We start from the raw sequence: 71,573 nt of genomic DNA, 5'->3' as shown, positions 1-71,573 counted from the left end.
ATTCGTAACTCATCGTCGGACAGTCCCGTGGAGAATATGCAGCCCAAAATCTTGTTCTCTCTAGATATCTATAAAGGCTTAAGTTCCTACAATCATACTTTGATTACTTCAAAATTTCTCACATCCCTCGCTCTAAGAATGTCTGAGCTAACTCCCTGTCCCATCTCGCCACCTTTAGCTGCGAGGACCTTGAAAAAATCTTCATTGAGCATCTCGAGAGCTCGAGCATTGACTCAGAAGAAGAAATCCATCAAATTGAAGTCGGACAAGAGATGAGTTAGATTGATCCATTCATCAATTTTTTGATAGATGGGGCCTTGTCGATTGATCCTGTCGTGGCGTGCCGAGTAAAAAGGTTGGCAACTCGGTACGTGATCCTTGACAATCAACTTTACAAAAGATCAAGATTTTTACCCCTGCTCAAGTATCTCCGACCTTTCGAGGCCGACTATACTCTTCGGGAGGTGCACGAAGGTATTTGCAGCAGCCACTTAGGGGGTAAGTCGCTATCCTACAAAATCCTCCGGCAACGATATTACTGACCAACTATGCAGAAAGATACATATGATCTGGTACAGAAGTATGACCAATGTCAAATGTTTGTCAATATTCAGAGATTTCCATCCAGCCATCTTACAGCCATCTCGGCACCCTGGCCATTTGATCAATGGGGTATGGACCTACTCGATCCATTTTTGCCTACCAATGGATAAAAAAAATTCTTCATAGTGGCCATCGACTATTTTACTAAGTGGGTCGAAGCTGAACCATTGACATAGATAACAGAATAGAAAACTATCAGCTTTCTTTGAAAATCCATCATCTGCCAATTCGGTCTGCCCCGGACAATCATCACCGACAATGGCCGACAATTCAACAATGTCAAATTCAAAAAATTTTATGCAAAATATCATATTATCCACACGCTCACTTCAGTCAGACATCCCCAATCCAATGGAGAAATTGAGGTGACCAATAAGATGATTCTTGAAGACCTAAAGACGAGAATCGATCAAGCTAAAGGAAGCTGGGTCGATGAGCTTCACAGTGTCCTATGGTCCTACCGAATAACTTCTAAGATCCCAATCGGAGAAACTCCATTCAAGTTGGCATTTGAAATCGAAGCCATGATTCCAATTGAAATCGACCTACCTTCAACTCGAGTGGAGCACTACGACGAATCTACCAACATGGACAAGGGATGAACAGACTTGGATTTACTCAAAGAAACTCGAAAAAAAGCTCGACTAAGAATAGTCTCCTACCAATAAAGAATAGCGCGATATTACAACTCCCGAGTCAAGTCAAAGATCTTCCAAGTAGGAGACTTAGTCCTGAGGGGAGAAAAATTTTCAAACCCACTGAGCAAAAAAAAATTATCTTCAAATTAGGAAGGTCTCTATAGAGTCTCAGCAAGCTTACGACCAGAGGCATATAAAATCAAAAACCTCGATGGCAACGAGATCCCTCGAACTTGGAACGTCAAAAATCTACGAATGCATTATCAATAAGAATACCTTCAAGGGTCTTTCTTCTTGCATGTTATGTGCCTAACAACTCAAATTCTCGACAAACTACATTACAACCACTCCCTCGTCGGTTTGTACCCGATGAAGTGCTAGTCTGCTCAAACCCTACTAATGAAGTCGGGAGTGGGTCTGTTCTTAATAATGGGTGGGTCCCTCAATCACAGGCATGCCTGTCAAAAGCTACAGCATCAGATTGAATGCGAGATCTAGGTGAAATCATTGCATTGATCGGCTAAGTTTCGATTATCGAAGCCGTGCAGTCTGACAACTGCCACCATACTTGCAACGGCCTAAGGGTTGCATGCATAAGAGGTGCAGTTTGTCATACGACCCGACGAAAATATATTACGCTATGTCGGCTCAATACTGACTAGCTAAAGATCTACAGATCCTGAACAAAAATTGCCTACGAGTTTTCTATTTAACAGGATAATCTACGGTGAATGGTTTACAATTACAACTTCACTCTGGCCAAGTTCGCCTGCGAAAGTTGATTACATGACTTAAATAAATTTCTCAAATTTGACTAGTCCAGCTACAGTCCACTCGTTAGCTACTTCCTACAAACTTTCTCATTTTATTATCGACTTCGTAAGTTAGTCAATTTTATGGGAATGCTACAACCTATTCGGATCGCTGCTTTCTACGGATTATTCTACCAACTTAGTTACTTAGTCAAATTAATAGAAAGTTTGTCGAGAAAATAAAACGAGAAATACATCCGAACAAAAGAGGTCAGACCATTTATAGAGAAAGTTTTCATGAGCTCGATTAGGGATGATCCACTTCGGCCTCTGCATCCTCGTCGTCCGATTCCTTGTCGGGCTGAGCAGCTCAAGTCCACCTTGGGCATAAGTTGGTGAACTTGCTTCTTACATTCCATGAACCCAAGTTGGAATGCATCCGCACCGGCATCAGCAAGCTCATCTTCATACTCTTTTGACTTGCGAAACTAGGCCAGTGTGCGGGAAGCAACTTCCTGGGCCCGAGTTTCTGCCGACGTCAATTCTTTTTGGAGTTCGGCAGTGATCTTCTTGGCTTCCTCGACAACATTCTTAGCTTCCTCGATAGTCTTTTCCACTTTTAGTACTCTCTCTTTCTTCTCGATGAGGGCACTCTCGGCCAACTCTATCTCTTTTTGGTAATTGGCCTTCAGCTTCTCAAACTTCTCCCTATCGCTCTGCTGCTGGGCTGCCCAATTGGCCAACTCAGCCTCCAATAGAGAGATTTTCTCTATGCTCTTCCTTTCTCGCTCCTTGATAGCTTGGAGGAGCTCGTCGGATACTTCGACCCATGTATGAGTAGTCTGGGCCTGGTCCTCTAACTTGTGGTTGATCTGGGCAAACTTGATCAACCCTTCTGACAAAATTGTAATGTCGTGGATCATTTGCAATACCAAAAAAAAAAAAAAGCTAAGTCACCTACTCAGCTAAGAAAGAAAAAGATCGAATAAAATAAGTCCGAATACTTACCCCGATCAATGACATGTAGGCGCCTGACTGAATCTCCGAGATCGGGCGCGCTTTCCTGACTTCCTAGTCTGTGGGAAGTATCACCATCTTCGCTAACTCCCCGACGAATAGGCGATCCTGAAGCACCTGATCGGTCATCTTGAAGTGCATCCCAATCACTATGGTCGGCTCTCCTGAAGGCAGGTCCAGATTGTAGTCCGCGATAAAGCTGGGGGAGATCGGTGTCTTACCCTTGTTGGCAGCTTCTTGACTAGTTGCCCGACTCCCTCCGGACCTAACTGAGATCGAAAGAGCTTGTACTACTATGGCTGACTTCACTGAAGCTTCGACGACCACTACGTCATCCTCGGCCAAGGGAGAGAACGTGACTGTCATGACCTCAATAGAGGGTGGCAGAGGCGAGCGCACCATCGACGCTCGAGGTGGCGATGATGGCTACGTGCTTCTCGACACCCGAGCCAGAGACCGCTCTCTCGGCTTCTTCAATGGCTGAGATGGGCCTCCGAGCCCAGATGCTATCTTATTCTTCTTCTTTCGGACCGCCTCCTTCAACAATCCCACTGTAACCCGTATGCCTGCATGAATGCAACAAAAAGGAGAAGGCAGTTAGCCAACGAATAAAGTAAAAAGTACAAAAAGAGTCTACAGAGAAAAAAACTATCAAGATGGCTGGTCGGACTAATTCCGACATCATAGAGGGACTGCTCTTTGAGCAGCTCCTAATGCGCAAGATCTGGACTTCAAAAAGTTTCTCGTGCGCCTCTCGATCCTCATTCAGGACTGTGTCGTTCTTATTATGGAAAGGTTTAAGGTTGTCCAAGTCCAATCAAACCCCCATGGGTGGTTGGCGGTAATATAGAAAAATTTATCCTTCCACCCAATAAATAGAAGAAGGGAGTTTCTTGAAGATTTGTTGTCGGGGCTAAGGACAGAAAAACCACCACCTCCGTTCTTGAGGATGTTTCTTCAGGATGAAGACGGCCCAAAACAAAGAGACTTGAGATTTGATGCGGAGAAGGTGACAAAGGACAACAAAACAAGAAAGAATACGAATAGAATTAGAGGCGAGTTGAGCAGGAACGACCTCATACAGGTCAAAAATGTTAGCAAAGAACTGATGAAGAGAGAATCGGAGTCCCGATCAAAAAAACTCCTTATAGATGGCAATATAGCCATCAAGAGGATGAACGATCCAACCTTCTTCGTCGGACGCCATCAACCGATACCGACTAGGGATATGATAATGTACCCCTAGTCGGTTGACTGCCGACTCAATCAGCTCGGACCTCTCCTCAAAAGATCCAAAAGTGTTCTCGGGGGTTGGCTGTTCATCCAACTCACTAGAGTCTGACTGATCCTCCCGAGAAAATGCCACGTCATGCTCATCCTAAGTAATCTCCTCGATCGCCCTCTAGATTGTCGGAGCTCGAGAACTCTGGCCATCGATTGGAGCCTCATCTTCGGACTCCCTACCATAAGAAGACATGAAAAAGACAGAAAAAGAAAAAATGAAGGTGAAAGAGGACCAAGGAGGAAGCCTCTAGAAAAATGGAAAAAACTGGCGATGGGGTCTGACGACGATGGAAGATCGACGTCGGAGAAGAAGACTCACCGGCAACTAGACTATCGATAGAGAAAAGGGACAGCATGGACTCGAGGTGGAGCAAAAAAAGTGAAGCCAGAAACGAGAGAAGATCAACCCCTATATATAGGTTCCTTCGACGGTCAGGATCGACGTCGAGTACCATGCCTAACCCAAAGATGATGACATATGGCGGTAATCTCAACCGATCCTCCCAATGTCCATTCAGCGCACCACCGTTCAGGTCTTGCCGAGTAGGCTCAATCCGCATGATCGTAGATCGAGCCAATGAGCGGCTGACATGCGGACGACTTAGGTATGCGTACTCATTATTTTCCTGCTAGCTGATCTCCTGTCATTTATATGGACGATCATCTCGAGCTCCGCAATATTTATTGCCGTACGATCTGTGAAAGGACAGCAACGTCGCATGAAAAGACATGACGATGGTTCACCCCACGAAGCATCGGTCAAGTTGTAGTCGACTAAAGTGACTCGTAACGGCCTGAGGACGAACTCCTCTCGTCCAACTAGTCGCTAAATCGGATTCGGAAGTTAGGAGGCAAGTGTTGGGGTAGCTTCCCATCACTTAGCCGATTACCCTGCCTACTCGTCTCTGAACCAACTAAGAAAACTGCACCGAGTAACCAACAATCAATCCGACTTAGATATACAAAGTTCCCCCCAACAGGACAGGGCAGCGACGAGCGTCGGGTGCCATCGCTGACATCCAGCCGACTGAAGGATGGCCGCCCCTGGTCGGTACTATCCCGACTAGTATACCTCTTATGATTGCTCGGTCTATAACCGACTTAATGGTCGGTTGACAAGCGACTATGTCAAACAAAGATAAGGCACCTCGACAATTTTATCCTGCCGACTCAGACAATATGAAACTCTATCGACTATGACTGTCATACGACTTGGAGAGGCCACGTCAAAGTTATGTCACTCAGACACCATACCCTGATTGGCTAGCTGCACGTCATTATAGGATACTACGATCTCATTAAATACATCTTAGGAGTCACTTATTACACCCCACGCTCTGTAGTGTCTGCCGTCGAGTGCGCACCGAACAAAAGAGCACGCTCGTCACCAACATTTAAAAATGCCCATGCGGCACCATGCGAGACTGTACGAGAGGACACGATCGACACAATCTCCTGTCCTCTCATCATTTATTTTGCTCCCTTTATAAATAGAGGTAAGCGGAGACCCTTCCAGATATGCACAAACATACCATCTCAAAATTCAGAAACTCTGTCACTCTTGAGCCATACATTGATTTGAGCATCGAAGGATCTTCACCGAACCAATCTCTGATAGAATTTATTTTACAGATCTTTCTTCCTTGACATCGAGCAGAGTCCGACATCACTTCACTGCAAACTCAATCATCGCCGTTTGTCTTGATCTTGATTGTATGCACTCTTTCCAATGATAATTCTTCATCCATCGACAATCTCACTGCCGAACGATAAGCACAGCTCCTAATCGACTCTTGATCGACTACCCACCAGAGGAGGCCGCAACAATTTATTTTCATTCCCTTTGCTAATTCCTTGTTCATGTCAAATACTTCGAAAGCACCTTTTAGATAAACTTCAGACCTTTGGCGGGAGTGAAGGAGGGTGCAGCTACATAGCCGCAGTACAGCTTGCCACTGTATGATTACTCGTTTCATATGCGAAGAAAAGTCAACCGAAATGTCCGTCTTCCGAAAATATATTTCATCACATATATACTCTACCTTTTGTTGCGATACCCCACAATCATAATCTCAAACTAGCAATCCAAACCCCACTAAATAAAATTCATATTAAAATAAAAATAAAATATAGATTCTCTGAAAATTATTAATAAATTGAGTACTTGTGCCCTTGATATATCAAACATAAGTAAGATTAGCAAGGGGGTGAACTAAGAATACAATAATAGCCTACTTTAGAGGTGATGCAACTTTAACATTCCCTTGAGACCTAATAATCTGCTTAAAGTAAGGTCAAGTGCACATCGATTTATAATAATGCATGGAGCGGCGCTATGTCCCATTTCGAGGGTGAACTCCATGTGCTTGCCATCGATGGAGTCTATCTTATTAATCCGGCAAAATCCCACATGTCGAGAACTTTATCAAGCTGACTTTAGCCAAACGCATGATTAATAAGGGGAATAAAGTTGATATTCAGATAAGTGGGATCAAATGGACTAGAGATGATTGCACCATGTTCCATTGCAAGTCTTTTTCTCTCTCTCTCTCTCTTTTTTCTTTTTTTTTTTTTTGAGATAAACATGGGAATGTGACCATCCCTAATCAAAATTGGCACCTCTTCACTGAACAAAAGGGTTTCAACAATCTGAATTGGCAATTTTCATCAAAAAAAAAAAAAATCTGAATTGGCCACTCCCTTGCATATCTTAATCCATGGTATTGCTTAATGCCTTTATCAAGTTCTTCTTATTGAAAAGAAAACCTTATTGTGTTCTTATTTTATCTCGTTTATCATTATACAATATATTTTTTTCAAGAAAAAACAAGTAATTAAAAATATCTTTTTAAATTTAGTGATGCTTGTAGTGTAATCAAGAACTGCATTTAGAGTGCAAATGCCCAAGACAGAGAGAAATGTTGTATTATCACCCAAGCAATTAACGAGGGAGACAAGCTCTCTGTTTTTTTTTTTTTTTTTTTTTTTTTTTTGGGTAAAAGACAAGCTTTCTTTTAATTAACGAGGGAGACAAAGTTATAGCTTTCTGCAAATGCCATTTTCGGCATGAACATGATGTCTGCTGTTAGCCATCTGATAGATGTTTCTGATCTCTTAAAAATAACAATACCTACAGCTGTGAAAGAGCTTCAAGCAGAAACCCAATTTATCAACCACCAAAGAAACCAATCCCATGTGTGGGTAATTTGGTACACTGGCATTTGAGGTTCTCAAGCTCGAGACCGATAGGTTACTGTAGCTTGAAGTGCTGGGATTGAAAATTTATATCCTATACTGTATATACTACGTAGCCATGCACACAATCAATCACAACCACTTATTTATGTAGATCGCATTTATCAAGAACTTATCTCGATGCACCGTTACAGAAATAAATGGTTGTGATTATGGATATGCACAGCCACAAGGTGCATACCATATAGGATATAATTTCTGACTAGAATTTATCAAAGTATCATGCAACATACAAACATAGCTTATAGGACCAGTGAGAATTGACTATTTGTTTATTTTTACTTTTTATAAACAATAGGGCCGTTCTATATTTCTTTAGCAACGTGGAGAACTAGTTTTTATGGCATTACCAAGTAATTAGAGGAAAGGTAGGTTCTATCTTTTAACTGAGAAATATTCTATTATTTTTACTAGCTTAATTTCTTAAATTCAAATCTCAACTATCTTGTGTGTTGCACCCATTTGCATTCCATTCGGTGTGGCAGGGAAAAGCAACCTTTTCATTTCCTCTTCTAAATTACCTGCACTCTATTTTTGTTCTGATGAAAATGTATAATTATACTTTGTGAAAATGATTATTTTCCTAGATAGCTTTTATGCAGGGCCTTCATAGCTCCCTTGTTAATGCATGCATGCACGAAGGAAAGGGGTGCTACTACAAACCTAAGACTCACCGGCTATCCTGCAAAATTGATATGCGAGGTGATTCAACATCAAAAATGATAAATTAAAAGTCTTAGTCTCGTTGATGATGTGAATTAAGTGATAACATAATTGTAGCCTTATTAGGGAGACTTTTAAACTTATATCGACATAGTGCTTCTCTTTCTTTTTTTTTGGACATTTCACTTTCATTTTTATAAATATTTTTTTTTTTTACTTTTTCTATTTTTTATCAGACCACAAGTTAATCAACAAGTCATGGACCCACTTGGCTCGGTACAACATGATTGAGTCATCTTTTCAGATTTTGAAACAATTTAAATTAGATTGCAATAAATTGATGCTAGATCGATTTCACAAGGGTTTCGGTCGTGTTTCACAGCTAATTCAATCTGTAGACCCATAAACGTCTAATGTTTCATCCATACATCATTTCTATCTGATATGCTTTCCTGTTTTTTTTTTTTCTTTTGCTCCTCATCTCTTTTTCTTGTACACAATTCCGCATCATCTCATCTTACATGTCTCTCTAAAGAGCAACGTCATAACACTATCCCCCATCTGCTCTTGCTTTAAGATTACACTATAAAATTCAACATCGGCAATTGTGATCGAAAGTAGCTATATTTTGATGTACCCAAAAAAGTAGTTATAATTTGATATAAGTAAGAATGAGCAACAAATTTTATCAGTCCTTACCATCTGAATGAATACTGAACTTGTATCAGAGATCTGCAGAAAGGGCAGCATCCATCCACGAGGGAATAGTTATTTGATGGAAAGGAATGCGGGACGGCTCTAGAGGGCCTAACTTTTTGTAGTGGGTGCGAGGCGCCCAGGAGACCCAACACCGCGTTGCCAACGCCGGTGCGGAGCCAGCCAGCCGAACTGTGTGTTTGGGAACACAAGAAATTCTTTATGCACCGCAAGCGATGCAGAAAATCTGATGTGAAGTATACCATCTTATACCATCAATTCATGTAATCATTATTTTTCAATATATATTTAATATCTATAATTTAATATTTTTATTTAAAATTTTGAATGACAAAAATATCTCTATCTTTTTGAAAATTTATGACATCTATATCCATATTATGATATCCTGCATCCAAAAAATAATAATTTTTATCCATAGATTATTATAATATAATGCAGGATATCATAATATGGATAAAATATTATAATTTTTTTCTAAAGAATAGTGGCATTTTTGTCATTCAAAATTTTTAATTGAAAAAGTAAAGCTATAGGCAGATGGTTGAACAAAAATATCCCTTCTATATTATAACGTCCTGGGCTATATTATGATATCTTAGACCATATTATGACATCCTGTATGCAGAAAGTCATAATTTGATGCAGAACGTTATAAGATACCATGAGATACCATAATTTCATGATCATATCATGACATCCTGCAGGTAGAAAGTCATAATATGGCCCATGAAATTATGACATTTCAAAGAATAAAGGGTATTTTCGTCATATAAAATTTTCAAATGAAAAGTAAAACTATAGATATTAAATATACGTTAGAAAATGATGGCTATATAGATCAATTACGTAAAAAAGTGTGCTTCATATCGAATTTTCTACACCGCCGGCGGTGCTCAAAAAAATTCTCTTGAGAACCGTTTGCCTAGGCCCAGGCCTGAGGGAAGCACGACCTACCAGCCCGCTGGCAGGCCCAAAGCCTGGACATTTCCTTGGGAGTGGTGTGATCTGGGTCAAAAGCAGCCCGCTGTGCTTCTTAAACAAATTCTCAAGGAATTTCTTTTTCTGTTAATTTTGCATTTCTAGTTGGTGATATGAATTATTGGTTTTGCAATAAAACACCACCACTAACACGGGAGGGGGAGGGAAGAAATGCTTGAGGCATTTTCAAAGAAAAAAGAGGCATTGTTATCATGAGATGAGAGGATCATTCAAGGAAATTTCTCTCAATAGAAACCCCATGTTTCATCATTCCATGTCTATGTATTTAAGGTAGGATGTCAATGGCCCCAAAAATGTGTCCAATTTTATGTTGTTCTGGGTCAGGTGGTCAGGCGACATCTATAGTTGATGGCTATTCTTGGTTGATTAAGTTCAGATAAGATTCCCAATTGATTGCACCATGGATATAGGGCACACTAACATGCTATCAAGGTAAGTAGTCATTTACTTGTATGACTTTTCTTTAAAACACAGCAGCAGCATTACGGCAATGAAAATTATAATATTTTATGGATAATATGTACATTCCTTATTTCATATGTAAGTTCCGGGAGTTTTGTATTCATCATAATGAAATGGCAGTGTGTAAATATTAACTAAAGTGGAGTTTTGAATGCCTAGCGACACCATGCATCCTATCCGCATTATATATCTTGTATGTATGTAGCAGGAAATTGTAATTGTCAAGTTTCTGATTCAACCGAGAGGAGGTGAAGATTGAAGGAAGTCAAGCAGAAGAGAGATCATAAATTTGGTATCTCAAGAATTCAAAGTATGATGTGTTAGATAAAACAGGATTTTTAGCTTCTGTTTTATAAATCACAAAACTAACATTATCTATCTTGAACCATTGCGATATGAAAAGTACACCAAGATTCCACCTTTATTTTGAACATTTTGTTTGGTTTGAATACGTTTGATCTTCTCTTTCCTTTATACTCCTTCTATTATATTTGTACTTATTGATGGGTATACAAATATAGGGAGAGGGACCAAGAGCCCTCTATATAGAGTGCTAAAATGACTTTTCCCATCAAGAGTCCTTGATGCCTGGCATTAATGAAGGCTCTTAATGACTTCTTCCAAGATTAGATGAATCCTTTAATATATATCCAAATTTTTATAATGAATCTCATATTTTTCCATGTACTTTGTATATGGGACATTGAATTTCATGAACTTTGATAATAATTAACATTTAATAGATAATAATTTCTATAATGAACTTTGATAAGTACATTCCTTTGGCCAATGTACAAAATTAATAGATTCATAATAACATTTAATTGGTTCATGACTTTGGTCATGAAGCCCTTTAGTTTCCCATATACATTCTTTAAAAAAATGTGCGTAAAAATTTGTTAAAACCTTTTAGTTTCCCATATTCATTCATAGAAACTAATTAAAGGAGAAGATATATGCACGAATGTGTTCAGAAAGTCCACTTAAGTCATTTATATTTTCCAACATGATGAGCCACCGTTTTAATAAAATGTCATCAACTGTATGTAGCTGGAAATTTTGCCATCTCTTTGTGCAGAATTTTCCATGCATCATAACCACGTTTGCAAAGAACTCCTATATGTTACCTTTCAAATATCTGTAAATTGTCAAGGGCCTGGGTATGATGTAATAGGGTCATGGTTCCAGACTTTACTTTGATAATATAGCAGCATTTGCTTGTTACCAAAAAAAAAAAAAAAAACAACTCCTAAGTGCTATTGCTGTCCAATAAAAAGGCAATCTACATTACAATTTGCTTCTACATTCAAAGGGACATGCTTGAGTGATCAGTTTATGAAACACAAATCATGAAACCATGCATTACATAAGCTTTCCATCCCCTCCATGGGTTCCAGATTTGCTTCATATAATTCTTTTTTTTTTTTTTTCCAGTGAATCCTACAAATTTCCCCCCAGCCTACACCATATCAGCAATTGCATGTCTGGGCCCGTAGACTAGTTTTGCAAGCAATGCTAGAATTGAAACCTGATGGAGAAGAATGTCTGGTCACAGAGAATTATATCACCCAATCATATCTATGCAACAATCAATCCTACATTATTCCAGTAATGCACATGGTTTCACTATCTTCCCCAAAGTTTTTAATGCATGGTTGGAATGTTGTTGGAGGTAGATGCATGTTAATTGTATCTTAAACCAATTAATACCCAAACCCATGTGATAAATATGGAAGATCTTGCAAACATTTCAAATAAATGGTGGCCAAGCATTTAACTCATGTGACAAATGTGGGATATGCAAAAGATTTGATAAGATCTTTGGATAGATATGATAAGGATATGTATAGATATGATATGATCTTGAAAGATCTTTGCAAGATATGATATGGATACAATATAAAAGCCACATTATATGGCATTTGAGGCAAGTGGAACCTAGATCTAAAAGGTGCATATTTGTTGGTTATCCTTCTAATGTAAATGGATACAGATTATGATGTCCTAATCCTAAGTCTCCAAAATTGATAATTAGCAAAGTTATTATATTTGATGAATCTGCTATGTTACACCCGAGAAAGGAGATTCTGTTTCTTCTAATATAGGTGTTGAGAGTTCTTCTAAGCTGGTGGAGTTTGAGGTGAAGAATATAACCCCTCCCCAAAGCCCAGTTCAGATGCCTGCCTCTACTGAAGTAAAGGAAACACCATATGTTGAGGAGGAAAAATATTTCATTGCCAAAAATAAGCCATCAAGAAAGAAGATGAAACCCGTAAGATTTGAAGATTATGTCTCATTTGTGTTAGCTGTGGCAGAAGAGATAAATGCTGTTAATGAGCCTTCAACATATTTAGAGATTGTCTCCTGTATTAATTCAGGCAAGTGGTTAGTGGCTATGCAGGAAGAGGTGAAGTCTTTTCAGAAGAACAAAGTTTGGAAATTGATCAAACCGCCTAAAGACAAAAAAATTATTAGTTGCAAATGGGTCTTCAAGAAGAAAAGAGGCACTCACGGTATTAAAGATATTAGATATAAGGCACAATTGGTTGTTAAGGACTATAGTCAGGTTCGTGGAATTGACTTTAATGATGTTTTCTTATCTATAATTAAACATAGCTTTATTCGTGTCTTGCTTGCATTAGTTACTATACATGATCTAGAATTAGAGCAACTAGATGTTAAAACTACATTCTTGCATGGTGAATTTGAAAAGAAAATTTACATGCAACAATCTAAGGGTTTTAAAATTAAAGATAAAGAAGACCATGTTTGTTTGTTGAAGAAATTATTATATGGTTTAAAACAGCCCCCTAGACAGTGGTATAAGTGGTTTGATTCTTTCATGATTAGACATGACTATTCTAGGAGCCAATATGATAGCTGTGTTAGTTTCAGAAAACTTGATGATAGCTCATTCATTTATTTATTGCTTTATGTTGATGATATGCTTATTACTGTTAAAGACATCTGAAATTAACATGTTGAAATCAGAGTTGAGTGGTGAATTTGAAATGAAAGATTTGAGAGTAGCTAAAAAAAATTTGGGTATAGAGATTCAGAGAGATAGAATTGTAAGTAAATTGTATCTAACTTAAAAGAGTTTTATTGAGAAAATTTTAAAGCATTTTGGCATGAAAAATATCAAACCTGTATGCTTGCTACTCATTTTAGACTTTCAGCTGCATTGTCACCATAATCAAATAAAGAAATTTGATATATATCATATGTTCCCTATTCTAATGCAGTTGGTAGTATCATGTATGCTATAGTTTGTACTCGTCCTGATATTTCACATGCAGTTAGTGTTGTCAGTAGATATATGTCCAATCTAGAAAAAGAACACTGACAGCTAGTGAAATGGATTTTGAAATATTTGCACGGTACTACTAATGCATGTTTGGAATTTGGAAGGACGAAAGATGATATACTTGGTTATGTTGACTCTGATTATGCAAGTGATCTTGATAAAAGGAGATCCATTACGGGATATGTATTTATCCTCAGTGATTGTGCTATCAGTTGAAAAGCTACTTTACAGTCTACAGTTGTATTATATACTACTGAAGCAGAGTATATAGCAGTAACTGAAGCTATAAAGGAAGCTATTTGGTTAAAAGATTTATTTAGTGAACTTAGCTTCAATCAACAACTGTCGTCCATTATGATAGTCAAAGTGCTATCCATTCTACAAAGGATAAGATGTTTTATAAAAGGATGAAGCACATTGATGTGAAGTACTATTTTGTCTGTGATATTATTTCTGAAGGAAAAATTATTGTGAAAAAAATTGGTACTACAGATAATCCAATCGATATGATGACTAAATCTCTCATGATGAACAAGTTCAGGCATTACTTAGACTTGGTTAATATTTGTCAAAGTTGAGATTTACCTTTGGGGCATTTTAAAGAAGATGATTGAAGAATTTTTCAATGACAATTAATCAATTCAAGTCAAGATGGAGATTTGTTAATTGTATCTTGAATCAATTAATACCCAAACCCATATAATAAATATGGAAGATCTTGTAAAGATTTCAAATGAATGGTGGCCAAGCATTTAACCCATGTGACAAATGTGGGATATGCAAAAGATTTGATAAGATCCTTGGATAGATATGATAAGGATATGCATAGATATGATATGATCTTAAAAGATCCTTGTAAGATAAGATATGGATGCTATATAAAGGCCACATTGTGTGATATTTGAGGCAAGCAAGCAAAATGAGTATGAGCTTGTAAAAGCAAGTAAGATTTGGATGTATTTGGATAAAGGATTTGAGAGAATTTTGAGTATTTTGTAATATCTCCATTTTGTAAAAATTTCTTTGATCATCTTCGCCCGTGGACATAAGCTTAAAAGCTGAACCACGTAAATTCTTATGTCTCATTATTTCTCTATCTTTTTTTTGTTGTCCATTAATTTATTTCATTTTCACGCCTAAACAAGATCCGGATCCAGGGTTATTCCCAACAATGCATTAAACATTTCTCTTATTTTACCGGAGTATGACATTGTAGCAAATTTAAGCATTCCATCCGTTGTCCTATTCTTTAAGTATTACTTCCATGAGTTTACTTTCTGGCAAAAAAAAAAAAAAAGAAAAAAAAAAAGAAAAGAATGATGCGCACACTTAGGCTCCCCAATTCCATGAATAGGAAAATGTTATAAATATTCTAAAGAGGATACTAGATAGAAACATGGCAGGAGTCTTCACTAGGATATGATGTCTCCAGCTGCCAAAGTACCCAGCAAAAGCTAAGAAAAGGAGGGAGAGAGAGAGAGAGAGAGAGAGGCTGCAGGCCGAAACGAACCACCCATAGCGTTCTCAAGGATTCGTATGGAGTTTGGTGCGTGTAGATGGGGTGAGAGGCACATGGTTTGGTGCTTTGTAGCACATGGAAAGGACCCGCTGCTCATCTGTCTGTTTTGGATGGGACTCCTGACAGAGCAGCGCGCAGAACCCCAAATGAAGTCTACAAACCAATAGCATTATCAACTAATTTACCATGACAGCCTTAACTATTTGATTCACATTCTCTTTTCAATAGATCCTAAGACATTGTTCCATTAATCCTCGTGTGGCATTTGCTGAACCAAATCAGATCACCAAGATGATTTTAGATGATGATCCTGATCTTAGGATAATCTGATCCTCCATGATTTAAGATCATCATGTTGGCATGCTATATTCGGATGATTAAACATCCTGCACCCATCCTTCAGTATGTGCAGTAGATAAGTCATTAAATCTTAGATCATTGCAAACTTGCTGAAGTACAACATTATCTTCCATGCCACATTTTTTAACTTATGAGGTCGGATCCTTTTCCAACATGATACCACACTGTTGTTGCCCAGAACAGGAAAGAGCTTGCTCATACAAGTGACACAACAAATTAATGAGTTAGAAATGTAGGAAGAATAAAAACAAAAGGAGCACTCCTGATTTAGATCGCAACCTTCCCATCATCATGCTTGACATCACTGCTTTTACCAGTAATCATGCAATTGAGCATACCACACAACCACCACATGTACAAGAAACTTGTGACTCAGGTGTCTGTTCATCACTAGAAATTAAAAACAACATGAATAATTTTTCTTCCATAATAGTTACTCAGTTCAGAATGGTGAAATTAGAATCTCTACTTATAATAACATAGCATGCCATTCCAAGAAGTAAAAAGAATGTAGCAAATGACATATCAATTGTAAAAATACTAAAAAATTTAATCCCAAGAAACAGAAAGGGACCAGGTAACACATGTAACACAACAAATTCTTTCTAGGCTTGCCAAGGAGAAATCGAGCAGGACATGATGACAACAAGGATACTGAATAGCGCAGAACATCAAGGGAGATCAGACAACTCTTCTGCTGAAAGGTGACAAGGAAAATCTCAAGAACTGCCCCCCCCCCCCCCCCCCCCCCCCAAAAAAAAAAAAAGAAAAGAAAAGAAAGAAAAAAAAAAACTTTGCTATCGAGAGAGTCTTACAGGTTACAAAAGGTAAAAGCCAGATATCGAGGAAAGGAACATTACTGCTACACTGGATTTCTACCTTCTGACTTGCTGACAGGCTGTCTACTTACATTTTCTGAATCAACATCATTCTTTGGGAATTTTATTACACATCTTTTTCTTTCTCTTTCCTTGGGGATTTGGCTGGGGCTTTTGCAATATCTATCCAGAAGAATCTTCATTAGGAGGCAGCCTTGGAGACATCTTTGCTGGATCTGTTATACTTCATGTGGCTCTTCACAAGCTGCCCAGCTGCAAGAGCTGACATGAGAGAGAGCTCTCCTGCTAACACCGCACCAGCGACAATGGTGGCCAGAAGCCTAGCATTTGCCCCAGGGGATTCCAAGCTTGCACCCTTCACACCAAGTAGGTCCAAACAGGCTGCCTGAGAGGGCAGCTGGGTCCCACCTCCAACTGTGCCCACCTGCATGTAAACAAAAATTATAACATCTTTAAGCATCCAAAGGACATGCAGCACATTTGAAACATTAACAAAATATAAATTTTATTCATTTTTCTCGGGACTCAGGAGACATTTTATCATTTGAAGAACATGTTGAGGATCAGAGCAACGACCACAAATCACCACATGAAAGATTTTGCTTCATCCATGAAAAGGACAGCTAGCTCTCAGCTTGTACAGTGGTCCTTGTGGAGATCAGTTAATAAAGTAGTATAGATGTTGAACAGATTTATAGGACAACTATTAGACTCAAAGTAGAGAAATCCAAATTTGATGAGCTCTACATTTCTTGCTGCATGATAAAGGAAGCAGCAGGTGGTGCTCTGGTCCTTGTGGAGATCAGTTAATAAAGTAGTATAGATGTTGAACAGATTTATAGGACAACTATTAGACTCAAAGTAGAGAAATCCAAATTTGATGAGCTCTACATTTCTTGCTGCATGATAAAGGAAGCAGCAGGTGGTGCTCTCAGATCACTCAACCTAACACCTCATATCTTTTGAGGACCATAGCTCATATGGGGAAAGAGATATAGCAGAGGGAAAAGGAAAAAAAAACTACATGCACAAACTACCATGCAGCAGATACTGCTCCACCCATCTAATCTCTTAAGTTTTTGTTGCGATAGGTAGAAAGTAATTCCCAGGGATAATTCAAACCACTATCCGCACGAAATTTAGAGAGAGAGAGAGAGAGAGAGGACAGGGAGAGATTGTTGATAATTCGAAGAAACAAAGCAACACAGGTTACAGCAAGAAATAGTTGGAATTAAATTCTCCTGCAGGATGAAATAAGGTATTGTGAACATCGAAGAAATCAGAGATTCAAAGAGATATGTGAGACCCATTTGACCACATGCTTTATAACGAAGAAACTATATCAAACACATCAACCATTCAAAGCCAAATGCCACGAAATTGGATAGGGTGTCATCATTAGGATAAGAAATGGGTCGGTGATAAAAGAAATCAAAATTACCTCTATAGATGGCATGGTCACAGAGATGTGGAGATCTTTCCCATCATTCACAGCCTCCATCATGGTGATGCAGTGTGAGCTCTCAACATTTTGTGCTGGATCTTGGCCAGTGGCAATGAAGATGGCAGTCACAATGTTGCTGGCATGAGCATTGAACCCCCCCATGGCCCCAGCCACAGCAGACCCAGCAAGGTTCTTAAGCATGTTGAGCTCCACAAGTGCTGGTACGGTGGTCTTCAGTATCTTCTCCACAACCTCCGCCTTGATGGTTGCCTCACAAACAACTGATTTGCCTCTCCCCTCAATCCAATTCACAGCAGCTGCCTTCTTGTCCGAACAGAAATTGCCTGACCATTGCAAAACGACAAAAGGAAGTTCAATAACAATGGAGAGACGATATTGACAATTTCCACAATTACACGGATGCCTTCCCTATAGTGCTCATAAGAATCCTTTTATTTTTTTTGGTATTTCATGAATTTATTGGCATATGAGAATGATTGGCTAAGCTGTGGACTAAACCATGTGAATGACATCAAATTGAGATCTCATAAAATGCATGGAGCTAATGCAACCTTAATCAGCAACAAATGGAACATTAATTTCAAGATTTACATCTGAATCCAACTGTAACAAGCCGAATTAAATGCTCATTCATGACAAGGCGATCATATATCCACTTGACATCAGTAATATGCAGTAAATCATAGAAGAGAAACAAGTAGGAAGTGGAAATGGAACAGGGCATCACATAGGCATTTAACCATATTAATGCATATATAGGATCTTTTACCAGATGCAGAAGGAAATTTGTTACTTAAATCACCAACTTTATAGTGTATCCTATATATGAGAATCAGAGCAAATAAAACTCACACATATATTGTCTCATGACTATAATAAGAGATCCAGGGTCTGCATTTGAAAGAAGCCAAGGTTTGAAGCATCATAATAAGGAAAAATAACTGTTGATTGTGATTTTTCCAGTGAAGTCATGATGATATATCTAGTTTTCTTATTTGATCTTCATTCTAGAAGGAAAAAATAAATAAATTGGGAAAAACAGTGTAGGCAGGCAAATTAGTTCAAAATTATCCAGGAAAGTGAACCTAACCAGAGATGCTGATCACATCCATGTCTGGGAAATCATTTTGCAGACAGTCCAACACATTTTGCACCCCTTTCGAAACCATGTTCATCCCCATTGCATCTCCAGTGCTGCAACGAAATCTCATGTAGAGATTCTTCCCTGCAAGCGAGCATTGGATTTCTTGGAGCCTAGCAAATCTGCTGGACCTGCAGAACACGACGGGGAAAAAGGTTAAAAAGACAAAAGTTAACCTCTGGGAAATGTTAATGATGAAAGATAAGCAAACCCAACCCCCACCCCAAAAGAACAAAGATCAAAATATGCTAAAATAACACTCATCTATTCATCCTTTAGAACAGATCCAAAAATGAACCAAAGAAAAAATATTGCAGATTTTCCTGGTCGTCAATAAATCCATCGCGGAACTCATCTCCACTTAATGAACAGTCCACTATTGCAAAAAATAGGTGAGATCATCCATTTCTTAAGATCAGAATGGGAGCAAAAGCAGCGACTTGGAATATCTTTTTGAAACCATAAAGGTGAATGTTAACATCGGAACCCAGTAACCAGAATAACAGAACGAATATACAAAACAAAACCATAAGGGAACTTTTTAAGCAGAGTTATATTATTAACCAAAGGAAAAACATTTTTTTCCAACGAAAAGCAACAAAATTTTCGTTAGACGGAAAAACACAAAAAGAAATATCCCACACGAGCCCATCATCAAACACAATACCGAAAATTTTAAAAACGATATGAGGGCATTGCTACAATCCTAAGAAGTGCAGCCAATACGAAAAGCCAAATTCAATAGACCACTAAGAATTAACATAAGGGTAAAAAGGTGGGTAAAAAATCCATTCTTTTGCCATTAAAATAAAGAAAAGTTGAATATAACGTAAACAGTGTGAATTAACACGAAAGCAGAAGAAAAATGATTAAAATCAGATTTTTAGCCGTCTAAGAAGAACAGAAAACAGTAAAAAGTAAAAGAAGAAAGGGAAAAGAAAGCAAGGAAAGCTCGGTACCTATTGAACACCACGGCAAGCGTCTCGAAGTTGTTGGGATCCTCCAAGAAGAACTTGAGCTCGGCGGCCCTCCTGGCGGTCGCAAACCTCACGGCCGGCGCCCTCGTCATCCCGTCCCTCAGCACGACGCTCGAAGCCCCACCGGACTCCCCGATGGCCTTGCACCCACGGTTGGTGCTCGCCACGAGGCACCCCTCTGTGGTGGCCATGGGCAAGAAATACTCCCTCCCGTCGAGCACCAGGGGACCGGCGATCCCCACCGGCAGCTGCACATACCCCACCGGCATCTCGCAGCACTGCCCCAGAATCGAGGCGTAGTCGAACCCGTCAAGCGGGAGCCCCTCCATGGCCCTCCCGCTGGTCCGCCTCAGCGCCTCCCGCCGGATACCAGCGGCCCTCCGACAGTCTCCGAGCTTCGATTCCAGGGCGTAGGACTGCATCTTCCCGGCGACCACGGCGCGGACGATCTCCTCATCGTCATCATTAGAAATAGCCCGCATTTTCTCCGGGTCGTCGCCGTCAGCGAGGAGGGGGCAAGGGGCGGCAGCGGCGGGGGCGGGGGAGGGGGAGGGGGAGGCGAGGAGGAAGTTGTCGTCCTCGTCCGGGGAGAAGATGAAGGATTGGACGTTGGCGATGCCGAGGAATGAGATGAGGTAGATGAGGGAGGCGACGAGGCCGACAATGGCGGAGAGCTCGGAGAGGTTGAGGACGTGGAGCGGGGTGGAGGACCGGATCTTCTCGCGCCACCGGCACATCAGGAAATAGATGGAGGCCATGAACAGGACAGAGAAGAACTTGTCGGTATGCCGGATGGGGATGGGATTGGAGAGGGCGTCGGAAGCTTGGACGACGGCGGATGAGGGGTGAGAACCCGGAGGCTTCCCCGCCCCGGGCGAGGTGCGGCGGGGTTTCCCCGCTGCCGGTGAGGGGTGGGGGGGCTTCGAAGGGAGTCTCCGGCGGAGGTCCATTGCGGTCGGGCCGAAGGGGGGAGATCGAGAGAGTTCGGAGACCCTTTCCTCCTTCGAACGCGGCACACCGGAGATGTCGGGCGCGCTCGTTTCGTTTGTAAAGGCCGGCTCCTGCTTCACTTGCGGTGAAACAACATAAATACCCTGTAACCCAAAAAAACACAACATAAATACTTTCTCTTTTTTTCTCCCTCATTATATTTATTATTTATCATCCAAGGATGCGATGTAAGTCGCGCCGGATCAGGTCCTGATCCATTTGGGACGTGGGAAAACCTTTGCGTACAGCGTTTGGTGCAGAAAAATATATCATCTTATCTAATGGACTGTGCAGTTATTATTTTTTAATATATATTTAATATATATAATTTTATTTTTTATTTAAAATTTTAAATAATAAAAATATTTATTTTTAAAAAAAATTATAATATATTATAATTAAATTTTATAAATTTTTAAATAATAAAAATATTTCTCTTTCCACGTGATATTATGTTGTTAAATTACGATATTCTGTATAGAAATATAATTTGATCGTTAGATATTATAATATATCACGGAATGTAGTAAATTTTTAAAAAATATATATATTTATTATTTAAAATTTTAAATAAAAAATATAATTATTAACATTAAATATATATTAAAAAATAATAATTATATAATCTAATAAAATAAAATGATATATTTTTTTATATTTTTTTTGAAATACTAACTCAACTCAAATCATTAATCCAAATCACCTTCTCTCTTAAATGATTGAAGTCTATATTTATGTTACGATCTAAAATAAGATTTCTTGCGGGACATGGTCCGAAGAATTTTTCCCCCTTTGCGGTCCAGGGGAGGGGGTGGATGGACAAAAAATTAAAAAGATTGGTTGCATTAATTAGTTATTTTGCCGTAATAATGGTAATAATAGGACGTATTAACTAGTTGTAAAAGGATGTATTGCTATTAACTAGTTGCTATATCTATTTTACCAAAAAAAAAACTGGTTGCTATTGGATATATTGGCTTTGGGCTTATCTTTGAGAAAAAGGCAGAGAATACACTGATTGCCATCCAAATAACGAACCGGATAAACATGGGCTTGGCTCCATCTGATTTTTTTTATCAATAAAGTGATTGGTATGCATTAACATCTTGTAAGTGAATTGCGCGATTCTCTGATGGCCAAACTCTTCTGACTGAAGGAAATTCCGAAAGTGGGTATTGAATTTTGCAACTTTAAATATAAAAGACTGATTTATCTCAAGTTTTTTTTTCCCCTCTCTATCTATGCAACATGACAATAAAATTATGTGAAAAAAAAATCTTTTTTAATAAATATGGAAGCAAATGTATGTCATTTTATATTTAGACACATTGAAATACAATGATAGAGCTTGCAACGTTCCTTTTACGTGCATAGATATCAAATTGGAGTTGTATGTTAAAATAATCTTATCTATGATAAAGTTAAATGCCAAAAAAAGAGTATTGTGTTCCTTGATTTGATCGTATGTTGATAGTTTCTATGGGCACTACATTTTGGTTTTAAATTTTAAGGATTATTTATATAACTTTTGTATAGATTTTTAGATGCAAAGAAAAATGTTTACTAATAAATTGAAAATGATGGGTATTCAATTTTCTCAATTAATATTAGTGTTGCAGATGTAGATGGAAAAAAGAAAGATGGTTGGTTGTGCTTGCAATCTAATTTAAAACTAGTATACAATCCAATCCGATGCACGGGATGTGATTTTTTTTTAAAAAATATTTTATTTTATTTATTTATTTTATTATATTTATTCTATATGTATTTCAAAAAGAGTTAAAATAATAGAAGAAAATTATACTTTGTGCATAGCATGGATTATAAACTAGCTTCATCTTTTTTTCTAAATTAGGGTTCCCTCACCCTTACTTCTCTTACAAACCTTCATTTTGTTGCAAATGGCGGATGTTATTTTTAATTATTATTTATTTAAAAAATTTTAGTAGTTTCATATATTATCATTCGAAAGTTGGAGAGATACTCAAACTCAACTAATTTGTGTTAGACTTATTCAGGTTCGTATGTGTCTGTTTTTTTTATTTATCTTTTTTCTAAAAAAAGTGTATCCATGATAGTCAATTTATTTGGTTAGTCACCGTACATATCCAATTTTTTTGTATCAAATTAATCTAAATATTTAAAATTTATTTGTTAGAATTTGATGCCTTGAGATTCAGCCCACATTGAGCCTACAGAGAGGTTCACGGTGAAAAACGAAATCCAACGAGACCAAAATTATCCCAAACGGAGCTCAGATGGAGGAGATACGAGCTTTTGAAGTCGGCAAGAGACCTGAGACGGCGGAGGACCGCCAGCGGCTAGCGGTGGGCCGGCGGAGCGACGACGGCGCGGCCGCAGGCGGTGGAGTGCGGCCCAGCGGGGCCAACACGCGGCCCAGGTGTGCGGCCTAGGTGGGCGCGTGGCCCAGGCGCACGACCCAGCCCATGCACGGGCCCGCGCGTGCGAGCCGGCCTAGGCCCAAGTGCCTTGCCTGGGCCCTGTACCCCGATCCACCGTGAACCGGACAATCTATGGCAGACCGTGTGGACCGCATGGGCGTTTCCCATGCATTTCTCATGGTCTACGGCATTATTCCATGGACCGATCGCGATCGGACGGCTCAGGAAGTTTTCAATCTTGATCTGACAGTTCAGAAGCTTGATTTGGCTTGTTTAGGAGATCTAAACCTAATCTAATTAGGTTTAAACCCTTGTTTAAGGCCTTTAAAAGGCCCATGCCTCAACAGAGAACATAGGGGTTTTTTTGGTGGTCTCTTACCGTAGAGGACGCACCGTACGGAGCCCGCAGAGAGAAGAAAAAAGGTGCGTCGCTGAGAGAGAAGAAGCACGAGGCTCCTGGACAACGGACGCCAGGCACTTCAGAGGTTCAAGGGGTCTTCCAAGAGAGAGAGCTTTTGTAAGGGAGAACTTCAGGTGAGAGAGAAATTGGGTGTACAAGGGTTGAGGGTGAGGTCTTCTCTTGTAAATTTTTTTTTTCATAGTAAAGTTTGCATGCCCCGTGGAGGCGAGCCTTTTTGTGGCTGATCCATGTATTTTGATTGTTTTTATTTTATTTCTTCTTTCTTTCTGCTGCATCACGTGGTACTGAAAAGGTCTTGGGAGGTAGTGTTCTGGCCAGACATCCACCCAACAAATGGTATCAGAGTCAGTTTGGTACAAGGATGCAAATTACAGTAGTAGTGAGCAAGACTGAAGATGGAGAAGATAGGATCAATCAAGATGGAGATCAACAAATTTGATGGTAAGAGTAATTTCTCCTTATGGCAGGCAAGGGTGAAGGACGTGATCATCCAACAGGGGTTGATCGATACTCTCTTGTGTGATGAGAAACCGACCACCATGGAGGTGCGAGATTGAAAACGGCTATAGATGCAGGCAATGAGTACCATCCGCATGTACCTGATGGATGAGGTGGTGATCCATGTGCTGAGCGAGACTTCTCTAACGGTGCTGTGGTTGAAGTTCGAGGAGTTATACATGGCGAAATCTCTCACCAACACTCTTTTCCTCTGGAGATAGTTTTACCAGCTGCGGATGGCTGAGGGACAGAGCGTGCAAGAGCATCTAAGCAACTTCCAGAAGATCCTCACCGACCTCCTCAGTGTTGGTGAGAATGTTGAGGAGAAAACCAGGGTGCTGGTTTTGCTAGCATCACTTCCCCCTTCGTATGAGTCTTTGATGACTGCCCTTCTAGTGGGGAAGAGCATTATCAAGATAGACGAGGTCACCGTGGCGATACTCCAAAACGAGGTTCTCAGGAGGGAGAATCCGGCTTTGAGCTCAGATGATGGTAACTCAACTTTGGTGGCTTCTCGAGGAGCAGAAAGCAGTAGACGAATAGACAGGAGATCGCAACGAGAGCGGTCCAAGTCCAGAAAGAACTTGAGCAAAATCAGGTGTTACCGGTGTGAGGAGTTAGGGCATCTAGTCAGAGATTACCCTCAACTCAAAAATCGGATGGTGGCTGCTGTAGCGACGGCCGACAACGATTCAGATGGAGATGTCCTGGAAATATTTGATGAGGTGTCTACTTCTTTCCAGCAATGGATATTAGATTCTGCATGCCCCTATCCTGTATGTTGCAAAGAGGAGCAGTTTGACTCTCTAGAGAACAGTGAGGGCATTGTATATCTACCGGATGGATCGAGCTGTGCGATCAAAGGCATCAGGACGGTCAACTGAAGGACACATGATGGTGCAATGAGGAGATTGGGGGAGGTCCGATACATATCCAATTTCAGACTGGATTCGAGAGGCTACAGGATGGTAGCCGGTGGAGGAATTCTGAGGGTGCTATGCGGCGATAGGATTGTGCTGGAGGGAAAGAAGGGGAGCAAAGGACATTATTACCTGGTAGGGAGCCCATTGCGAGGTGGAGCTTCGGGAGCCAGGTGGAGCCCAGAGCAAGGTGGAGCTCCAGGAGGTGGATCGGACATAAGACAGGAGACTCGGGAGGACGAGAGGCGACATCGCAATGTGAGATTCCTATTGCCGTAGGACGATGCCCCGAGCAGATCTCAGGTCAAAAAGAGCACAGTATACGATGGAAATAGGATCGAGCAGCCTGGTTCGACTCCCATGTTTGCCCATCCATGATCAGCAAGCGATTGTCCCAGGGCATGGGGGCGAGGAGATCCAGAAGCTCTCGAAGTTTGGAGGAGACCGAATATCGACTCGAGGTGAAGATTGTTAGGATTTGACACTTCGAGACTCAGCCCACATTGAGCCCACAACGAAGTTCGTGGCAAAAAATAGAGTCCAACGAGACTAAGATAACTCTAAACGAAACTCGGATGGAGGAGATATGAGCTTTTGAAGTCGGCACGAGATCCGAGATGACGGAGGACCACCGACGGCCGACGGAGCGATAGCGATGCAGCCGTAGGTGGTGGAGCGCGGCACAGGTGGGGCCAACGTACTGGACGCGCGGCCCAAGCATGCAGCCCAGCCCATGCACGGGCCCGCGCGCGGGCGCGACCCAGGCCTGCGTGTGCGAGCCGGCCCAAGCGCCTTGCCTGGGCCCTGTACCCCGGTCCACTATGGACCGGGTGGTCCATGGCGGACCGTGTGGACTGCGTGGGCGTTTCCCACGCATTGCTCGCAGTCCATGGCACTATTCCATGGACTGATCGCGATTGGACGGCCCAGGAAGTTTTCGGTCTTGATCCGATGGTTCAGAGGCTTGATTTGGCTTGTTTAGGAGATCTAAACCTAATCTAATTAGGTTTAAACCCTTGTTTAAGGCCTTTAAAAGGTCTGTACCTCAACAGAGAACAGGGGGATTTTTTGGTGGTCTCTTGCCGCAGAGGACGCGCCGTACGGAGCCCACAGAGAGGAAAAAAAAGTGCGTTGCTGAGAGAGGAGCACGAGGCTCCTGGACAGCGGACATCAGGCACTTCAGGGGTTCAGAGGGTCTTCCAAGAGAGAGAGCTTTTGTGAGAGAAAACTTTAGGTGAGAGAAAAATTGGGTGTACAATGGTTGAAGGTAAGATCTCCTCTTGTAAAATTTTTTTTTCATAGTGAAGTTTGTATGTCCCGTGGAGACGAGTCCTTGTGTGGCTGATCCACGTATTTTGATTATTTTTATTCTATTTCTTCTTTCTTCCTGCTGCATCGCATGGTACTGAAAAGATCCTGAAAGGTGGTGTTCTGACCAGACATCCACCCAACACTTTTATTATTGATATTTAATAAATATTAAAATGAAACTGATATTGCAAAATTATGTTCACCATATTAGCGCATTAATCTTAATTATCTTTACAAAATATCATAATATGTTTATCCATAGCCCCACCAGATTAGATAAGTTCAAAACCATATCTAGTCCAAAATTAGCATATTCCAATTCTAATTCCTAACCTATTAATATTGGTTTTAAAAGAAAAAATATTATGAGATTTTATATTAATAAGTAGCAATAAATGCTAGGATTTTTTGTGTGTATACTACTTTAAATATTCAAATATTCATGAATATCTTTTCAAAATTAATATTTATAAATATATCCTCGTAAAATACTTATTTTATATATATATCTTTTTTATTTTTTTATATATGTACCTATATCATTTAATATCATTAAAAAATTAATAATTTAAAATTTAAATGGCTAAAATATTCTTATGGGTAGATGTATATAAAAAAAATTATAAGGATATATATAAATAGTAATTTGATGAGGGTATTCATGCAAATTTGAATATTTAGAAGGATATGTATGTAAAAAATTCTAATTTAATTTTTATCTATTTCATCTAGATAGATTTAGGCCGTCTTACTCTATAATATAGTAGCATATTATATAATATAACAATACAATGATGATATTATATAATATTTTATATATTAAAATATTATATTTTATTTTATTTTTATATAAGATGGGATGATTATGTCCATTTTATAACAACATGATATACTTTATATACTTCACAAAAATATTTTTGATAAAAATTTTTAAAATAAAATATAATAAAATTATAATTTTTTATTGTTACATAATATCTAAATCCACAACTATATCTATTCTATGCAAATGTACAAGCTATTCATCTAATGTCAAGTTTAGATACTTTTCTTAGAAGCATGTTATTATATATTAGAGAAAATATAAATGATTACGATATATTTATTTTTTAGATAAAATAATTTTGATCTATTATTTGATAAAAAGATCATCTAATCTATGTAAATTAATAAACTAAGTAAATTTATTATTTTAGTTATATATATTAATTTTTCTCTATTAGAATAAGAAAAGAATTAACAAATCAAGAGAGATGTATTTATGTTCATGAATTTTTTGCGTATATATCCTTTCAAATAATCAAATTTACATGAATATCTTCATAAAATTATAATTTACATTTATATTCTTATTTTTTTTGTATATCTATCGATAAGGATATTTTAGTCATTTTAATTTTAAATTATTAATTTTTAACGATGTTAGATGATATGGGTACATATGTAAAAGAAAATATTTTATGAGCGTATCCATGCAGATATCAATTTTGAAAGGATATTTATATAAATTTAAATATTTAGAAGGATATATATGTAAAAAATTTTAAATGTTAACATATTGCCAAAGTACACATACTCTCTTGGATTTTTTTTTATCCAAAAAGATTTTCGCATACAATTAAATGCTATGTACATACATGACAAATATGTATGCATATATGTGGTAGGTGGAGAGATTTGGCCCACTTTCCTTCCTAGAAAGTGTAATATTTATTTGTAACAAAAATATTTATTTTATTTATGATTTGACATTAATAGAATAATATTTAATTCTAATATTACTTTTCTTCGTATTTTATATTCTCCTATATGAAGCTAATAAATAAGGAAATGTAATGCACCTAATTATGTTACATTAGTATACCAAAAGAAAAACTGCCATGATAATTTTATAAAAAACTGCCATGATAATACAAATACTTTTTCTTTCTTGAAAATAATATCCTGTACATATGGTGAAAATATAGCCTATACAGATGGCAAAAGAAGAATCTATCAATACAAAGCCTCCATTTTAATATAAATATATTAGATTAGATATGTATATAAATGTGACATCAAAATGCCTTTTTTTCCCTTTTCCTTGATGGAGGGAGCTAAATAAGGATGGATGCATTTCTTTGGAAAAAAGGGTATTTATTACTATGTCTGACTCTACCCACACCATTAGCTTTGATATCATGTTACACTTCTATAGTTTCCAAGTGGAGGAGTAAACCCTCGTCAACACCTGCCCATCAATTGGTAATTAATTGTGTTCTTTCTGGCTAGATGGGATAATACTAGATACAACCACTACCTCTCAAAGGGGCAAGAACAGAAGAACAACAGACAGAGAGGGTGGGCACCTAAGTGCCTACAAAATTACAAATGCACCTACAATTTTGACAACATCACTAAGGACTCATTTGTTCCACAAAAAAAATTTTTCCTCACTAAAATATTTTTTTAAGAAAACTGATGCTTAGATTTATGATATCTAAAAAATTGAATTTGGCATTGATTGATCATAAGAAAAGTGGCATATTCCAACATAATTTATATTTGATTGAGCATCTCCTTTTCTAAAAAAATTATCCTGTTATGCTTTTTATAAAAAAAAAAAAATCTTACCTCATTGTATCTAAAAGCTTAAGGGCACTTCACCAATTTTCAATCAGTGGTAAGTGACTTTCCTATGTTCCATATGAGTCACCCATTTCGATTCCAATTTCAGACCCCCACTCTTCCCAACCAAACACCTTCTTAGTATGTCGTCCGCATATTGTAAACAATTAACATCTCTGTTGGTATTCTTAGGGCCTAGACCTTTCACCAAATACTCCTCCTTAACCTTTCCTACGAATTTAGGATTAAGGATCTCCTTGCTTTAAACCCCTAGAGCATGTAATCCTCTTCCTTGAACGCCATTTAAGTGAACAGAGGTATTAGCACCGAATAAGGACAACTCAATCAAACATTTCCATTTTAGTCTAAAACCTCAAGCATGAAACTCTCATGTATGTCTTCCACCTTTCTCCTACTAGATGAGACATGAGAGGCTGTAAATGGAGAGAGAGGACCTTAGAGTCAATCTTTTTAATACATTCATTAGATAAACTAGTCTGAAGTCCATGACGGATTCTGTGCTTTGTTCCTTCGGAATGAGAATCAACTGTGGAGCTCCACTGTTCCTTTATCTAGTTCATCAAAAAGTTTCTGCAAGTTGCCCCTGATTAATTCTCAAAAGTGTTGATAGAACCGCATCAGCAAACCATCAGGCCCTGCTGCCTTCTCTGAAACCAAACAGAACACAACTCTTCTAATTCTCAGAAAAAAAAAAACTACAAACTGTGAAGAAAAATTGTGCTAATGCTCATTAAAGCTGAAGCCAATCCACCCATATGTCCATCTGCTCCTCTGCTTTCAAAAGCTCAGGAAAATAGTTATTGAATTCCCATGGATTTTAACCTGCTATGACGAGTTAGAATCGTTGATGACGAAAGAGGAAATCCTATCCTTCCTTCCCGTTGTTAACCAGCTTGTACAAGAAGTAATGTTATAGCCCAACCAAGCCCAGCCCAGCCAGCAGATCAAAGCCCAAAAAAAAAAAAAAAACAGGGGATGCAAAACCGGGAAGAAGACTCCCGATAGGAGTCTTCTTCTCCGGCGAGTCCCGGGCAATTTAGGACTCCTAGGACCCCTCGGAGTCCTAGGGTTCTCTATAAGAAGACCCCCTCCCTCTTGAGACCCAACATCGACCTCCTTCCTCTCTCCTTCTCTCCGATTTCCTCGAATTAGAGCCGCGGACACCGTCCGATTTCTCGCCGTAATTGCTCGCCGGCGAGGTCTCCGGAGGCTGAGGTAAGTCTCCTTCTTCTTTCCCTCCTTCTTCTCCTTCCTCCCATGCTCCTGTGCACGACTGCCGGCGACGAGTATCGCCGATCTTTCGGTCGGGAAAGACGCCCTGTTTTTGGGCCTTTTTCCTTGGATTTTCCGGCACCGGCGATCGGAAGTGATCGCCGGCCATGTCTCCTCCGTGACCGGGGGAGTGGCCCCCGTCGGCCGCCGGCCTCCGCCGCGGCGGCCGTGGCCCGAACGGCCGGTCAAAGCCGGAGGACTATCGTCCTCTGTTCCGGCACGGGAAGAACCAAGAAAAGAAGAAAAAAAAAAAGAAGAAAAAGAAAAAGAAGAAAAAGAAGAAAAAGAAAAAAAAAAGAAGAAAAAGAAAAAAAAAAGGAAAAAGAGAAAAAGAAAAGGAAAGAAAAAGAAGAAAAAGAAAAGAAGAAAAAATAATAATAATAATAATAATAAATATATATATATATTTATATATATATAAGTAAATAAATAAATAAATAAATAAAATAAAAAAATTGAAATTGATGAGAGAGAGAGTTTCTCTCTCTTCTCTCTCTTCTCTCAGTCTGAACCCTGACTTTCTCTCTCTGGAATTGGACTTTCTCTCTCTACTTTCTCTCTCTAGAATTTTCTCTCTCTAGCTTGTTTCTCTCTCTCTTGATGGATTTCTCTCTCTAAAGTTATCCTTCTAGGATTAGTATAGGGGAAGGCTTCATCTGATGATTCTGATCGAGTTTAGAGACAAGTCTGATTTTAAGCGATATTTTAATTTTGGGATTTGTTAGATTTAATTTTGAATTAAATTAATGTAAAAATATAATTTTGGATAATAGGCACGGAAGAATCTCCTAGAAGTTAGTCGATCCGTTCATTCAGTGCTCCGTGAAAGGTAAGTAATGAATCATCTTCTCGAGATATTCCATATTTATTCTGAAAATAAATAATTATTCTCTGAAATTATGCATGATTTATGAAATTATGTTTTGAAAGAAAAGTACTTTTGAAATGTTAGGTATATCGATTTATGCACATGTTTAGTGAAAGATTATGATATATATTGTGGTACTAAGTGTTTTGATACAGATCGGATTTATGCTCTCGGCCTAACTATGTTTCAGTGGGTCCCGCCAATGGGGATTATACGTTGGTATTTGTGGACCCTGCCAGTGGGGGTTGTGCGCTGGTGTTTGTGGACCCTGCCAGTGGGGGTTGTGCGCTGGTATTTTGGACCCTGCCAGTGGGGGTTGTTCGCTGGTATTCTGTGGACCCCGCCAATGGGGGTTAAACGTTGGTCATAGTCAAGGCTGTTGAGCTACGAGTGTTTTGAATCGAATCGGATTTATGATTATATTATATGTGAATATTTAAAAATATTTGATCAGCATGAAATATACTCTTATGTTTATTTGCAGCATTATTCTTGAAAATTAGATAATATCTGAAATATCTGGTAGAGATATTTGTTACTTATTGGGCTATCTAGCTCATTACTTTTCTTTCTATTTTTTAGATTCAGATAATTAATTTCGAGCGTGGGAAGAAATATTGGGACAGAGCTTTCAGAGGCGAGATTTAGCATTGTCAACTTCATTGAACTTAGATCTATAGATCTATTGTTTTAAAAAAAATTTTATTGGATGTAAGACATTTGATTTAATTACTTGAATTACAGTTGAATAATAATTATTTGAATTTATTCCGCAGCGATGCATTGATATCGTGATGAGATGCCTTGCATGCTTATGGAGAGAGTTCTTCATGAGTATGCGGTGGTTGCCGCGACCCTCGATTTACAATCTCGGGTCGGGGGCGTGACAATTAATATGGTATCATAGCATAAGTGGATAAATTATGACACATAGAATTTGACATAGTATGAGTGTAGGTGGGTAAACATTAGAAAAATTGGGACGTTAGAGTATGAGCATCATAATAAACCCATCCTAACAAATAGATCAATGAATCTAATAAGGTTTTACTACTACAAGGTTATCATGCCTCCCCGTAGAATGACAAGAACAAGAGTTTATTTATTTGAAGCAAAAGGGTATGAGTGTGACTGAATATGAAGCAAAATTTACAGAGTTAGCCAAATTTGCTTCGAGATTAGTGGATGGTGAGCAAGAACGTGTTCACAAGTTTGAGATGGGACTGAGAACTGAGATTCGAAAACAAGTGGGTCCATATGAATTGACAACTTATGCAGATGTGGTAAACAAAGCACTGATGATTGAAAGGGAAGTCAATGCAGAACGCATGGAAAGGGAAAGAAGGCAAAGAAAGAGAGCAAGATCAAATGAAATACAAGGGCAGAATAATAAAAACATCAAAAGATCAGCCAAGGGAACAGTAGACAATAAGACTCAACAGATTGATGGTGAGCCGTGCTCCAGATGTGGCAAAAATCATGCAGACAAAGATTGCTATTGGAATACCGGTGCTTGTTTCAAATGTGGTCAGAAAGATCATAAAATTGCTAGCTGCCCGCTAAATACTGAAAATTAAGCTGGCAAAAGAACTCATGAAGGACAACATAAGGATGGCGGACAGATTTCTAAAACCCAGGGAAGAGTTTATGCGCTTACTCAACAGAATCCACTGGCTTCCAATACAATGGTGACAGGTATGAAAAATTTCGAGGACGAAATTTCTTTTTAGGGGTGAAGAATGTTATAGCCCAATCAAGCCCAGCCCAACCAGCAGATCAAAGCCCAAAAAAAAAAAAAACAGGGGATGTAAAACCGGGAAGAAGACTCCCGATAGGAGTCTTCTTCTCCGGCGAGTCCCGGGCAATTTAGGACTCCTAGGACCCCTCGGAGTCCTAGGGTTCTCTATAAGAAGACCCCCTCCCTCTTGAGACCCAACATCGACCTCCTTCCTCTCTCCTTCTCTCTGATTTCTTCGAATTAGAGCCGCGGACACCGTCCGATTTCTCGCCGTAATTGCTCGCCGGCGAGGTCTCCGGAGGCTGAGGTAAGTCTCCTTCTTCTTTCCCTCCTTCTTCTCCTTCCTCCCATGCTCATGTGCACGGCTGCCGATGACGAGTATCGCCGATCTTTCGGTCGGGAAAGACGCCCTATTTTTGGGCCTTTTTCCTTGGATTTTTCGGCACCGACGATCGGAAGTGATCGCCGGCCATGTCTCCTCCGTGACCGGGGGAGTGGCCCCCGTCGGCCGCCGGCCTCCGCCGCGGCGACCGTGGCCCGAACGGCCGGTCAAGGTCGGAGGACTATCGTCCTCTGTTCCGGCACGGGAAGAACCAAGAAAAGAAGAAAAAAAAAGAAGAAAAAGAAAAAGAAGAAAAAGAAGAAAAAGAAACAAAAAGAAGAAAAAGAAAAAAAAGAAAAAAAAAGGAAAAAGAGAAAAAGAAAAGGAAAGAAAAAGAAGAAAAAGAAAAGAAGAAAAAAAAAATAATAATAAATATATATATATTTATTTATATATATATATAAGTAAATAAATAAATAAATAAATAAAATAAAAAAATTAAAATTGATGAGAGAGAGAGTTTCTCTCTCTTCTCTCAGTCTGAACCCTGACTTTCTCTCTCTGGAATTGTACTTTCTCTCTCTAAAATTTTCTCTCTCTAGCTTGTTTCTCTCTCTCTTGATGGATTTCTCTCTCTAAATTTATCCTTCTAGGATTAGTATACTTCTAGGATTAGTATAGGGGAAGGCTTCATCTGATGATTCTGATCGAGTTTAGAGACGAGTCTGATTTTAAGCGAGATTTTAATTTTGGGATTTGTTAGATTTAATTTTGAATTAAATTAATGTAAAAATATAATTTTGGATAATAGGCACGGAAGAATCTCCTAGAAGTTAGTCGATCCATTCATTCAGTGCTCCGTGAAAGATAAGTAATGAATCATCTTCTCGAGATATTTCATATTTATTCTGAAAATAAATAATTATTCTCTGAAATTATGCATGATTTATGAAATTATGTTTTGAAAGAAAAGTGCTTTTGAAATGTTATGGTATATCGATTTATGCACATGTTTAGTGAAAGATTATGATATATATTGTGGTACTAAGTATTTTGATACAGATCGGATTTATGCTCTCGGCCTAACTATATTTCAGTGGACCCCGCCAATGGGGATTATACGTTGGTATTTGTGGACCCTGCCAGTGGGGGTTGTTCGCTGGTATTCTGTGGATCCCGCCAATGGGGGTTAAACGTTAGTCATAGTCAAGGCTGTTGAGTTACGAGTGTTTTGAATCGAATCGGATTTATGATTATATTATATATGAATATTTGAAAATATTTGATCAGCATGAAATATACTCTTATGTTTATTTGCAGCATTATTCTTGAAAATTAGATAATATCTGAAATATCTGGTAGAGATATTTGTTACTTACTGGGCTGTCTAGCTCATTACTTTTCTTTCTATTTTTTAGATTCAGATAATTAATTTCGAGCGTGGAAAGAAATATTGGGACAGAGCTTTTAGAGGCAAGATTTAGCATTGTCAACTTCATTGAACTTAGATCTATAGATCTATTGTTTTAAAAAAAAATTTATTGGATGTAAGACATTTGATTTAATTACTGGAATTACAGTTGAATAATAATTATTTGAATTTATTCCGCTGCGATGCATTGATATCGTGATGAGATGTCTTGCATGCTTATGGAGAGAGTTCTTCATGAGTATGCGGCGGTTGCCGCGACCCTCGATTTACAATCTCTGATCGGGGACGTGACAAGTAAGTTTTTCAATCGCCATCGTGTCTCCAACACATCCTTGCTGTTGTTTCCACATCAACTCCTCTTGATTCCAAATCTCTTCCAGCTCTGCTTCCAATTCTGACCTTCCTTTTTGTTTGCTAGTTTAGAACTTGGACATAAACTGAAACGATCAATATGTACACTACAGGCCTTGACACGGCATATTTTTGTCATCAAAGTATACATAAAGATCCTGATCATTTCTTTTAAAGAGAAAAACGATAAATTGCTAAAGCATATACCCATCTTTAGATGATAACTTGGGAAACCATGGATTATTTTCTTAAAGTTTCAACTACCCAGCAATATCAGGTTGCTCCTAAGAAAGCAAAATTTAACTCGACAAATATAGCACTGGATAGAGTGAATTGCAAAAACAAACACCATTTAAATCCAAACTGTAATGCACTTTTCCCATATCTAGTTTTTATCGAGACACTGAAACCTTTTTCGATTGTCACTGCTGATAGCCTGTTGCAAAGTTAATATAATGTCAGCACATGACCATTGCTTGAGGTAATATCATAAACAAGAGATTATTAATTATCAGGCTGAAATAGCCTGGAATAGATCTGTGTCTGTAAACATAATTAACCGAAACGGGCAGATCGGAACTCTCCTGGAAAGTGAAAGCTAGCTAACACCCCTTCGCTACGATCCCACCTCGATCTGCCTCGCCCACGTCTTCGCCACCCGCGGCCTCCCCGACTCCTGCTTCTTCGACACCCTCCTCTTCCTCCTCCACGCCTCCAACCAGCCCAAGTCCTCATTGTCCGCCGCCCTTCCCACCACCATTCCCTTCCTCACCCTCCACGCCTCCGCGACCGCCTCTCCTCGCTGCACCTACTCGCTCTTCTCAGTACTTTGGTCGGTCATTTTGTATTGGTCCATGAGTTATGGAATGCTCGTATGGCCAAAAATAATTTTATCAACTCTTGCGAAGTTACATTCATATAGAATATTGGCCATTTCGCTGGTGAATGCGAAGTAATTTTGTAGGAGAGCTAATATGATGTAACATGCTACCGAAGTGTCTGCACGAGCAAGCGGTTCTGCATTGTTGAAATCGCAAATTTAATATGGAATTTTTTGTTATTATGTGTCGATTTGTGAAAGCATCTTAGAGGCCAGCATCTTCCTTGTAACCTTAATCACCATGGAAAGATATGATAACAAGCATTATGGTTCTTCCAAAAACTATGAGTCACCAAGATCAAAACTAGGACTTGCCGTAGATGAAGTAGAGAATTTTGGATTCGATGGTTCCGGTCCTTAGAAAAGAATGCAAATCCATACTTAGCTTTGTTTTTTTCATTACAAAGAATCTCATCAATTTGTCATGCTACGGAGGGAGTGAAAATGGAGGAAAGAGGTGAGACTGAGAGAGGAGGAACGGGAGAAGATCATAAGGATGGAGAAACAAAGGTATGCAAGAAAGGGGAGAAGCCCGCTGAAACTTTTTTTTTTTAATTTTTTTGAAGAAATTATAAATTTATCAGGCTCGCCTGTGTAGATCAAGCTAATTACATAACTATATTTAAACAAAGGGTGCACATAAGGATATATAGAGTTTTTGTGTACTGCATGCGGTGCAATAAATTTGATATGGAGTGCACCACCCAATTACCTTAAAGCATGTAGCATGCTTGACGATGAGACATATTTAATGCCATCCAGTTTTTTTTTCTTCTAATTTTCTGTGACGAAAATATTCTTTTCTCTATATAATAAAGAAAGAATAGTATTATTACTTTCTAATATCTTGTATAACTTTCCGCAAATATATATGACATCCTGAACTATATATATGACTTCCTATATATTTATGGTATCCTAAATAATTTATATGATTTTCTGATGCCTTGTATGATTTTTTATGAATATATATGATATCTCGAATAATATATATGACACCTTGAATAATATGTACAGCTTCCTAATACTTTATATGACTTCCTATGAGTCTATATGATATTTCGAACAATATATATAATTTTCTGTGAATATATATGACATCTTGAACAATATATATAGCTTCCTAATGTCTTATATGACTTTCTGTGAATATATATGATATTTTGAATAATATATATGACTTTCTGTGAATATATATGATGTCCTGAATAATATATATGACTTTCTAATACATATAAGATATTAGAAAGTTATATATATTGTTCAAAACATCATATATATTCACAAGAAATCATATATATTCATAAGTAGTCATGTAAGACATTAGAAAGTAATATATGTTGTTCAAGACGTTATATATATTCACAAGAAGTCATATACATTATTTGGGATGTCGCATGTACTCACAGAAAATCATATAAGACATTAAGAAGCTATATATACTGTTCAGAATATCATATATATTCACAGGATGTCATATATATGGTTCGTAATATCATATATACTCACAAAAAATCATATAAGATATTAGGAAGTCATATATATTATTCAAGATATCATATATATTCATAAGAAGTCATACAAGATATCAGAAAGTCATATATATTATTCAGAATGTCATAAATATATAAAAAGTCACATATATGGTTCAGGATGTCATATACATTCATGAAAAATCATACAAGGCATTAAGAAGTAATAATACTATTCATTCTTTATTATATAAAGAAAAAAATATTTTTATCACTGAAAATTAGAGAAAAAAATAATTGAGTGGCATTAAATATCTGTCCCATCTAAATGTGCTACGTGCTCTAATATGATTAGGCAGTGCACTACTATTACACCACATACGGTGCACAAAGAATTACTCTAAAGATATGTGAATCTCAAGTTTTTAGGTCTATCATGTGAGTTTGTATGTTTTTTTCTTTTATTGAAATATAATCCAAATTTTAGGAATATCTTTGTTTCCATGATGGAAAGAATTTTTAGGATTGTTCCTATAAAAAAAAAAAAAATGGCCCTTTGAACTTTATTTTTTCCTCTCTTTTGCTTTTTTATCGTACAAAATATTTTTTCAAAAGAAAAAAAGGAGGAAGATCCAGATGCACTATAGTCAATGAGATTTAGATTCTTCAAAATTATATCATCGGAGAATTAAACCTAAGTTTATGGGTTGACGTAAAAGCCCTAGTTAGCGTCCATCTTCTAATGTTGTTAAAATAATTAAATTTTACTAGAGTGTTAAATCCCTATTTTCCAATGTTGTACCATTTAGTATATATTATAACAATAAATATATGTATACATTGATAACAAATGCATAGCATGCATACAATACATAAAGTTGTCATTATTTTTTAAAAATAAAATATATTAAAAGATAGACATATAATAGTTATCAGGGGAGAAAAAATTGTTGATTGGACCAGATCCACCAACCTGGTCAATCCATCCACAAACTAATGCATAAAAATATAGATAAAAAAATAGGAGAGAGAGAGAGAGAGCAAGACAAACGTGTTGGAATCTATTCCAATTGGACATTTCGTCCGTAGAGATATGGTGGTTCATAAAATTCTCACATGGACCGCCTTTGTTTTTCGGTCTCCCAAAATTATGAACTCTCAAATGAACCACTTTTTTTTTTTCCTCTCTCAAATTTGATTTTAGTTTTTCTGTTATGAAAATTCTAATTTTGGTTTGAAGACTCGTTAAAAGCGAAGGTACTTTCTGGACCGACTCTCCAGCCGCACCGATGCGAACGTGCTCAACGGGTCTGGCACCAAATCAGGACGATGAGCCCATGGCAACGGCAACGGATGCCTCAGCACAGCACAAGGATCTTCTTCACACAAACACACGCACGCACACACAGAGAGAGAGAGAGAGAGGATGGAGGAGGAGGGAGAGAAGAGGACGGTTTGCGTGACCGGAGCGGGAGGGTACGTAGGATCATGGCTGGTGAAGCTCCTCCTCTCCAAGGACTTCATCGTCCACGGAACTGTTCGAGATCCAAGTACGTACTTCTTCATTTCTCCTCCTTTCTGCTATTATTCCAGAAATTCTTGTAACGATGGCGTTAGAAATAACAAACTGAAAATGTAAAGACCAGCCTTTTTTATTATGACCAGAAAGTGGATTTATTATTACATTTTTTTGATGCAAAAAAGATTTACTTTGAGTCTTATCGAACCATTATACCCCATCCTCAATGAATGCACACTTTTTATTTTGTCCATGCACATATATTGATGATGGATGCACACGGATGCGGGTCAGTGCACATATATAAGTGTATCACAGGGGCATTATGATCCAGCAGAGCTCACAATCAGTTTGTTTTCTGAAAAAAATGATTTTGGAAATAGGAAATAAAGGGGATTTTTCTTGCAAAATTCCCTAATAAACTACCCAAAAGGGTTATTTAGGCTCTTCATATATATATACATGCAGATGGAACCGTCTGTTGCATGTGGCTAAGGGTTATTTAGTACTATTTCAGATCAACTCGATCGATCTGGAAGCCATAGACCAAAGTTAAGGTCTTGGGACACGTTTGTGTGCATGCTTGTGTGCAAATGTATTTGATGATGATTTTGTGATAATAATTTAGCTGGTTTTTTACCAGTTTGCCTCAAAAAGAACTAGTTGACCAAGTAATGGCGGATAAGAAATGACATCTTAATACAATACTGGGAATGCTCCTCCATAAAGCCTTTTGTTGTTGGGTCTCAGGAGTGTCACTGCATGTAGAGAAATTTCTTGTTTAGAGCATCTTGCATGTTGGAGTATTATATCATCATGACCGCTTGCCAACTAGCATTAGGTCAGCTGGTTGGCACCTCTTTCCGCTCGAGAGAGATCCAGGATCCAAACCTGCTGGTGTGTGTCGCAATCATATTTCTTGAAAAAAGAAAAAATAATCATTGTGGTAACTTTTTTTTTTTTTTTTTTTGAATACATGAATGAAAGATCATGACTTGCTCTGACTTCTGATATTATTGGTCTCAGGCGACGGAAAGAATGCCCGTTTGCAGAAGTTGGAGAAGGCATCGGACAACCTGCTACTCTTTAAGGCAGATATGCTCAACTATAATGAGGTGGCATCAGCAATTGCAGGATGTGAAGGAGTATTCCATGTTGCCAGTCCTGTTATTTCAACCAAAGTGCCTGATCCAGAGGCAGGAACTCTATGCAGTTACATACTATATTCAAATAGCACATGCAGTTAAATAGAAGGAGATGGCCTCCATATTAATTCATGGCTCTTGTATATTGGCTTTCATATATTGTTTGGCAAGATATGCTTAATTTTGCTTAACATCTTATGCAAATATTGTAATTTTGCAGGCACAGATCATTGCTCCTGCTGTAACAGGCACTCTGAATGTGCTCAAGGCATGCTCTGAGGCAAATGTTAAAAGAGTGGTTGTGGTGTCATCAACTGCTGCTGTCATAATGAATCCAAACTGGCCTCAAGATAAGGTCAAGGATGAGGATTGCTGGTCGGACAAAGAGCACTGCAGAAAAATTGAGGTACTTGACACACAACATTTAAACAATATGGCATGTCATTGAGATCATAGAGTTTCATAAAATGTGCTTGTTTGCAACAATATTAAATTGTACGAGTGGCTTAACGTGGTATGCTGGTCCATTATCCATAAATTTTGAACAGCTAACTTATCCTCCTCAAATTTTGATATCTTAGTCTCTGTGCTCGCTGATTCTCCTGTCACTGCACTTGACAATTTTAGATGTTCTCTCTCCAAATTGATGTCGTACCTTTTCTTTTAAGAAACTTTTAATGTGTGCAGGGAATCCCCCAGGCAGTCCCTCATTGTTTTACATACGGAATTATGCACCTGGCAAAAGTGTTTGATCATATATATTTAAGATGCTGACAGTAGCCGCAATTACATGCCTTTTACTTTTATCATGGTTCACTTCAGTGTGTCATATGTTTTTGTCAAGGGATACATCTTTCAAGAAAGTTCCCCAAGGTTATCGTAGATCTAAATAGATCTTTTTCCCTTTTCTTTATTATGGTTTCGGACGTATAGTCTTCATTGCTTGTGATCTGGTTCCATTGCTAACTCTCCATCTGCACAACTCATGTGCTTATTCTGTTGCTTAGTTTCCTAGGTTTGACTATTTACCCATTCAAGATTTCATCATTAATAGTTATTTAATCTGATAATTGATGAGTCTCATTAATAGCAAAGCAGCGCCACTCTGTGGATATTGACTACGGAATATGGATTTTGTGTGGACGAACTACCCCTTTTTTTTTTTTTTTTTTTTTGACTTCAAATGCTCTAATCAACTGATCTTCATATATGGCAATTCTGTTGCATACTTTAAGCTGAGCTAAATAGCTTATTTATTTATTCATGTTTTGGCGATCTTATATGGAAGTTAATCAATAGCTTATTTTTTCTATTCATGTTTTGGCTATCTTATATGGAAGTTAATCAATTGCAAGGTGTTTAATTTGCATACTCAACATAAATCTTTGCCACATAAAATACGCAATAAGTCCTCCTAACTATCTATTGCACTTCTAGTTTGTTTATCTTTTCCTTTTTGAGGAAATTTATCTTACCTTTTATGTAATAGGAATTCATGATTTATGAAACCTTTTTTTTTTTTGACTGTATAAGTGAAAGTTTAATTATCCTACTGAAAATGTCGAAGTATTGTGTGTATCAATTTACCCACTAGAACTAAGTTAAGTCTTCATTTGATGATGCTGCCAGAACTGGTACTTCCTTTCCAAGACGCTAGCAGAAAGTGAGGCATTGGAGTATGCGGAAAAACATGGACTCGATGTTGTAACTGTTTGCCCTTGTATGATCATTGGACCATCGCTGCAGTCCACGGTGAATGCTAGCACCCTGTTTGTCAGCAATCTTTTGAAAGGTCTACTTTTACACTGCACTGCTGATTATGTTGGTTTGACTGCATGCTTTCCAAACAAAGTTATGAGCTAACAACATGGTGCACAAGAAATTACTGTACAAGATAGTAAATGCCATAAGAACAACCGGCAAACCCTGTCCCTTCCATCAGTTGTTGCATAACCATACTCAAGCAGTAAGCCTTAGTCCATCTCTCACTGTGATCTTTGTTCACTTATTATGCAATTTTTTCCTGTCAAAGGACCTACCTTCCAACTTACAACACCATCATTTCTCAGACCCTTCTGCCAAACACCTTCTCTTATCCAGATGTTTTTGGCTTCCATCACTACTCTCTTTTGATTCTCATCGGACCATAGCAGTCACAAAAAGTTTTATGCTTATAGAAATATAATCTCCTTATGTATCAAAACTGGCATTCAACCCTTATCATTTTAGATATAATCTCATAGTTAGATGAGTAGCTATACTCTCTACTGCATGATTTCATATCATGGACCAAGAGGCATTATCCTTTTTCATGTCATTGGTAAGTCTGTCATGAAACTCATCATAATTAGTTTTTAATGGTTGTTGTTGCTCTCCATGCATCTCTTGATGGATGTTAAACTTGAACTGATTTATTGTTATTTTCTTCTGTTGTACCAAAAACCTGTCATAATCTGCAGACTGATGAAGTCAGATAGAACAAATTTAAATTATTTTGGGGTTTGATGGATGTACTCCCCATTTTTTTCATGAATTCTCCCTACTCTCTCTCTCTCTCTCTCTCTGGACATATTTTAGAGAGACAGAGAAGGAAATACATCCATGAAAAAATGGTCAGGACATCAACCAGTTTTCAGTTTGTAAGGTTACAACCTTCAGTCGCCCAGTCAATAAAAAAAAAATAAAGAGGAACTTGGAAGGTTAAATCTTTGCTATTATAAAGCAGATTCGATCTTTAGATACACTTGATAGTTCTATCCATTTTTATCCTGTTCCTAGCTTCCATGGCTTGGTCTAGCTTTGTGGCATAAGGTATTTTCCTAATTTGACCATGGCTGACCAAGTGCTTAGGCATTATTTTCTATGATTTTATTACAGAAGGTCGGGAATCACTGGAGAATAAAGCCTGGCACCTTGTAGATGTTCGAGATGTCGCTGATGCACTTCTTCTAGTATATGAGAAGCCAGAATCAACTGGACGCTACATTTGTGCACCTTATTGTGTAAAAACTCGTGATATGGTGGACCTGCTAAAGAGCATTTATCCCAACCACAATTGCCCTAAGAAGTAAGGCTTGCTGTGAACATCCAATTTAGTTAGCTCCTCCCTCTCCCTCCCCAACCCACTCCCTATCACCCCCCTCTCTCCTTCCCCCTCCTTCGCACTCCTTGTTGATCTCAAGTTTTTAATGGCAGTTTTGTTGAGGTAGAAGATGATGCTGGAATGAGTTCAGAGAAGTTGCAGATGTTGGGATGGACATGCAGGACACTCGAAGAGAGCCTTATGGATAGTTTTGAATCCTATGTAGATGCTGGTCTTCTAAACAAAGACTATTAGATAGTTCTATTTTAGGAAGTTTTATTTATTTTTTGAATTTTCTCAAGAGCATGTTTCACGGTACTGCCATGGAAGCTGTTTTCGAAATTATGCCAATGTTTATCTGTTAAGGTCCTTCAGAAAGCCAATTTAAATGTTATAAATAAGCTGCAGACCTGTAATGCAAAGGATTAAAACACCTCTAGGAGTACTACCTTTCTTTTCAATTCTTCTGCTTTCCTCAAAGTCCTCAAGGTTGTGGATCCATCAACAAGCTGAGCTGCTGGTAGGTCCAAAAACACACTGAAAAGTTTACACTTCAATCTGCACAATTCAATTGTACTGCAGATATTCTTGAAAAAGGTGAGTTATGATAGATTTTGCACTTTCATCATTTATTTGGCTCTATTTTTCCCTATTCATTGCTTAGCTAGAAGCAGGTACTGCATTAGCTGGCCTCCGGGACATTTGATGCTTTTTGCTGGTACAGTTCAGAGCCAAACGATGGACCCACCAACTTCTTTCCTTCTTACTTGTGGCCATTTGTTTGCTGTTATGTGGGTGACTCGAGCTTGTCTTCATGCTATTCTCTACATGGATTTGCTTCTTACCTTTTTTTTTTCTTTTTTTTTTGCCTTTTTACCTTTGCTTGTTGAAGAACAAACTCCATTAAACTTGGACAAGTCACAGATGAGTTGGTTCCCCTTGTTTGACAGATTGGTTGAGCCCTCACTCAGCTTAGTGACATAGGTAACATATGTATTCTTGAGCTCTAGTTCAGTCTCCAATCAGGTTTTGAGGTTGATCATTTTGTATCTGTTTCACTGTTATAAGCGATGTAACAGCTGTGCAGCTTATCTTTTGAAACGAAAGATAGGGTGGTGTTCTGTCACAACTACCATTTTTCTGAGAGTACCTCCCATAAAAAATTTTAGACCTCTTGTGGTTTGGTTGACACTTGACAGCTTCTGTAAGCTACATATGATTTTGTTCACATAACTTGTTCTTCCGGAAAAATCAGAAACTCAACACCCCTGTTTCCTGTATGGATGCAGATTGCCGTTAACAGCATTATAAAATGTTACTTTCCAATAAAACATTGGAGAGCTCTTCTGCTTCCTATATGGATACGTGTAGTGACCAACAACATTTTGAAGACTTTGTCCTCCTCTTTCTTTAGAAAAAGGAAGCATACATTGTATGAAAATGCCATTAAATTCAACAAGCCTACCTGTCTCGAACATGACAGGTCTCAGGTATTTTTGACTGGTATGTGAAAGCTTAGCTCGAGGGAAAGATTTAGTGATTGATTTAATGAATCTTTCAATGATTAATCATAAAAAAGGCAGTCCAATACATGATGCTCCCATCATTGCAGGATCGGGGAGGGCTCATGGCATGTTCAATTGATTCAATAATTGAATATGCCCTTTATTAAATAAATGAAAGGGAATTGCCATATGTTAGTCGTGGGCAGATGCAATGTATTGAACATGGACAAAGATTAAGTGAGAGAGTGCATGAATAGAATAATTTATGATTCCTTCATTCAGTGAATGCGCTTTCACTTTCAGCTATTGTGCTTCCTTTATTCTCACTCAAACAAGGGTTGAGCTTAGGGGATGTATTTCTGTTAATGATAGGGGCCTTTGTAGACCAACTTACTAACAGACTCGAGCAACTTATTTCGTATGATCATAATATTTTTTGGAGCCATATCTAGAATTTGAACCGTGACATTTCGAAGGGCAATCCTTAGAGGTGAGGTACCAATTAACTTGCATCATATCTGCGTTTCTTTCCATTTTCTCATCGATCCCATTCTTTAAACCCGAGCAGGGGTGTGAATATGATCTTTAGATGAATTCCTAGGTTGAAGAACAAATGCAGTGAATTGTTAAGCTCAAATCACGTTCGGATTAAAGATTGCTATTAAAATATTTTTATTTATTATAAAAATTTATATAGATATGTATTTAATTCTATATCAACTATGTATTAGATAAATTTTAAATATTTATATAAAATTAAAGAACTCAAATGTTATCTTCCAACCAACCTGAATGAGGTTCTTGATTGTGACATCTATGCATTTAGGAAGAGAAGATCCTTCTCTCTTTTCCACCGTGTGAAAGGCGTAGAGTGTGATTTTGCTTGTAGTGTTGGGTTGACAAGGATATTACTGCAACGTGGGGACGTCCATGTGACATGTGTCTGGTGGTCCACCGCTGCCTCTAGCTTTTAGGTAGGATAACGTGGCGCGTATATTCTGTCATAAAGAAGGGTCCCTCTTGCTGATTTAGACAAGTGAAGCATGAAAATAAATAAAAGACAATATGTGACTATATCACATTCCAGTTATCTCTTGCACCTATCAGAAGACATGAAAAGGGCTACAGGCTCTCAGGATATAGATCCTGTTGGATTCTGCAATCTCTGGACAGATTCATGACAAACTAACTATGAGGTGCTGTGCAACCAAGTCTTTATGAGATAGGACAGTTAATTCCAGATGTATAACAGAGTTTTCAGCTAGGAAAAGACAATGCAGACATTATTGGTACTTAGTAATAAATTGACAAAGCGGACTGGTAAAATTTATGAATCTCAACTGGTTAAAAATATATTCAGAAGCAAAATTTTCATCACTGGAGCTGGATGCAACTCCAGTTAATAAATTTTGGAAGGCTACGTGAGTGAAATAAAACAAGTACCAAAAAATTAAAAAAAAGAAGCTTTTTATGTAGCTAAGACAAATTTGAACATCCAACCTTGATCTATGTGTTTAAGAACCAAAAGAGTTAGCCTATAAGTTTAAGAAATAAATTTCAACTTCATACAATAATGTAAATTTTAGTGTCTTAGTTAGACATCTATGTAAATTTCACAGAAAAAAACAAATCTTTATCCAGTTATGGCAAATTTTTCTAAACGGAAATTTCAAGCATCAGTAAAGGAATTTTATAAGAACTAAATAACGAACCAACTAACTAGATAAATTCTGCAATTTTTTTTTTTGATTATAGTTAGAGTCTTCGTATAGTTAAATTTATATGTTGTAATGAATGCATTTTCAAATACGTGCCGTTGTTTGGTTGTTTACAGTTAACTTTTTTTTTTTTTTTTTTAAGAAAAAAAAATGACACGATCGGTCATAACTATCTCACTAGGTTAAGAATTATGAATCTCTCTTAACTACAAATTATTTTGACCATCCTTAAATTGTGTATCGATCCTTGACTGCAATATTAACTGCTGCACAATGATCTCAACATATATTACAATAATTAAATATATTTTCTGTTGCTCTAATGATAGCTAACTATGGAATAAATTAGTCAATCAAGATTAGTTGCAACCAAACGACGTAAATTGCGGAAAGCCATCTGGAGGTTTCCATAAATAATTGTGGCCGCCGGCTGAGACAGAACCAGTATATTTCAGACATGATTATAAAAGTTTTTTAAATAAGATAGGCGTCGTTCTATCAAGTCTAGGCCCAAACATTGGGACTGTACCTAGTAAATCATTTAAAATTAGGTTTAGAAAAAAAAAAAAGAAAAATAGAAGGAATGAAGGGTGCGGCGACCTATAACTCATAATTAAAGCAGAACGGGAGGGCCCCCTCCCTCTTGCCCACTCCCTCTGCTTTGTTTTGAGAAACCTCTTACGAGTTTCCTCTCTTTTTCGGCGATCATCACCTCTCTTTTTCTCTCTCTGTGAGAGCTTCTCAACATATTCCCGACATCTGTTGAGAGGTTCTCGATCAACAGTAGAAACCTCTCCACCTTTGATTCAATCCTTGATCCCTCCTTCCATCTCAATGAAACTAGGGTTTTTCTAAGCCAAAAAGAGATGTGGCCTAGGGTTTATTCGATCTAACGCGACGTCAGCTGATTCCCTCCTCCTTTGTTCTCGATCTCCATTCGTCTTGCGGAAACTTCCTTTTCGGATCTTGAATAGAGAGCTTTCCTGGGTTGTATTACATGGCCCATCACCCCGGCCCGGCGCCGGGGTCAGGATCGGGCTCTGGCTCCGGGATCCACTTCTTGAATTCCCCCTTCGGCGACACAACCCTCACGAAGGTCTTCGTCGGGGGCTTGGCGTGGGAGACGCAGAGCGAGACGCTGCGCCGCTACTTCGAGCAGTTCGGTGAGATCCTCGAGGCCGTCGTCATCTCTGACAAGAACACGGGGAGGTCGAAGGGCTACGGTTTCGTGAGTGTTTCTTTTTATTTTCGTTTTTTTTGGGTTTCTTGACGGTTTTTCTAAAAAGTTGGCGTTTTGATTGATGAAGTGGTAAAAAGTTTTGATTTCTTGTATGAGTTTGAGAGATGGCTGAATCTTCTTTGGGATGATGATTTATGTGGAGGGTTTAGGTGACTTTCCGTGATCCAGAATCTGCAAGAAGGGCGTGTGCGGACCCGAGCCCGATCATAGATGGGAGGCGGGCGAACTGTAATTTGGCTTCGCTAGGGCGGCTTCGGCCGGCTCCACCTTATGGTAGGTCTTTCCACACTGAAGTTCGTTTTTGGTAGTTATTACTGATATTCATATCAAGATGCTTTAATTGCCATCTCTCGTTCATCACATCCTATCTATCAGCATTGACAAGAAATATGGTGGCAAATTTTTCTTAGTTTTTTCTCATTTAATTCTTTGGAACTTTGTCGGGATATGGTAATTGTCATGAAGTTTGTGATCTTTTTGCATATACTGTGATTGGATGTTCAGTTGAGTGAATGATTTAGGGATGCTTTTAGAGAACCTTTCTCTTATGTTCTGTAAAATGATAAATTCAGGTTAACAAACAAAAGTAAATTTTAGGTTTTTCCACTACTGACACATAGTTAATTGTTGATCTGGATTTCTTTTGAGCTGCATTGTGTGTGCTTCCATTTAGTCAATCGATGTTTCACTTGCATCCTTGTACTTAAGCTAAGTTATGATTTAGTACCAACACCATATATTTGATACCGAAAAAAATTGTGATAAAGTTCCTCTTTGTTCTTTCCCAGTGAGTGTTGTAGCGGTGCTTCAGTGCCACCACACCACAGCTTCAAATTTGTAGATGTACATAAACCCGATGCAGTTGCATTCATTGTTTGGTCCTTTCCATTCTTCAATGCTGTTGCATGTCATTTTAGTGCCTACACATCATAGCCAGCTTATAATATTCATTGGGCAACCGGAGGTGCCAGAGTCATACCCTCGCAACTTGGGGAGCAGGGAACCATTATGAACTAGTACATAATTAACTTATCTCACAGAATTTTTGTTAATTGTATAGAGATTAATATATGATCATCTTAATGAAGGCAAATGGAAACGTGGACGTTAAATTGGAAACATGGAAGCCTATTCCGATGTTAAATATTAGTTGAATTAAAAGATAGTTATGCTACATGGCTTGTAACTCCATTAGCATGGACATGGTGTTGAAGATGCAGTTAACACGATGGAACTGCGTTTGTTATTGTCTATTATGTTATGATGATTATAAACTCTCTCTACCATCTAGGATACTAAGTTGAACATTGAAGACATGTGAACATAATTATCATTCCAGGAATGTGGATGTTGATACATAAAAGAGGAGTACATATAAACAGAAATGCAACAGAGGAAGCTTATGCATAGCATAGATGAAGGATGTAGTGTGGGCAAACCATTTGAAATAGTTGGATGTGTTTGATGTAGACAATAGATGGCTCAAAATTTCAATGAGGAACAGATCTCATATTTAGATGGGAAGATGGAAAATGTGAAGCGAGAGAACTAAGAAGACATATGAGAATAATGTGAACAGAATTTTATACATTTTCCATTTAGATTATGATTTCATCTAGTAACCTGAATATTGGGGTTGGATCTACATATCCGGATCCAAGTATATGACATAGGGTGTATTTTATTTTTATCATATCTTTGTATCTTTTAATGATGATCCCAGATATAAGCGTAGCAGGCACATTTTCATCAAACAAATTTTGATGGATGTGCAAAATTTAGTGGGCAGAATATCTCTTTAAATATTTCGACATACCAAAAATAATAACTTAAAGATTTTATCGGAAATTTCACTTTTATCCCTAAATCATAGTTTTCGTTCATATCAATATGTGTTTTATGAGTAATATGTTTTGATCTTGCGATATTAAAAGGGCGAAAATTATTAGGACTAATGAGGTGAATTGAGTTTTCAAGATTAGATGGATTGCTGTATTTGCAAGCATAGATATGCACACATGCTAGTATATGCACATGCACATTTCAGTAGGGATCAAAGAGTTTATTTTATTTATACATTTTATATCTGAATAACAGTATTGACTATTGAGATTTTCATATGAAAAATATAATTACTTCTGAACTTATTTTAGAATCACAATATATTTGAATTTCGTGTTAGTGATCAGTTTTAAGTAGTTCTATAATCACAATTACGTATTAGCTGTTCACTTTAACTGGAGCTCCTCAGAATTTGTATTCCAAAAGATAATCTATAGATATCGTTAATTTTAATAAATTCTTTATTAGAAAAATGTAACATTATTAATGTTAAGTCATCATCTTTTTTGGGCGGATACAACAGCCAAGCTAGTATTTTCCAGGATATATTGTATCTTTGAAGCAATATGAGAATGTGATTGACCATTTGTGCTTGATCTGGTAAGTTATTGATGTTATTTCCATTATAGATGGTGTGATGAGATTCCTTGATAAGGGTTATCGGTCATTGGAACATTAATCCACCTCAGTAGTTACTCTACTAAGACAGGAATTTCACAAGTTACAAAGCTGATGTATATGAGTCTCTCTCTTTCTAATGGGATTAACCAAATGGTTCTTTGCTGCCTAAGCAAGGTGTGATTTTTTTAAATATATTCATACCATGGAAGTCTCACTCAGAAAGGTTGTATAGCTGATGAATTCTACACATCAAATGTGTTTAACATTTCTAATGTGAAATTTCCATATTCAGATGGCTCTAGAGAAATAGATACCTAACTAGGCTGCAAAGAACTGTGTGGTGGATCCCGAGAGAGAGAGAGAGAGAGAGAGAGAGAGGAATCAGGAGGAAATTGAAAGTTGGACATAATTGCACTTGGGAAGTTTTGGCTTAATTACATCGGGGAGAACTTTATAGGAGGTTGTAGATCCATGAAGAGTGTTTTTTTTTTTTGGTGGTGTGGTGCAGTGGATCACCGTGAATTAAATGGTAGGAGATAATGATGGGTTGTTTTGAGCAGGTTTAGTAAGTGGCTGTCCTAGTGAGAACGATTAGGAAAGGAGGAACCATTGCAGAGACTACTGGCCATGAGTGGGGTCCAAGTATTTTGAGAACAAAAACTGATAAATGGATTTTTTTATAGAATATTCTTAGGATTCAAAGCTATCTCTTTTTAACACATTCACATACATAAGTTGCATGTGTGAATGCATAAGTGATTTTTCTTAGAGGAAAAATAGGTGAAAAGAGAAATACATCAATCAAAGAAGTAAAATACTTTAGTTTGTATTCCTATATCTGAAGCAATAAACTCATCAGGAGTTGAAACAAGAAAGTTGTGGAATTTCTATGAAACTTCATTTATCATAATTTTTTATTTAAACTAATGAAAATATCAAATAAACTCAAGAAGATTCTAGAAGGCACCTATATTCGACTGCATTTAAATTTAATCTAAATTCACTCACTTTAACTGTGCAAATCTTGTCCAAGCATCACCTTGAACCTAAGTTTCAGTGATGCCTGCATGTCATCACAATTTGCCCCTCCCATAACTGTTAAAACCATTATTAGTGGGCTAGCCTGTAAAGAACTTTTTTGAATAAAATAATCACTGCTATAATGGCTATAATTGATGAAGTAATGGACAAAAAATGATAAGATAACAGAGTTAGTTTGTTATTGCTGCTCACATACTAAAATATATAAAATACATTTTTTCAATTGACATGGAGATTGGATTGAAAAAATTATTTTAATCAGACACCAATGAATATCAAATCATGGCCGTGTTCCCATTGTATAATGGTCATTGTAACAGGATAATGGCTATTCTTGAACATCTGTGATTTTATGTAGACCATACTGGGAGCCTCCAAAACCATTAAAATGACCATTAATTTGCAGAAACTGTTATTTTAAACCATGCCTCAGACACTGCCCTCATGCTCTTTCATTGGACTTTTTGATATCCAATGGTGGAGATTAACATGAATGCATCTCATAATTGTATATCTTCAACTTGTTCTCTTATTTTGATCGTCAATTTGGATGCATGTAGTCATCGGTTGGGCAAAAGAAAATGGGGAAACTGTCATGTCAAAGTTAACTATAACCTTAACCATATTACCTGGTCCCAGCAATTTTTGGTCGGCTTTATAGATCCACATTTGCCAAGTATTTCTATTTAGGATCACCTCTAAATCCATCATGTCAAAGATTAATGGATCGGTAAACTATTTGCACATAATCTTGTTCACCACCTCATCAAATGTCAGATCTTGCAGACACTCCTCATAACTTGTCAAATGTTGCATCTTCTTTGCCAGTTGATTCTCTGACATGTGGCTATCCAACAATCAAGTCACCGACCATGTGACAGTATATGCTTGAATTGTCAGCTTGATTATCTTCTGCAGTGATGCTATTTCCTTCAGAACTATAAAGATAGAGCAAAGCTATTTTTATATTTTAAACTGCGAAAGCTTCATTGGTGTTTGACTCAAACCTTGTTTCAAGAGGGCCAGAAAACTCATCAACTGGTTGCATGATGTCATGTATGAAGATGGTTTGATCTGTTATTTTGTTGGTCTAATAGCAGCCGGCATCTGGTATCATGTAAAAGAAGAACCAAACAGATGCTTCAGTAGATGAATCTTGTTGCTTTGACACCAAATGTATAGGAATCAAATCTTCAGAAAGTGGTCTGTAGTAATGTGGAAAATGGAGAGAGAAATGCATTGATCGGATTCATGACAAGAGAAAAGCTTGAAGCTCAAGATTCCTGTATCTAAAGCACATGGTTGTAAAAAATAAAAGTTGGAGTATTGATCAAATCTTCTCAAATTACAAAGATACTACAATAACAAGAGATAAACTGTTCTAGGTAAGTGGAATGTATTTAAACTCATCTAAAGTAATCTACATTTTGTTAAGAACTTATAGATGGTGTCTTAGGTTTAAAAACCTAGACTTATGTTTCATAGCTTAGTGGTGCAGAAAACACCTGGACTGATCATTCCTACTCATAATAAAGATATAAGACTTTTACATTGGATCTATAAGTCCTATAGAAATATGAAAATAGTTTTAAATTTTTTCACAGAAAAATCTGCTAGGAAAGTGAATTCATGCTCATGTGGTAATTTTGTCCATGATCTTGGTTGCATCCTTGCGCTGAGAGACTGAGAATAAGGAGGAAGGAGAGATAGCAAATAGAGAGAGACAATTTAATTTATTTAACTTAATTTCTGCTTTATACCACTTAGGTCCCATTAAGTACAATAATTCTAAACGCCATACTAGCACAGTTGGAAAGCTTCCTAGGACTTTGTAAAACTGCAAAATTCAGGTTTTTATGGAATCTTAAATAGATGGACATCAAAATCAACTCCAATTTAAAAATAGAATCTTCATTAGTTCAAAAATTAACAAAATCAATCTATGCCCAATGAAGGGCTTGTAATCAAGCCTACTTAAGGACCAGCAAACCCAAGACCAAATAGTTTTAAAGTTCAGTTTTAAAATGGCAAGAAAAAATAGAAGTTCTTACTCCCAAAAGAACTATAAATCGTAAAATAATATCAGTTTTATCTGTAGGACCGAAATTTAATCTGTGGGATTAAAGATCAACAAAATAGTAGAAAATCAACCTCTAAAAAGAATGAAATATGCAGATTTAACTTCAGACTGCATGAGATGCTTCTGTTGCATGGACTTGGGGACTTGTCCTGGAGATTTTCTATATTTTGTTTGAATGCTTTCTTTACCTTTGCGTAGCCATGATTTGATAGTGCAGAGTGGTACCAAGATTCTCCATGATCAACAGATTAAATGAGGGAGGTGGTGTATCTCATTCATCAGTCCTAAAAAATAGGCTGACTGTCTGTGATAGAAGATCGTTCCATCAGAACTTTAAAATCACAATCAATGGCATCAAAGGGCTTTTTCTTGCTGACAATCTTTGACTTTGGCTTTGAATCAATGATGTGACCCATGCTGCTCTGCTTGTGGTTGTTCAACAGCTAAATCTTCCTCCTCCACACAGTTAGCTTAAACTTTTACAGACATGTAGTCATCGGTCTGATCTTTGATCTTCTTTATCATCTCTGTGCAGTTTTTCCATGGTATGCTTACAAAGAAGATGTTCAGTGTATCCGTGCCTTATGAAGAATACTAGATTCTAGAAGTTCATCCGTGCACTTCATCAACACTAATAAACTCCATTAAATTGTTGCACCATCTAATCTAGTTCTTGTCCATCTGGTTGCAACAATTATTCATGCAGTCTCGTGACTCATCTTGCCATAGAAGCCTCTCATGTTGTTGCTCTGATGGCATATTAGTGTAGTGGTTCTTTCTTTTTGTTCCCGGTGGTCTTTAAGATTTGAGATTTTTTTTTTTTTTTTTTGTATTTTTTTTTAAAGATTTTGAGCTGTAGAAATCTAAAAATAGATCTAGATTTTTCTTACGAAAACCTATATGGGAAACAGAATCCATGCTTCATATGTGATCTTATCCATAACTGAAGGCAAATCCTGAAGCCCAAGAGAGAGAAAAGGGAAGGGGGGCAAAGTGGAAAAGAGACGAGAACTAAGAATTTGATTATTCAATTAAAAGATATTGCTTTACTCTGCTTTTCTTTATCTTAGATAACTCTGTATCAGACTTAAATAACATACTGATTCACATCCAAGCCTTCCTTGATAGAAGACAACAAAACACTTTCTAAGCAGTAAAACTAAGAGTTTGATGAAGTCTTATGTATAAAGTCATACTTCAAAACATGCTCCAATTATCCTACTTAAGGTAGAGCCTAAAAACCATCTAAAGATAACCCGACTAAATAGCATTTTGACCCTTGACTAGTTTATTGATTTACTAACACTCAAATTCAGCAGAGAGTGAGAGAGAAGAAAATAAATTTTTTATTAAAAAAATAAAATGTTGACATTAAACTTAATCTAAACCTCAGATGGCATCATTTAATAATTTATTTTTGAATGACATAGTAAAGGTCTAGTGTTCTGTATGGTGTTTTGAAACTTTCAATTGTAAAAAAGTAGGGGAAGAACAAACTAAGAGAGAATTAAACTTTCATGTTTTGGTATTCAGGAAAAATTGCTAGCAGAAAGGAATAAAAATATTATTGCAAAAAAGGATTGTATTCCTCCACAACATGGAACACTATCTTTTCTCCATGAAATCTTGCTTGTTAAATATTTATTGCAGTTACACAATATAGTTTTCATCTTTTTTACTTACAAGAACCAAGACTTGATAGCATTTTATTGGCTTTTGCAGTAATAACTGAAGGAGCTGTAAAAAGAAATATTAGATTAGTTTCATTGTTATATATTGCTTTTACTTTTCATGAGTCTCCTTCTTGTAATCTTGTGAAAGAATTATCGTTTTTTCTGCTCTGACTTCTCATTTGTAGGACATATAAGGCCATCAAGCCCTTACTTTGGAGGTGTTCCAGCTCCGAGGGGGCCTTACATAGGAAGTTCCAGTTATCACCAAGCATTTCCATACAACTACCAACACGCTCTTTCGTATCCACCATATGGGTAAGTTTGGCCTATGGAACTTGCTTTGCTGAAGCGTAATGTTCAAAAGATGTATTTGGCTTAGATAATGATGTTTAGATTTGAAAGTTCAATTCAGCCAATCTTCGTCAAACCTTAACATGCTATCACCATAACCCCAGCTTTCAAGCCTTCTACGAGGTATTTTTGGAGTCCAAGGGTCATTGTCATAGCATGCTAAATTAGAATGTATATCAACAGGAGATAGAGTCCTATCAACTCCAATTTTAGCATACCTGTAGTGGATGAACTTAATATCTGAAATAAGTTTTGAAGCTTGTGTATCGTATTTGTGAATTATGTAGAGAAACTGAAACAGAAACCTCAGACTGTTAAGGTTTTACATGAGGCCAGGGACAAGCTGGGCATCAGCTTTAAGTTTGAGATGAAAAATGATGACCATGGACTGAAGCAAGTTCTGACAAGTAATTTATTAGAGAACAAGTGAAACCTCACTTCCGCACTTATAATGGCAATTTAAATAGAAACAATCAAGTGACCTATTCTCTTTAAGAAGTCCGTTCTTTAAGAATAGTTGGAGTGCATACAGATTGTGAAAAATTCATGTGTTGACATCAATAGAAATACTACTGATGAAAAATTTCTCAAAGGAATTACTGGTTCCTCATGCAGGTACACAACATATGGACCTGAGTACATCTATCCACAGGTTGAGAATGCTAATTTGTAGTCCTCCACATTTTTTTTACTTTCGAATTTCAAGTTCACAAGTTTCTCTTCTACTTACTTTCACTTGGTATGTGATCTTATTACATTTGCAGAATGCTTATAATCCTTACACAGCACACCAATATGTTCAAGTATATGGTGTTCCTGGAGCACTAAACACAGCTGTTTACCCATATGGGCAACTTGGCCAGCCACTTCCTGGTGGACATGGTTTCACAGCAGTTCAGGGCTACACTGTGCCCGGTCATCATCTCATGCAAATTAGTGGGCAAAATGTCAATGGAGTAACAACTGCATCTTTAGCTGCAATTCAAGCACCATATCCTGCAGGCAAGTTTTCTGAATTGGAATTCTATAGTTGGTTGACTTTTGCAACTGGTGATCTGTATGACCAATGTTAAAAGTGTAACAGAACAGAAGTACCAGATGTCTTGATAACATGAATATGTACATTCATGTATCCATAACATGAATGCATATTTTTAATTACATGTGTAAGTGCACAGATGGTTGGAGGTATGGACATTGAACAAACATGATCATATTATGAACAGGATTTGACCTTGGAGTGTAACTATCAAAAGCTAATTCCTTGGTTTGCGCAGATCAGACCGAATCCTTACTTAACTCTCATTAAGAGAATTTGTATATCTGTCGCTTTCCTCAACTTTGTTAGAGCTCAAGCCACTTAGATTACCATTTGCTTCTCTTCTCCTCATCAGATATATTCATGCCATCCTTAATCAATTCTCCACAGGTGCAGCTTCAGATCTCCTTTCACAGTATTCATGAATAAATATGTGATTCTCTCATATTGCTTTGAGCTAGCATTCTCATCTACCATATAAATGTTCTGTTTATGGACTATTATAACTAAATATTTTAGGTCCGTATTATTACTGGCCTTGCTATTGTTGCACAAAAAATTCCCTTCAGTCATGCATGATGCATTTTGAGCCCTCGCAAACGATAAATTGTAAGATTTATAGAGCATATGAATACTAGAGTGCATAACCTTTGTGCACCAAGTTTTAGATGCATAAACCTTGTATGTTAATCTGCAGTTCTAGAGGTCTGCTTGGATCATAGGATTTGAGTGCTTGATTTTGTTGTTCATTGTTCAATCATGTCATGACAATATTTTTATTATTAGCTTGAGTTTCTTTCAGTGGTTGGTTATCTACCTAAAGTCACTGCTTTAGGCTTTTTCTTAATCCACCTTGGGGACCAGTGTTATTGGTGTTACCAAGGAATGATTTCATCATGAGGTTTTGGAGATGAACCAGTTGGGGACAAAATAGAATGCTAATAGATATGTGTATTTCCAACAATGATTTAAGAATATCGAGTTCTTGGCAAGGAATGGTTCTCAATTCTTGTTGAACCTTAACACGAAGATTGGTGACTAAGGACTTACAAATAAAACTGACCTTACGATTGTGCACTTGTTTGGTAAGTTGGATGCTTTTATCTTCCTTTATGGTATATAGGGGGGGAGACATGTATCTGTCTGGCTGGTGCTGGTATTTAGTTGTCTCGGGCTGTATTTATTTTATGCTTCCTTGTAATTCTCCTGCTGCATATTTGCTTATATTTAACTTAACCAAAGCAAATCAGATATTCCTTTTATTTAAACCATTAATTTTTTGGTATCGATTAAATGACCCAACACTCTTCAGACAAATAATGATGATGATGATGTGTATCAGGCTGGCATCTGTCGTTGCAATTTTTCTTTTTTAAAAAATTATGATTGGCTGAACTTTTCAGGAATGGTGGCACCAGTTCCAGCTCAGCCACAATTCATTGTTCCTGCACATTCACCACAGTTCACGCAGGGCAGTGGTTCAGACCAAACAGCAAGTTAAAAGGGGTATCTGAATGTATGACATCTTGAGGTAGACTTTTCATCTGAACTCTTAACTGATGCTTTCTGATATCCATATGATGTGATTGCACATCCATTTTTTTTCTCTCTATCAGATATCCTTGGACTGCAGGACCAAGAACAACAGTACTGCTACTTGAGCGGCCTGCTTGTCTTGCCTTGCAAGCTATCATCTTTGCATTCTAGAGGTTGGTTTGATTCTTTCATCCAATTTGTGCCTGAAGACATAGGTTTATGGTTCATTGGCTTATAAAAATCATAAAATGCTAAACTTTCTTGTTTCAAAAAATTACTTTTCTATCCTTTTCTTGCAAGACATAACAAAAAGCAAAGTTAGCACCAGGATGAGATTTATTTGGTGAGGTATCACTTCCAAATGCTAATCCTTTTAGAAAAGGACACTGAGTATAGATTCTATATAAGATGTGCTGCCTTTTGGTTGAATTGTTTTCTTGATGACACCACAGTCATGAATTAAAAGACAGTTAAAGGGGGAAGTAACAGAATGAACAGGACATCAATCAATAACTATGAGTCTACAGTTAGGTAGTCTTCTTTAGAACTCTCTTTTAGTCTTAACTGCTAATTGAACTTTCTTATTTTACAACCAAGTTTGCTTACCGGATGTCCCTTTAAATTTGATTCTCCTGATATTTCGATAGACACTTCCTTGATACTATTAGTCATCTCTTTTGATATGGTATTTTTTTTCCCATATAGATCCTCTTTTCCTTCTTGCGACATTCTGTCCTTAAAGCCCATTTCTTTGTCTTCTCACAAATTCCATCACCTAGTCCTTGGGTTCCTATTTCCTTGAGTCATTCTCGTCCATTTCCTGATATGCGCATCCAAAATTATCAATCTACTTGGTATAACTTGACAATCTTTACACAAAACTTGATCAGCCTTTTTAATAAGGAAGAAATTTATTTGACTAGTATTATATATATTTTTAAAAGTTATCAGGTGAGAGTCCTTTTTAGTTACTAGGTCATGCATCATTGCAAACTCCAAAATGGCATTTCCTTCCTCAGTTCGATTTCTGAAACCATAATCATCATGCACCCTTTGAATACCTATAGTATATTTTTTCACATTTTCATGTGTCCATTCAAATCTTCTCCGATAAATATCTTTTCTCCACCAGGAATCTCATGAATTAGTCCATCCATGTCCTCCCAAAAGCGTTGCTTTGTGGTATCCTACCTGAGGAACATATGCACTGATGATATTAATAGATTCCTCTTCTAACACTAATTTAATCTAACTTATTCTATCTCCTACTCTCGTAACATCTATAATCCCATCTTTTAAATTCTTATCTACAATAATTCTTACTCTATTTTTTATTCCTGTTTTTTTCCAATATATCAAAGTTTATAATCCATCTTACCAAATTTCTTTGCTTTTTCTACCATCCTCTGTCTCTTACTACAAGCAATGCTAATTCTCGTTATAGTCGTTGTATCCATTAGCTTCATCAATTTTCCTATAAATGCCCTTGTATTCCACGTTGCTAAATGTATTTGCTTTCCCAGACAGACTACTTTATCCACACCCATCCATTAAAATGTGAGAAACCTTGTCTATTTTCCACTACATCTGGGTTCCGATGCAGCATGTTGTCAGTAGGGAACATCCCAACAATTTTCTTATATGGATTCATTTTCATAGAATGTGATTATCACATTGGCTATCAACCTACTGCAACCCATGTTCATCTGAGCTTGGGACTGGCTATGTACAAAACATAGGCGGAGTTGTGAAGCACATGCTTCAACTAGTATCTAACAATGTTAATATTTTAATGCTATAGTTTATACAGTGTAACATATGACATGGTATGATATATAATCTTTAATGCATACACTATCCAGTATGTTTTTTTTATAATATTGCAGTACTGCTGTAAATAGTAATTATTCTCTTTTTTTTCAGAAAAAAAAAAACAAAGGAGAACACTTTCACTTTCCAAATGAAATATAATGACAGCGAATGAACAAGTGGTTTATTAAAAAATAAGGTGCAAGGGAAGGAGAAAGTCCTGCCCCTTGAAAATGCACATAGTTCTTCTGGCTACCAGAGGGAATCCATAAAAAGGCTTTTAAGTCTAAGATAATATTGTGTATCATATAATATATCACTGTTACATGATTATACTATGTTATATTATAGTACATAAACTCTGTATTACTATAGTATGATATATTGTACTGTATATGATGGAAACTCACTAGTAGAACATTGTAGTGAATGATATGGTATAGTGGTATAATAATGTAATATTATAGTATTACTATATCTTATCAAACTGCTATGTTAGTATAGTGCGATATATTTATATTGCATCTCTGGTCTTAGTTGGATCCTTTATGGTCCTGTCCTTTCTAAATGTTTGTGTGGGTACACATGCATGTGTATGCATGCGCAAAAGTGCCCAGTGTAGAATTGTTCATTGGCATGTTTCAGGTGCTTAGGTTTCTTTTAACTACATTGCATATCGTTGTTGAATTACTATATCGGTAAATTTGGTCCAAGGGTTTCAACTTAATTTGACTTTACGTTTGTATATTCTCCTGTTCATCATTATTTTCTATTCTCAAAATTTCATACCTATGTGAGCAATCCTACTTATCTGCATCTTTTTTTTAAAAAAAAAAGGAAATATCTCTTACTGGTTTTTGGTGAATCATGTATATAATGTTGTATTCATGGTATCTGATGTTTTAATATAAGAGGAACCAAAGTCTTATTTGGTTCTTTAATTGAGTGTTTAACAGAGAAATTTGTTATAATTTTTATAAAAGTTTAATGTCTGAAATTTAGCACTGGCCCCTTCTTCCCCATTGGTTGAAACCCTGGCTCTGCTGCTGACTGTGTATTGACTGAATCTTGCATCATTTTTTTTTATACTCTGATAACTCTTAGAACTGTAGGTAAAATATTTTTGGTTTTGTCTTTGCAAGGTACTTATTGAATCTATGCTTCATTTATCTACTTGCTTTCTAACACTATTGCAAATTCTATTCCTCCTGTTAACTTCAAACACATGTATTATATGTATCACAAGTGATTTGGCCGTGTATCTAGAATTTATGCACCAATCATGCATACCCTGCAATATAATAATACTAGTTACCTTTTTACTGTTCCATGTGAGCTGGACCACTAGACACTGGATGTGTGCTTTTGGTCCCCATCTAAATGGTTTGCCTGCACCATCATGATGGGTATAAACCATCTTAACTTCCATTGAGAGTTTGCTTGCACTGTCATCGGTTATACCATGTTACTCATGTTTGTGTGCTGCTTTGAATGCTGTTAACTAGATGACTGTGCTAATCAAATTTTGCAGGTTGTCCGTAGTCATGGTCACCAGGGATACCACATTCGATGTTGAGTCGCTCCAATGGATGGAGCTGAAATGCACAAGAGTTGGAATGCTCTTGCCTTGCTGTTGTTGTGTCTGTAAATCACCATGCCCTGCCTGATTGGTGGAGTCTGGACTGATGGGTGCCGGAATTGCATTCCGACAACCTGTAGAGGGAGATGCTGCTGTCGGTCGAACCATACTTCCAAAAAGATTCTTTTGAACTCCAGAGTGCTGATCTGATTATAGTCTTTGTTTGTGGTTCCTGGATTAATTTGTTTAGTTGCATATAATCATGGTCATGTAGACATAGCTTAGTGATTGTCGGTGGGGTCCGTCATTGTGTAGCTAGCCTTTATAAAATGATGCGGCATTGGTTTGGTTTTCCTAATAAGCAGCTTCAGGGCATTCAGTAAGTTTTTTTGATTGGAAGGCATTCAATGAGTTGATTTTTTTTTTAAAAAAAAATCTGAAAGGATTTTTCTTTTCCCTTGCCATTTGGTTAGCGCTAAGGGAATTTTTCGTGGAAACATGTTACCATGGGGTTTGGTCATATTTTTGGCATGAGTTGGAAATATTATATCAGAAGCTACCAGATTTGTGTATTTAAACCTTGGCCTTCGGTCAATGTCTTGTATCAGTACTATCAAAGGATTCAGGTTATTATTTCTATGAAGTGTCAAAAGAGATACTGATGAACAATGCATTGAACTGAATCTTTATTCATTTAAGCAACTTAAATAATTCATTTTTTTGTTTAATAAATAATTCTTTTTTAAGTTATGCAGGTTGGAGAATATTTTATAATAAGCAGTTTATAAATCGGGGAGACTTGTTCCGATGTAAATTATTAAATTTTTAAGTTATGCAGGCTGGAGAGATGGGCATTGGTTCAGGGTCCTTATCGGGTGAGACAATGGAAAGCAAAGGTCTGCTCGAAATTTGGAATGCTGGTTCTGATCTGTTGCTCACTTGGGGCCTAAAGAGTCTTGAGGGAAAATTGGTTGCTTCTGCTGACATGGGACGGTTATGATAATCGTCATGATTCAGCTTTGTAGGAACCCAATTATCACCCATTTTAAGGGCCTTCGTGCTGTTATCAGGAAATTTACCACAAGTTGGGCTAAAGCAAGCATTTGCAGGTAAAAACATTGGTTTCGCAGGAAAAAGTAAAGATGTGGATGCATGCCAGAAGGTTTTGATGAGCAAGGCTGCGCATTTAGGCAAGGAAGATGCTGCTGATTTTTCATTATAATAATCATCGTGAGGCATCTGGAGGAATCATATCTCATTCATCACTTCAGGATGGTCAATCAATACAAATTGCAAAGTTTTAAACTGAAAACCAGGAAAAAAATTAAAATTAAAAAAAGCCGGCCCTTCAGCTTGGCTGTGGGCAAAGCGTTTGCACAAAGCATTCATAGATACAGGGGCACGTAGCCTAGGCCACAATTTCAGATATATGGATTCTACATTGGAGTATTTGTCTACCACATCTAGTGGGAAAAAAATACGCCATTTCATCGGATGGGCCAGAGGCCACCTAACACAATTAATAAAGGGGCACATGTTTAATGTAGTTTTTTTTATTTATCAAAATATCTTTTCTCATTTAATATTATGACATCTTGGATAATGTTTCATTTAAATATATGTTGTTATTTTTTCACATGATATTCTATCACTATTATGATATTTTATTATTTTTGTAATATTTTGATAATTATATATAAAATACAGTATGATGCAACAGGATGTCATATCATTATTATGACATTCTATTATTTTTTATGACGTTTCAATAATTATTTATAGAATACAATAAGATATTATACTATTATTATGACATCTTGTTATTTTTTTATAATATCTCGAATATTATTTATAAGATGCAGCATTATATTATATCATTATTATAATATTCTATTATTTTTTATGACAACTTAATAATTATTTATAGTATGCAATAGAATTTTATAGGATGCAACAGAATGTCATACCATTATTATGACGTCTCATTATTTTTTTATAACATCAACAGAGATGTCATATTATTATTATGACATCTTGTTATTTTTTATAATATCTGATTAATCATATAAAATGCAATAGAATATCATAGGATAAATATCATATTATTATTAAGACATCATGTTATTATCTATGACATCCTCATCAAATATGGACAAAATAAAGTAAAATATATATATATATATATTTTGATCCCAAAAAAATTTATAAAAAAAATTAAACTGCATTAAATGCATACTCTCTCATTAATCTCATTAATTGCACCATGTGGCTTAATCCAGTGAAGCATGCATTTTTTTCTTCACTAGAGGCGGTGGACAGAATTTCTCTTCTACATCCATAGTTCCCAAGTTATTGCATCATTTAAGATTTATTAACAAAAAGTTACTCCATATACAAACAAAGAAGTATGTATATAGAATTCATCCAAAATAAGATTTATATACGACCAATAAAATAAATAAACAAATTCTGTTTCTACCAGTTTTGTATGAAATTCTTGATTCAGTCAAAGCTGTTAAAAATGACAACGGGTATAAAAATCTTAGATGTTAGGTGTCCTACCCAAAATTGTTTGAGCCTGAACTAGCTAATTTCTTTCAAGAGAATCGAACAAGCAAACCCTGTCGGGAGGCGACCCTGCCTTTTTTTTAAAAGTCTTTCGAGCATTTGATACAAAATGCTGCATTTTATCCCCTTGCGCTGCTAAATCCTGCACAAAATTTTCTAAAAGGTCCCAGTGCTTTTCCTGTGCCGCTCTGAGAGGTGGATTTGTATTGTTCAATGGCTCCACATTGAAATAAACAAGATTTTAATTAAAGACTGACAATTTTCAGCATGAAAAAGAACAAAAAGAGAGAGAGAGAGAGAGAGAGAAGAGGGAAAGAGAAAAACCTATTTATTTCTTTCCGGCTTCGATCTACGTTGAAATCCAAAAAATCAGGCCTCTTTCTTTGAGTTTTTTTGAGCTGGAAAAATATAGAAGAGAGGCAGCGGAGGCACAGGAGGCCTTCTCTGCCTCCCTCTCAATTATTAAAAAGAGAGAGAGATATTGGACTGAACTGGACAGTTCAACTTAGTTCGGGGTTGTACTGCTCGGTTCAGATTTGAACTCCTGATTCGGTACATCCCAAACCGGATGGTGCGGACAGCATGGCCTTCCTCGAGCAATGATCTCTTGATTTTTGAAGAATTGATTGTTTTGCAAAAGGTCTCAAGAATTCATTTTGAAAGTCGAAATTTGCTAATTCTTCTCGCTCCGGAAACTTCATAGCCAAGTATCACCATGAATCCATCACAAATATTGCAATTGAACGATTTTCTGACAACCCAACTATGGCAAAAAAAAAAAAAGGTCAGTGAGCACCCTCCAGATGCGAGACCATACCAATTGGATGCGGTTCATATTATATTGCCTACAAGTACAGAACAAAGTGATTAATAAATTTGATACATTGTGCTATTGTTCTATAAAAAATAGCCAGCTTAGAACATACACCCCTAAAGTAAGCTCAGAAACCATTCTTATGCAATTTCTACAAATTTTTTAAGTCTGAAAACACAAGGATTTGTAGGAGACTGCAATTCCAACAAGGAATCCTTTCAAAGTATTTACAAAAGCTACTATTGCTTCACTGTTTATTCTCTGGTTATGAGCAAATATGTGGTTTAGCTCAAAACTTCCAATCTGGTCCAAAAAATTTAAATTTGAAATAAAATTATTTATCTGTTCAGTAGTAACAAATGATGCAGCATTAACACAAACAGAAGTGATATACTAAGAAACCCCTCAGACAACAGACGTTACAGCTGGAATTTGTTGTTTGCAATGTTTGAATAAGTTTTTTAGATTTATTTTTTAGTTATATATCTGATTGATGGGTGAAAGCTTAAATGGATTAGTGGATGGATATGGGTTAACATAAAATAAATAGGTTGGGTTTGGTTTGCATTTTTCAAACAAATTATAAATGATTTCAATATTAGTTGAGAGTTTTCTGACCCAAACTTAGTTCAACCTGACCCATTGCCACCCTATCCACCACCACTCATGTCGTTATGGTAGTTGCAACCACTATGCAAGAGAGAAAGAAGGAAATGAAAGAAGAGAGGAATGGATAAGAAATTATAAAAAGAAGGGGGAAAAAAGCCGATCAACCATGTGAACCTTCGTTTTTGTTGTATGCTGCCATCGTTACTGTCATTAGTCCCCTCCGACTAACAACCACCTAAACTTGGGCATAGGCTGCCTAAGCCTAAGAAGCTCAACCTAGACTTTAGATGGACCAAGTTTTTAGGCCTGATTAGATTTTAGGTTGCTTTTAAGCTTGATCCAAACCAGACTTGATTGTATTGTATATGTTATGCATCTTTATATTTCTTTATAAATAATTCTATCTCCCCAATTTCTCCTTTAGGTCCAAATCTTATTAGACACATCCTCTCTATGTCCTCTGCTCTCTCGTAACCCTTCTACCCCACCACAAAGGAGATGGGCAAACCCCTCCTTCCTGCTCCACCTTTTTCCTGTCCAAAGAATATGGTGTCCATCAAAAGAGTGATCTTCCTTCAGAGTTCTTTGTGCCATGTCAACCTCCTTCCATCCTCTGGTTCCCACAAAACTACATGAACCGTTTTAAGCACTATGTCTTACCAGAACTACAATACTGGAGACTCCAATAGTGATGGCTTTGCAGTTGATCACCCTGCCCTCATTTAAAACTCTCCTCTCACCATCTCCACATGTATTGTCATGGTCCTTCAGGTTGAGGAGGATCTCACCTTCACCAAAGTCCAGCCCTATCCTCCTTTCTTCCCCTTACTTTCTTTCTTCCTTCTTAACCCTCTAGTTGGAACCCTAGCTTCCCATCTCTATCTCTAAAAGTATAGATTGGGCAAGGGATGTGATCCTTAGAAATTTATATATGGCCAAAATCAGGTTTCACATGTAAGAATTAGTGCCACTATTTCCTTCTCTTTTCTTCTTCCCTCCCCCTCTCTTCCCTCGTTAAACTAGGCATTATTTCTTCCAACATTTCAATGATGCTATCTATAAACTTAGATGCTGACCTTTCGAAGTAGCCATTAATTTAACTCTCTTAATGATCCATCTTATGCTTTCCTTGTGGTCAAATGAAAGCATTTCTCACCTCTATTTATTTTTCACTTCCCTTGAAATAATTGCCTACAAAATATATAACCTTAAAGGTTGGCATTTCTACAAGAAAGCTATTATGGTTATTCAAAAATCTGTCTCCCTTTTATTAATATTTATTACATCACTCTCCTATGATTTCATTATGTACCCCGTAAGTTGTATTCCACAAATGTTGGTATCACTAAAGTCTAATAAAATTTTAGAAAGTATCCAAATATTTCCCCAAGTTTTAGTCATAGGCATCCACTACACACATCAAGTGTTTGTCCAATTTGTCCAAAGAAGTTACGGTACACATGAATTTCCAAACATCTAGGGCTAAAATGCTTTTGTTGTATCACATGGATTATTTATCATAAAAGATAATTCATCATAAAATAAATAAAGTTTGAAGGAAAAAGACCCAAAGAGAATACCTGCATCTCGTTTGTTCGCCAAAGTGATCCAGCAATGTCAACCACCCTCTTCGGCAACTCCAAAGAGAAAACTTTTCCCCTCCGCACAAGAGGCTCCTCTTGATTCTCCTGTGTCGAGAATTTGATGGAGAGCTTGCACAAGTTCTTGAACAGAAAAAGCCCAACCTCCCTAATCCCATCGCCTCATTGATGTGATTCTGCGAAGCCTTCACCAAACTCGCATCGTTTAAGTTCCTATCGGAGAGATCAATCGGCGACCAGCACCGTCCGAACGTGGACCTCCACGGCGACCAACAATGTCCGAACCCTGACCTCTATTGTGTCATCCTCCACCCCGGCATAAATGGTGGTCGGGATCTGAGCCAGAACCAGCGTGGCGCACAGCTGGTTGGTCCCGTTCTGGCTCCTCCCGAGGTACACATTGTAGCAGCTCTTAACGATCTGGTCCAGGCACTCCCCGCGGAACACGACGGCCGAAGGGGACCGGACGACGGGGATGAGGACGCGAAGCATGGTGAGCTCGATCGCGTCCTCCCTTAATTCTCTCATCTCCTGAACTTATTTGGTATTTCCCGATCAAAAAATGAAATGAGCCCGCCGCACCCACAGATGAAGCCAACGACGCTGGACGTGGAGTGGAGTGGGCGGTCCTCGTCGTCGTCGGATCGGTTGTCGATCTCGCCGAGGATGAGGGCCATGAGGCCGAGGAAGAAGAGCTTCTGCACGGTGTCAAGGGCGGACTCAGCGACCTTGGTGGAGGCGGTATCGATGGCGAGGGCGAGGGGGCGGAGGACGGTGTCGGCGTCGGACGGGGAGAAGCCGCGAAGGGGAGAGGAGGGAGAGTTATTAGAATCGGTGACGGCGTCGAGGCGGTAAAAGGCGGCTTTGCAGGCGGAGACGAGGTTGGAGTGCTTCCGCCAGGCGGCGTTATTGAAGATCTTGTCGAGGATCGGGCTAAGGACACGGCCGGCAAGGGAGGTGCCCCCACGGGCTGGATGGAGGCCATGGCGGACGCCGGCGGAGGTCAGATCGGAGCGGCCGTGGATGAATCGGACTTGGGTTTCGAGACTGGAGTGGAAGGAAGCCATGGGAGGTCGGGGCGGAGGGGCGTAATGGATTGATTCTCTGATCTCTCACTGAAATGAAGTGAAAGGGGAGGGGTCTTTTGGTCATGGGCAACCCGGACAAACGAGTGGTGAACGATAGTTAAAATGTTCCTGGGTCGCACGTGATTGGACCATGAGTCACCATAATAACAGTCGGGGAGCAGGAGGGCTCTTAGAAACGAGCTGTGTCGTGGCTGGAAGCCTCGTTTCTTCTCCGCCTCAAAAAGGTGAACTCTTTTGGCCCCTGAAAATTTAGTGGGTTTTGCCTTCTTTTATGAAAGCGGTGCCGGATTTATATACTGTCATTGGATTTAAGCATCACTAGGGTATATCCGCACATAACCTAATCGTATCATTTCATGGGCTACCTCCTCTTGTTATCTACTGCCAAATGTTTGACGAAATGCCTCAGCGGCTAGGACTGCAATCATATTTGCATTCTCTCTTTTCTTGTCCTTTACTCCTTTTGTCGTGGGTACCCTCTCTCTCTCTCTCCCTCTCTCTTTCAAATGGAGACATTGATAAGTGCTACTTGATTTTACAAATATTTAAAGCGAAAGATAAATTTCAGACAAACAATATGAGGTGGGTTCATGTTACAGCAGAGATGTATTGTAAGCTAAGATCAAGTGTACCTTTGGACAACATATGCACCAAAAGGATGATTAGAAAATGTGCATGATGGGGAGACGAAAACACCCTTTGTTTCAAAGGGGTAACCTTGAGCTTTAGCGGATGCTTTCTTGCAAATGTCTAATATTGGTGGCAAAGAACTTGACTGAAACTTGCGTATAGTCAAATTATTTGAAGAGCAAGCTTGAGCATGGACTGGAATTGTGACTAATGACTATGGCAATTCATTACTTGAAAAGAACAGGAAAGTGAAGCTTCACAGAGCATCTTTGATGAGATCACTGAATTTGAGTGGTGGAATCTGTTTAACCCATCTACCTAAAGATGATGATGGATTTTTGTAGTTTGGCTGCTGTTGGAGTGACCTTTTTTGGTAGGAATTATGTTAAGTGTGATCCTGGCATCCACCTAGATTATTTGCACTTTAAAGTAAAAATGGGGAAAATTTTAGAATGGAGAAAGATTGTGGCAGATTGTTCCAAACAGGAAAGCCTAATTCCAGTCTTGAAGCATATTTCACATATCAAGTCTTGTGCATTATATGGAAAACATTGAAAACCAGAAGAACTTAAGATCTGAATCATTATTAACCTGCAGAATTTTCTATTGACTTTTCATACAGGATGCCGCATCTTTGAAGTTAATTTTTTCCACTGTAATAGTAATGATGTGTGATTTGTTTGTAGAAGGAAAGGAATCACAGGAGAAACAAGAAGTAAATGGAGTGTGTGGTGCAAGGGATTATTGAGTCACAGGTATTGTCTACATGTCGCTACTTCTGCTTTGTCGTTATTCTATGCCATGTTTTCTTTATGTTTTATCGTTTAAAGCTAATTATCTGTATTTAGTGCGAAAATTCCACACCGCAACAACAACCACACCCCCCCCCCCCCCAAAAAAAAAAACACCTTCTTTCCCCTTTTCTTTTTGAGGGAAAGATGGGCATCCTTTGTTTCCTGGAAAGATCGTTATGAAACATGATTGAGTAATCTGCAGTAAGAGATCTGTTGTTTAAACTTTTATATGGCATACACACCATGTTAAGATGGATATGACATGGACCATTTTACCTGAAGGGCTCTCATAGCTTTTGCTTTGGCCATGGATTGACTTTTTGGAGACATGTTGTTTAGTTGCATTACATGGTCAAAGCAAGTAAAAACTCCATATTTTGAACAAGCATTAACCATTCCATTTAGATATTAACCTTCAGCTTTGGAAAGTATTTGATGCGAAATGCATGAAATCCTGAATTCTGAGAAATTTGCTGTTTTAAGTTGGAAAGACAGCAGCAGCAAGACAGCTCACTAGTATAGAAAACCCAGATTTTCCTTTATTAATTCAATTTTTTTTTCCTTTCTTTCCTTTTTTTGGGGACAAGAACAATTCCCATTACATGAGGCATAACAATGGTGTCCGTTTACAGCATGTTGAGGCCCTGCAGATTCTTCTTCAGGGCCTTTGTGGTGTTCCAAAAGAACGTGTCAGGGTACATGAGCTGTGTTTAAAAAGTGGACCAAACCTAGGTGAGCATATTGCAGCTGTGAATTCATTATCATTTTCATTTGGTAGGCAATGGCTCAGGCTCACATAAGGATGTCTCTCTGTTTTGTAGGAGTTGTGCCTTCTGAGGTCCGTCTTTTGTGTGATTTAGCGCAGCCCACACCATCTTGGTATATCTTTCACAGTCCCCTCATAAACATTACTTCCTCATACTTTTTCCAAATTAACCTGAATGACTGATATCTTCTGATCACCTAGGACTGTACGGCATGTTGGGGGTGCAATGAGAGGTGCTGGTGCTGAGCAGATCTCGGTTTTAGTCCGAACCATAGTCGAAAGCAAAGTGGGCCATAACGTTCTGCGCTTCTTTTATTCCCTTGGTTACAAGTTAGACCATGAACTTTTAAAGGAGGGTTTTGTGTTCCGTTTCCAGAGAGGAGCCCAGATAACTGTTACTGTGACTTCTGCCAATAAAATGCCTAAACTTTATGCAACCGATGAAGCTGTTCCTGTCACTCCAGGCATACAACTGGTTGAAATCACGGCACCAGCTGCAGCTGAGAACTATAGTGAGGTTGTTGCTGCTGTTTCTTCTTTCTGCGAGTATTTGGCTCCGTAAGTATATCCTGCCATGCCACTGCCGATCATATGCTGTTTGAATGATTATATCTTAATAAAGATTTTGCTCTGCTGCAGGCTCTTGCATCTCTCGAAGCCTGGTGTTTCAATGGGTATTGTTCCTACAGCAGCTGCTGCTGCTGCTTCTCTTATGTCAAATAGTGGTGCAAAGACTTTATAATGTCTCCCTTCGTAGTTGATGTTTGGATGCCAAATCAAACATTAACACTAACTTATCTTCTTTCATGAATAGTTTTGTTGTTTCATCCGTGGGGTTTTATATTTATCCATGATTGTGTACTATTTTAGGTTGTTTAAGTAGATAAACAAATGATGTAACTCTCGTTCAATAATTGGATAAAGTTTCTGTGTTGGTTATGGTTTCGGAAATGTAAACTTAAACTATCCAAGTGACTTATTAAAAGCAAAAAATCAGGGGATGTTTCAAATCTAATTTTAGGGGAAAAAAAAACATAATGACCCCCGCATTTGTGGCTGGTGACATTTTGCTCCCATCCTCTGTAAAAATTTTCAATTATGTATCTCGAAACTTTCTATTTGTTGTAATGTCACCCTTCCATCTTACTGCTAACGAGGCATTAAGAATTTGTGTCAGTTGGCACTAGATTGTAATGTATAGCTGTTTTTATAACTAGAATGCCCTCGTCTTGTAAGGTTTAGGATGTTCAGGTCTGTACCCCATCTTTCTCCTCTCCCTCTCCCAACGACCACTCCCCCCTGCATCATTGCCACCGCCACTTGGCAGTGAACCAGCCCATGACCTTCCTCTGTACCTAATCATATCAAAGTCTCCAATCATGAATCACAGGACGATTCCAGTTTGTAAACCTCAAGG

General features: G+C 37.8%; 5 protein-coding genes across 8 annotated transcripts; 3 read left to right on the top strand and 2 right to left on the bottom strand.

The window, feature by feature from the left end:
- Positions 1 to 16,354: 16,354 nt before the first annotated feature.
- LOC105050594 (3-hydroxy-3-methylglutaryl-coenzyme A reductase 3) lies at positions 16,355 to 21,085 on the bottom strand. The gene is made up of 4 exons (XM_073242905.1): positions 19,984 to 21,085; positions 18,974 to 19,155; positions 17,860 to 18,206; positions 16,355 to 16,842 (listed from the first exon to the last, which is right to left on the bottom strand). The coding sequence occupies exons 1-4, from the start codon at positions 20,949 to 20,951 to the stop codon at positions 16,600 to 16,602; spliced, it is 1,740 nt and encodes a 579-aa protein (XP_073099006.1). The 5' UTR covers positions 20,952 to 21,085; the 3' UTR covers positions 16,355 to 16,599.
- A 17,687-nt stretch (positions 21,086 to 38,772) lies between these two features.
- Positions 38,773 to 43,685, top strand: LOC105050461 (cinnamoyl-CoA reductase 1). Its single transcript, XM_010930486.3, has 6 exons — positions 38,773 to 39,056; positions 40,052 to 40,221; positions 40,391 to 40,576; positions 41,800 to 41,962; positions 43,048 to 43,237; positions 43,366 to 43,685. Exons 1-6 carry the CDS (start codon positions 38,933 to 38,935, stop codon positions 43,505 to 43,507), a joined length of 975 nt encoding a protein of 324 aa, XP_010928788.1. The 5' UTR covers positions 38,773 to 38,932; the 3' UTR covers positions 43,508 to 43,685.
- Positions 43,686 to 47,076: 3,391 nt separating this feature from the next.
- On the top strand, positions 47,077 to 61,964 carry LOC105050462 (uncharacterized). Its single transcript, XM_010930487.4, has 8 exons — positions 47,077 to 47,703; positions 47,865 to 47,988; positions 55,158 to 55,287; positions 55,939 to 55,975; positions 56,088 to 56,325; positions 57,766 to 57,893; positions 57,979 to 58,071; positions 61,239 to 61,964. The coding sequence occupies exons 1-6, from the start codon at positions 47,473 to 47,475 to the stop codon at positions 57,861 to 57,863; spliced, it is 858 nt and encodes a 285-aa protein (XP_010928789.1). The 5' UTR covers positions 47,077 to 47,472; the 3' UTR covers positions 57,864 to 57,893; positions 57,979 to 58,071; positions 61,239 to 61,964.
- Positions 61,965 to 63,741: 1,777 nt separating this feature from the next.
- Positions 63,742 to 67,992, bottom strand: LOC105050463 (brefeldin A-inhibited guanine nucleotide-exchange protein 1). 2 transcript variants are annotated; one of them, XR_012143469.1, is made up of 3 exons: positions 66,858 to 67,992; positions 64,179 to 64,617; positions 63,742 to 64,071 (listed from the first exon to the last, which is right to left on the bottom strand). XR_012143469.1 is itself a non-coding variant. In XM_010930488.4 (2 exons), the coding sequence occupies exon 1, from the start codon at positions 67,943 to 67,945 to the stop codon at positions 67,403 to 67,405; it is 543 nt and encodes a 180-aa protein (XP_010928790.1). In that variant the 5' UTR covers positions 67,946 to 67,984; the 3' UTR covers positions 63,942 to 64,617; positions 66,858 to 67,402. The 2 variants fall into 2 exon arrangements, 1 of the variants encoding a protein (XP_010928790.1); XM_010930488.4 differs by having other exon boundaries at positions 63,942 to 64,617; positions 66,858 to 67,984.
- Positions 67,993 to 68,052: 60 nt separating this feature from the next.
- On the top strand, positions 68,053 to 71,029 carry LOC105050465 (mediator of RNA polymerase II transcription subunit 18). 3 transcript variants are annotated; one of them, XM_010930494.4, is made up of 7 exons: positions 68,053 to 68,190; positions 69,283 to 69,351; positions 69,978 to 70,122; positions 70,212 to 70,269; positions 70,358 to 70,442; positions 70,533 to 70,714; positions 70,796 to 71,029. In XM_010930494.4, exons 2-7 carry the CDS (start codon positions 69,316 to 69,318, stop codon positions 70,896 to 70,898), a joined length of 609 nt encoding a protein of 202 aa, XP_010928796.1. In that variant the 5' UTR covers positions 68,053 to 68,190; positions 69,283 to 69,315; the 3' UTR covers positions 70,899 to 71,029. The 3 variants fall into 3 exon arrangements, with proteins under 3 accessions (XP_010928796.1, XP_010928793.1, XP_010928791.1); XM_010930491.2 differs by having other exon boundaries at positions 70,023 to 70,122; positions 70,358 to 70,714; XM_010930489.4 differs by having other exon boundaries at positions 70,358 to 70,714.
- Positions 71,030 to 71,573: the final 544 nt, after the last annotated feature.

Source organism: Elaeis guineensis, chromosome 8 (genome assembly GCF_000442705.2).
Source record: "Elaeis guineensis isolate ETL-2024a chromosome 8, EG11, whole genome shotgun sequence".
In the NCBI taxonomy this organism is placed as follows: domain Eukaryota; kingdom Viridiplantae; phylum Streptophyta; class Magnoliopsida; order Arecales; family Arecaceae; genus Elaeis; species Elaeis guineensis.
Note: the sequence above shows the minus strand (reverse complement) of the source record. Positions and strands in the feature narration are given on the sequence as shown.

What these genes read in the sequence shown, in the direction of transcription:
- LOC105050463 (XM_010930488.4), bottom strand. Translation starts at nt 67,945, where the DNA reads ATGGCTTCCTTCCACTCCAGTCTCGAAACCCAAGTCCGATTCATCCAC.
- LOC105050461 (XM_010930486.3), top strand. Translation starts at nt 38,933, where the DNA reads ATGGAGGAGGAGGGAGAGAAGAGGACGGTTTGCGTGACCGGAGCGGGA. An exon ending in CGGAACTGTTCGAGATCCAA is followed by an intron (nt 39,057 to 40,051) that starts GTACGTACTTCT and finishes TATTGGTCTCAG; the next exon opens with GCGACGGAAAGAATGCCCGT. An exon ending in AGCACTGCAGAAAAATTGAG is followed by an intron (nt 40,577 to 41,799) that starts GTACTTGACACA and finishes TGATGCTGCCAG; the next exon opens with AACTGGTACTTCCTTTCCAA.
- LOC105050462 (XM_010930487.4), top strand. Translation starts at nt 47,473, where the DNA reads ATGGCCCATCACCCCGGCCCGGCGCCGGGGTCAGGATCGGGCTCTGGC. An exon ending in CTTTCGTATCCACCATATGG is followed by an intron (nt 55,288 to 55,938) that starts GTAAGTTTGGCC and finishes TTCCTCATGCAG; the next exon opens with GTACACAACATATGGACCTG. An exon ending in CTGAGTACATCTATCCACAG is followed by an intron (nt 55,976 to 56,087) that starts GTTGAGAATGCT and finishes TTACATTTGCAG; the next exon opens with AATGCTTATAATCCTTACAC.
- LOC105050465 (XM_010930489.4), top strand. Translation starts at nt 69,316, where the DNA reads ATGGAGTGTGTGGTGCAAGGGATTATTGAGTCACAG. An exon ending in AAAAAGTGGACCAAACCTAG is followed by an intron (nt 70,123 to 70,211) that starts GTGAGCATATTG and finishes TCTGTTTTGTAG; the next exon opens with GAGTTGTGCCTTCTGAGGTC. An exon ending in GCGCAGCCCACACCATCTTG is followed by an intron (nt 70,270 to 70,357) that starts GTATATCTTTCA and finishes CTGATCACCTAG; the next exon opens with GACTGTACGGCATGTTGGGG.
- LOC105050594 (XM_073242905.1), bottom strand. Translation starts at nt 20,951, where the DNA reads ATGGACCTCCGCCGGAGACTCCCTTCGAAGCCCCCCCACCCCTCACCG. An exon ending in CTTGCCGTGGTGTTCAATAG is followed by an intron (nt 19,156 to 19,983) that starts GTACCGAGCTTT and finishes CGTGTTCTGCAG; the next exon opens with GTCCAGCAGATTTGCTAGGC. An exon ending in GGATGTGATCAGCATCTCTG is followed by an intron (nt 18,207 to 18,973) that starts GTTAGGTTCACT and finishes TGCAATGGTCAG; the next exon opens with GCAATTTCTGTTCGGACAAG.